General features: G+C 33.0%; 4 protein-coding genes and 1 non-coding gene across 8 annotated transcripts; 2 read left to right on the top strand and 3 right to left on the bottom strand.

The window, feature by feature from the left end:
* The first annotated feature begins 8,428 nt into the window (after positions 1-8,428).
* Positions 8,429-8,535, top strand: LOC133032835 (small nucleolar RNA R71). The gene has a single exon (XR_009685424.1). It is a non-coding gene; the product is annotated as a small nucleolar RNA R71 (small nucleolar RNA).
* A 17,677-nt stretch (positions 8,536-26,212) lies between these two features.
* Positions 26,213-30,170, top strand: LOC115705246 (sucrose transport protein). The gene is made up of 4 exons (XM_030632530.2): positions 26,213-27,612; positions 29,008-29,071; positions 29,193-29,236; positions 29,423-30,170. Exons 1-4 carry the CDS (start codon positions 26,344-26,346, stop codon positions 29,621-29,623), a joined length of 1,578 nt encoding a protein of 525 aa, XP_030488390.2. The 5' UTR covers positions 26,213-26,343; the 3' UTR covers positions 29,624-30,170.
* A 4,300-nt stretch (positions 30,171-34,470) lies between these two features.
* Positions 34,471-40,485, bottom strand: LOC115705226 (protein PSK SIMULATOR 1). Its single transcript, XM_030632498.2, has 14 exons — positions 40,257-40,485; positions 40,034-40,068; positions 39,365-39,940; positions 38,857-39,182; positions 38,621-38,713; positions 38,418-38,508; positions 37,479-37,572; positions 37,044-37,141; positions 36,761-36,830; positions 36,484-36,578; positions 35,924-36,040; positions 35,713-35,789; positions 35,442-35,486; positions 34,471-35,366 (listed from the first exon to the last, which is right to left on the bottom strand). The coding sequence occupies exons 3-14, from the start codon at positions 39,698-39,700 to the stop codon at positions 34,850-34,852; spliced, it is 1,959 nt and encodes a 652-aa protein (XP_030488358.2). The 5' UTR covers positions 39,701-39,940; positions 40,034-40,068; positions 40,257-40,485; the 3' UTR covers positions 34,471-34,849.
* Positions 40,486-44,757: 4,272 nt separating this feature from the next.
* Positions 44,758-49,586, bottom strand: LOC115705210 (protein-tyrosine-phosphatase PTP1). Of its 4 annotated transcripts, XM_030632476.2 has the most exons (9): positions 49,069-49,586; positions 48,887-48,983; positions 48,712-48,794; positions 48,026-48,166; positions 46,978-47,112; positions 45,732-45,880; positions 45,507-45,648; positions 45,301-45,388; positions 44,758-45,206 (listed from the first exon to the last, which is right to left on the bottom strand). In XM_030632476.2, the coding sequence occupies exons 1-9, from the start codon at positions 49,252-49,254 to the stop codon at positions 45,199-45,201; spliced, it is 1,029 nt and encodes a 342-aa protein (XP_030488336.2). In that variant the 5' UTR covers positions 49,255-49,586; the 3' UTR covers positions 44,758-45,198. The 4 variants fall into 4 exon arrangements, 3 of the variants coding, with proteins under 3 accessions (XP_030488336.2, XP_060962466.1, XP_060962467.1); XM_061106483.1 differs by having other exon boundaries at positions 44,758-45,388; positions 49,069-49,575; XR_009685140.1 differs by lacking the exon at positions 44,758-45,206 and having other exon boundaries at positions 45,507-45,643; positions 49,069-49,575.
* Positions 49,587-52,194: 2,608 nt separating this feature from the next.
* Positions 52,195-58,263, bottom strand: LOC115705200 (protein DETOXIFICATION 54). The gene is made up of 2 exons (XM_030632466.2): positions 57,157-58,263; positions 52,195-53,110 (listed from the first exon to the last, which is right to left on the bottom strand). Exons 1-2 carry the CDS (start codon positions 58,087-58,089, stop codon positions 52,511-52,513), a joined length of 1,533 nt encoding a protein of 510 aa, XP_030488326.1. The 5' UTR covers positions 58,090-58,263; the 3' UTR covers positions 52,195-52,510.
* Positions 58,264-72,089: the final 13,826 nt, after the last annotated feature.

The following is a 72,089-nucleotide window of genomic DNA, read 5'->3' as shown; positions in this document are numbered from 1 at the left end:
GGTTTAGGATGCCATCGATCCGGTGGGGGGATCGTTTGAAGGAATTTTATTTTTCGAACTTAGGAGATTTCCTAGGTCGGTCCCGGATGGGCTCCGGCCCTCCGGAACCTATTCCCTTAGGTCCTTCAGCTTACATAACGTCCAGCTGGTTCCGGCCCTCGGACAGTTATCTCGGAGATGACGCTGCTAGCATTAAAGTTCAGGACTTTGCTAGGGCCGAATTAGGAAGTTCGGGTAGGAGTAGCTTATTTGCTGTATCTTGTATAAGTGGTTCCTCACGGACATCTAACACTTGCTTATTTTGTGAAACAGGTGTCTCCATGGATGCCATTTTGGAACAACTTGCCGGAGTTCATACTCTCGTGGCTCTTCCGGCCTTTACCTCTTCTCCCCCGGCCCCTTCCCTGACGGTTTTTTCCAGCGCTCCCCCCGACACTATTGACTTAGTGGATGACGAGGAGGTGCTTCCGGGAGAAGGCCAAGGGAAGCGGTGGGACTTCTCGGAGGAAGTTGCTGAGGGTACGGGTGTTGTATACCAAAATGGTACGTTTTACATTTATCAACTCGCAAGCGCACGAATCTTTATTGTAGTATTGAGATTGTGAAGAACGAGGTCGAACCCATGGGAATTGCGTGAAATCGAAGAAAATACTTATTTAATCTAAGCTAATAAAACTCTAACCTAGTTCCGAAAATGGTGAGGTTTTTGGTAACAAAATAAAATAAAGTGTTTAAATGATAAAAATGACAGTAACAGATATTTTCAGAAATATTTTAGGATATTATTAAGGGTTCAGAATCCACTTAATGTATATAAAAATATTTATGTTTATATTGATTCTCATAATTTAATCAGTAATCAAACCAATTATTTTCTAATAAAAAATAGATTTTCCTTCGCTTTAAAATTATAACTTCTAAGCATTAAATGTGAAACAATTTAATGTAAATACAAAAAATCAAAGAATATTATTTTTAATAAAATGTAGAACCAAGCATTAATAATTTCTAACTATCAAAAATACATGATATTAAAGATGAAAGAAAATTATTTTAAGAAGCGAAAATCATAAGCATATATTGTACTGAGAATCAAAATAAAAATAAATACTTAATTAAATACACTAGGTTTCATCGTCCTCCTTAATAATAAGGGAACTTAGAAACCCATAAGAAAATTAACTAAGAAAAGCGGTAAACTAACTGAGCGTTTTCTCTGGATTTTTCTGTCTGAAACTCTGAAACTGTAACTAAATTCTAAAATCCTAAGCTTCTATTTATAGAAGGGTAAAAGGACTAATGTGCAATTAAACTTATTACAAATTGCATGTGGGTAAAATTGTAAATACAAAAAGTTATAATCGGAGTGCCACGTGTCAAGCTCAGATTGGTGGCTTTGGTGTGCAACTTGACACGTGGCAAGAGGAGAGAAAGCCACCTTTTGGCTGATGGTGCTCGGTCCAGACGAAGGCCAGCCGCGTGGCTGGCGAGTGGACCAAACGAAAGGCCCACAGGGGCCGGTGCACGCCACGCGCGCGTGGAGGAGGAAGAGGGGACAAGAGGCTGCTGCTTGTTTTTCCGAGCCAATGGGAGAGCGCCACGTGGCGCTGATGTCGGCAGGGGAGAGGAAGAGGGCCAAATGGGCTTTTGTCCTTTTGTGCTCTCTTTTGGGCTTCAAAAATGCCATTTTTCATTGCTTTGGATCACATTTTTACTATTTTTCTTTTTCTTTTCCTTTCTTTTCACAAATGCTATTTTCTCAATCAAACACAAACAAAATTAAATCCAAACAAAATATTTTCAATTTAAAATATATCACAATAATTTTAATGAAAATATTTATTTAAAATTTAATTAATTTGTATTTCTTTAAATAAAAACAATGCATTTTCTTAACTTTTTATTTCTTTTTCTCAATTATGCCATAAATACTATTATTATTTATAAACAAAGATAAAATTAATCTTAAATAAAATATTTTCAATATAATAATATATTGCATTAATTTTTTGAAAATATTATAAAGAATTAATTTTATTTTGTATTTTTACACTATAAAATATGTAATATTTTGGCATTTAACACAACCCCCAACTAGCTTATTGCTAGTCCCTAGCAATTCAAGCGGATAACAAAATATTACCAAAATGAACAAATCAAACAAACTCTGACTAATCGAAACAAAATAAAATATTGGTGTAAACTCTAGAAAATACTATATATAAAAAATTACAATAGATATAATTCCAGATTTTTTGTGTGTGTGTTTCAAATCATATTCTTTGCTTTAATCATAACACAGATAATATTGAAAAATCTTTAAAGTAAAAAGTCTCAACTCCAAATCCTCATAGGTATTGAAATATTTGAAAAGAGGAAGGGTTGTCACTCTTGGAGCTGGAAAGATATATTAATTGACGCTCAAATGGATAAAGATTTTTAGGACGAACAATGTAAACAATTATTGACCCATAGATAGGCTAACCAAAAATATTTTGAAATTCAAATGACAAGTTAACTTTCGGGATTTCATTACAGTACCTAGAGCCAAAATAAAGAAATAAACAACGATTTTTTTTTTTTATTTGGTAACTAATATTTATGAAAAATAAACTATAGCAAAGTCTCTTTTGATTGATGATGATATATTATTATTATTATTTTTTTCTATATATATATATTATGCATATATATTTTTACCGGTATATATATATTTTTACTTTGCTAAATGATTAAAACTAAGATATTGCTCTTTATATGATATATATGTATTTTTTTTTAAGGGCAATATCCACAATAATTATTTACCGTAGCAAAATTTTATTTGGTATATTTTGAATTTTGACCAAGCTACGCTGAAAGAGAAATGTTGCTCTCGTTTGAATTTTTTTGATTTTTTTTTTTTATATATATATATAGTATGTAAGATATTGCTCTTTATATGATATATATGTATTTTTTTTTTTAAGGGCAATATCCACAATATATATATCTTTACTTTTTTTTTTTTTTTTTTTTTTTTTTTTTTTTATACAAGAGGCAACATGTGATAAGAAAATATAAAGATAATAAATTTACAATTAGGCTCAATTCTAAAAAAAAAAGTTTCCCTCTAGTAATTGTCATATTTTCAAATTTCAAAAAATTTCGATTTTACCAATTCAGAAGATCAATATATGTTCAAAAAATCGTTTTCTCAATTCTCACTTCTCACAAAAAAAATGAAAGCTTTTAACTTAAGATTTTTCTCAATTAAATGTGTTAAAAACAATCAAATCATATGTTTGGTTTGTGCAATTTTTACTGGAATTACTATCTAAGTAACTAAATATAGTATAAACTAGTCTAACACAATATTTATTTATTCACATAATTAGCGACGAAATTTGACTCAAAATTTTCAAAAAGGTAAGAAATTTATCGAACTTAACGCAAGAATATACTCAGTACCCCCAACTAAAATGAGACAGTGTCCTCAATGTCTAAATATGTATATGATAAGAACATGAGATGAGAACCGAAAAAAACGGAGAATATGCACAGTGATAGATGTTAATTTTCTAAAAAAAACAAATGACAGAAAATAAACTAAAATACTGAAAATAAAGAAAGCAATTAAAGATAGGACCAGTAGTGTAAGAATTCACTAACCTTGGTAAATTGGATCGTGAAGGAGTGTTTCCTCCACTTCAGGTGGTGTTAATTCTAAAAATGGTTTCAACCGTTGTCCATTGACTTTGAATATGTTACCGCTTTAGAATTTTCAATTTCAACAAACTCCGTGAGGAAAAACGATACGAACGATAAATGGACCGATCCATTTAGAACGTAACTTACCTAGGAAACGTATGAAGGCGAGAGTTGTATAAAAGAACTTTCTGACCAGTGGAGAAATCTTTTCGCAAGATGTTCTTATCATGATACAACTTTGTACGTTCTTTGTAACTTTTTGCACAATCGTAAGCATCGTTTCTCAGTTCTTCCAATTCATTTAATTGGAGCTTTCTTTTCTCTCCCGCTTTGTCTAGAGCAAAATTCAGTTGTTTAATTGCCTAAAAGGCTCTATGCTCTAACTCTACAGGTAAATGACAGGCTTTTCCATACACTAAGGCGGTAAGGTGACATTCCAATGGGAGTTTTGTATGCGATACGATATGCCCATAAAGCATCGGCTAGTCTCAGGGACCAATCTTTCCTAGTTGGGTTGACTGTTTTTTTCTAGGATGTGCTTTATTTCCCTATTAGAGATTTCAACTTGACCACTAGTTTGAGGATGATATGGTGTAGTGACTTTGTGTGTAATGCCATAATTTTTCATGAGATGTGCAAATGGCTTATTACAAAAATGTGTACCTCCATCACTAATGATAGCACGTGGTGTGCCAAAACGGGAAAAAATATTTTCTTTCAAGAAACGAACCACCACTTTGTGGTCGTTTGTGTGACATGCAACAACTTCGACCCATTTTGAAACATAATCAACTCCAACAAGAATATACAAATTTCCAAACGAGTTAGGAAAAGGTCCCATAAAATCAATACCCCAAACATCAAATACATCAATAATAAGAATAGGGTTTAAAGGCATCATGTTTCTTCTAGACATACTTCCTAACTTTTGACAACGTTCACAGGCTTTACAGTATGCATATGTATCACGAAAAATTGTGGGCCAATAAAAACCACATTGTAAAATTTTTGCGGCAGTCTTTTTACTACCGAAATGGCCTCCACAGCATGATCATGACAAAAAGATATGATTTTAGTTTGATCACAATTCGGGATACATCTACGTACTATCCGATCGGGACAATATTTAAACAAGTATGGATCATCCCGGATAAAATTTTTCACCTCGTAATAAAATTTATTTTTATCTTGTTTAGACCGGTGAGATGGTATTTCACCAAGAATAATATAATTTACAATGTCAGCATACCAAGGCAGAGAAGAAACATGCATCAATTGTTCATCAGGAAAAGTTTCGGTGATAGGGGTAGGCTCTTTACTAGTTTCAATAACTAGCCTAGATAAGTGATCAGCAACAACATTTTCAGACCCTTTTTTATCACGAATTTCTAGATCAAACTCTTGTAAAAGAAGTATCCAACGGATTAAACGTGATTTTGCATCTTTCTTTGACAAAAGATATCTTAAAGCAGCATGATCGGAATAAACAATTATTTTAGATCCTAACGAGATAAGACTTAAACTTTTCTAAGGCAAAGACTACAGAAGCAATTCTTTCTCGCCTGTGGAATAATTTAATTGAGCATCATTTAGAGTTTTGCTAGAGTAGGAAATAACATGTGGTATTTTATCAATTCTTTGCCCTAAGACAGCTCCTATAGCATAATCAGAAGCATCACACATTATTTCAAAAGGAAGGTTCCAATCAGGAGGTTGAATAATGGGTGCAGTAGTTAGCATAGTTTTCAATTTCTCAAAAGCAATATGACAATCATGATCAAAAACAAATGCATTATCTTTTCCAAGTAAATGGCACAGAGGCCGTGAAATTTTGCTAAAGTCTTTTATGAATCTCCGGTAGAAACCGGCGTGACCTAAGAATGATCTAATTTCTTTCACAGTTTTAGGTGGTGGAAGTTTTGAAATAAGATCAACTTTAGCTTTGTCAACTTCTATTCCCTCAGATGAAATCACATGTCCTAAGACAATTCCACGTTTTACCATAAAATGACATTTTTCCCAATTTAGCACTAAATTCTTTTCTTTACAACGAATCAAGACAAGAGACAATTGGTGTAAACATTCATCAAAAGAAGATCCATAAATAGAAAAATCATCCATAAAGATTTCCAAAAAATGTTCAACCATATCAGAAAAAATTGCAATCATACACCTTTGAAATGTCGCAGGTGCATTGCATAAGCCAAAAGACATGCGTCGATAAGCAAATGTTCCATAAGGACATGTGAAGGTGGTCTTTTCTTGATCCTCGGGTGCTATCGGGATTTGGTTGTATCCCGAGTAACCATCGAGAAAACAGTAGTACTCGTGACCAGCTAATCTTTCAAGCATTTGATCAATGAAGGGTAATGGGAAATGGTCTTTTCTGGTGAGGCTATTCAGTTTTATGTAGTCAATGCACACTCTCCATCCAGTTTGGATTTTAGTGGGGATTAATTCATCGTTTGCATTCTTGACTACAGTAATTCCAGACTTCTTAGGAACAACATGGATCGGACTGACCCATGAACTATCAGAAATTGGGTATATAATACCCACATCTAATGTTTTAAGTATTTCATCTCTCACTACTTCTTTCATATTTGGATTTAACCTTCTTTGACACTCACGGGATGGCTTTGCATTTTCTTCTAAATGGATTCGATGCATGCACACCGAAGGACTAATTCCTTTGATGTCAGCCATGGTCCACCCTATGGCTTCTTTGTGACTCTTAAGAACTTGTACCAATTTCTCTTCTTGTTTCTTGTCTAACGCAGATGCGATGATAACAGGGAAGGTTTCTGACTCTCCTAGAAATGCATATTTTAGATCTTCAGGTAAAACCTTTAGATCTAACTTTGGTGGTTCAGGGAGTGACTGTGATTCTAATTGGCGATAGGGTTCAATTGACTCAACTTTGGTGTTCCACTCTTCTGTGTTTATCAATGGTGTAGACTCTAACAAAGAATTTACACTATCAAAAGAACTTTCAAAATTCATACCAAAATGACTTACACAATTTTCAAAAGAATTATCTTTGTTTAACATGAAATCTTGTGTGACAGAATCAATAAAATTTACCTCATATACATCATCGCAATCAACAGATTTATTAGCAACATTAAAAACATTCAACTCAACAAGTCATATTTCCAAATGATAATTTAAGAACACCATTACGACATTGATGATTGCATTTGATGTGGCTAAAAATGGTCTACCCAAAATGATCGAATTTGAGCACTTATGTCTTCAACAAAATGAGTATCAAGAACAATGAAATCAACAGAAAATAAAATTTATCTACCTTAATCAAAACATCTTCTATGACACCTCTAGGAATTTTCACGAACGATCGGCTAAGCGAAGTGTCATAGATGTTGGTTTCGGTTCCCTAGACCAAGTTGCTTATAAACGTAATAAGGCAATAAATTCACACTAGCTCCTAAATCAAGTAAAGCTTTGTTAATCACATGATCACCAATAATACAAGGAATGGTGGGACACCCCGGATCTTTGTGTTTAACAAGACTTTTATATTGAATTATGGAGCTGACTTGTTCCGTTAAAAATGCCTTTTTCGGAACATTTGTGTTTCTTTTTGCGTACACAAATCTTTCAAGAATTTAGAGTAGGCGGTATTTGCTTAATGGCATCTAAGAAAGGGATATTTATACTTACTTGTTTGAATACCTCTAAGATGTCACCATACTGACTACCTCTTTTGATCGGGAGCAATCTTTGTGGGAATGGAGCTTTTGGAATGAACGGTAAGGTTTGACTCGATTCTTCAACCGAGTCTTTAGAATGTGAACTTTCAGGCTGACTCTTTTCATTTTCTTTCAATGAGTCTTTGTTTATTTCAGCATCAGTTTGAGGTATGTAATCAGGTTTTTCAATTATTTTTCCAGACCTAAGGATAGAAATTGATTTAGCTTCTTCAGTAGGTCTAGATGTACTTACCTCGTACCGACTCTTTGGATTTGGAATGGGTTGATCGGGAAGTTTTCCCTTTTCCCTTTCGGCTACGGCGAGTAAGTCGACCCATTTGTGTTTCAAGCTTTAACAGGATTGAGAATTTGTGTGTAAAGCTTGTTGGGTGGTTTGCATAAGCATTTGTAGTGTATCCTCTAAAGATGGTTTTCTTTGTTGGTGAGGATATGGCATATTAGGTTGGGCTTGACTCTGATTGGGCGTGTTGTCTTGGTGCCCTTGATTCATTGGAGGCTGGTTCTGTCTCCATGAAAAATTTGGATGATTTCTCCAATTTGGATTGTAGGATTGAGAAAATGGGCTATCAGATGATTTCCCATAAGTTTGAAGAGCGTTTACTTCTTCAGAAAATTCCTCTTGGTATATAGGCAATGATGGACATGACTGGGCACTATGACTTGTACTATAGCATAAGGAACAAATTTCATTCCTATGTATAGGAGTATTCATGGATTGACTTAATGACATAGCTTCAACTCTCCTAGTTAGATTTGCTAATGATGTTTTAATATCTACGTCATCTTTGACATCGTAAATTCCACCTCTCTTAGGTGTGTTGGAAGCTTTCGATCTAGGATCTTGGCAATTCCACTGTTGAGAATTTACAGAAAGATTCTCAAGAGACTCCCAAGCCTCATCCCCTCTAAATTGCAAAAAATTTCCAGTGTGCATTGATTGTACCATTTTTCGGTTTGAGGGAGATAATCCATCATAAAAGTATTTTACCATTCTCCATTTTTCAAAACCATGGTGTGGACATTTTAGTAATAAATCTTGAAATCTTTCCCAACATTCATAAAATTATTCATGATCTTTCTGATAAAATTCGGAGATTTCTCTCCTAATATTATCCGTTTTAGACATGGGAAAAAATTTGGACAAAAATTTATTAACTAATTCATCCCAAGTAGAAATGGATCGGGCTGGGAGTGAATTTAACCAGGCTTTAGACTTATCTTTTAATGAGAATGGAAAAAGTCTAAGCCTAACAGATTCATCAGAAAAATTTTGAAATCTAAAAGTAGAGCAAATTTCTAAAAAATCTTTTACATGCATGTATGGATCCTCTTTACCTAACCCATAAAAAGATGGCAAAAGTTGAATTATGGAAGGTTTCAGCTCAAAATGTGTAGCATTTGTTTCAGGAAAAATAATGCATGATGGTGGATTAGCAGAAATGGGAGAAAAATGATCAATAAGAGTTTTTTCTTCCACATTTACTTGATTTGGTTCCATGATGTCAGAATTTTCACTTTTAATTTCAACCCACAATAATTTTCTTTTTACCAAACGATTTTTAGAATTTCGTTCCCAGCGAATCATACACCAAGTATCACAAAAATTAAAATAACAAGAAAAAATTAGGAGGCGGTGCCTACCATATAATTGCGTAAATAAAGACTGAATTTAAAATATAGCGGGAAATAAATAATATGTATATTTGACAGAAATATAAAAACTAATATTAATATATGTGCAGAAATAAAGACTGAATTTAAAATATAGCGGGAAATAAATAATATAGATATATATTTGACAGAATTATAAATATTAATATTAATTATAATTTATAATATATAATTATATTAATAATATGCTTTTCTTAATAGTTAAGTAATGTATATAATAATAAATAATATATAATAATATATTAATATTATATATAATAATAATATATAATAAATTTTATATATATATCTCAGTTTACGTTTTTACGTAAACTGATAATAATAATAATAATAATAATAATAATAATAATAATAATAATAATAATAATAATAATAATAATAATAATAATAATAATAACTTTATATATATGTTTTACTTCGTTATTAAGAAACGTAATATATAAATAACTAGTAGAAGAATTATACCAACCTGAATTAAAGTAGTTTTTCTTCTTGCAGTTCCCCGGCAACGGCGCCAAAAACTTGTTGTATACCAAAATGGTACGTTTTACATTTATCAACTCGCAAGCGCACGAATCTTTATTGTAGTATTGAGATTGTGAAGAACGAGGTCGAACCCATGGGAATTGCGTGAAATCGAAGAAAATACTTATTTAATCTAAGCTAATAAAACTCTAACCTAGTTCCGAAAATGGTGAGGTTTTTGGTAACAAAATAAAATAAAGTGTTTAAATGATAAAAATGACAGTAACAGATATTTTCAGAAATATTTTAGGATATTATTAAGGGTTCAGAATCCACTTAATGTATATAAAAATATTTATGTTTATATTGATTCTCATAATTTAATCAGTAATCAAACCAATTATTTTCTAATAAAAAATAGATTTTCCTTCGCTTTAAAATTATAACTTCTAAGCATTAAATGTGAAACAATTTAATGTAAATACGAAAAATCAAAGAATATTATTTTTAATAAAATGTAGAACCAAGCATTAATAATTTCTAACTATCAAAAATACATGATATTAAAGATGAAAGAAAATTATTTTAAGAAGCGAAAATCATAAGCATATATTGTACTGAGAATCAAAATAAAAATAAATACTTAATTAAATACACTAGGTTTCATCGTCCTCCTTAATAATAAGGGAACTTAGAAACCCATAAGAAAATTAACTAAGAAAAGCGGTAAACTAACTGAGCGTTTTCTCTGGATTTTTCTGTCTGAAACTCTGAAACTGTAACTAAATTCTAAAATCCTAAGCTTCTATTTATAGAAGGGTAAAAGGACTAATGTGCAATTAAACTTATTACAAATTGCATGTGGGTAAAATTGTAAATACAAAAAGTTATAATCGGAGTGCCACGTGTCAAGCTCAGATTGGTGGCTTTGGTGTGCAACTTGACACGTGGCAAGAGGAGAGAAAGCCACCTTTTGGCTGATGGTGCTCGGTCCAGACGAAGGCCAGCCGCGTGGCTGGCGAGTGGACCAAACGAAAGGCCCACAGGGGCCGGTGCACGCCACGCGCGCGTGGAGGAGGAAGAGGGGACAAGAGGCTGCTGCTTGTTTTTCCGAGCCAATGGGAGAGCGCCACGTGGCGCTGATGTCGGCAGGGGAGAGGAAGAGGGCCAAATGGGCTTTTGTCCTTTTGTGCTCTCTTTTGGGCTTCAAAAATGCCATTTTTCATTGCTTTGGATCACATTTTTACTATTTTTCTTTTTCTTTTCCTTTCTTTTCACAAATGCTATTTTCTCAATCAAACACAAACAAAATTAAATCCAAACAAAATATTTTCAATTTAAAATATATCACAATAATTTTAATGAAAATATTTATTTAAAATTTAATTAATTTGTATTTCTTTAAATAAAAACAATGCATTTTCTTAACTTTTTATTTCTTTTTCTCAATTATGCCATAAATACTATTATTATTTATAAACAAAGATAAAATTAATCTTAAATAAAATATTTTCAATATAATAATATATTGCATTAATTTTTTGAAAATATTATAAAGAATTAATTTTATTTTGTATTTTTACACTATAAAATATGTAATATTTTGGCATTTAACAACGGGAGAGCCCCGAGCCCTTCCGGAGGAAGCTGAGGAAGGCGAAGAGGAGCCTGAGGTGGCTCTGATTCGTAAGCGCAAGAGCAAAATGATTGCCCAGGATGAGCCCAAGAGGCCTCGGAGAGCCGACACTCCTGCTCATGGTCTTGACGGCGGGGTCTCCCCCATGGAAGAAAATCCTGCTCCTCCCAACATCGTGCTTACCCCGGTTCCGGGGGATGAGGTGAGGCAAGAGCTTCGGATAGCCAAGCATAACTATGCTATGGACGAGTACTCCCGGGGGTACGCTGAAGTGGAAGCCCTTAGGAGGATTCTGCGGGCGGAGGTTGAGGCGAGCATCAACCACCCGGAGTACCAGGATTCGTGGGACCTTAATCTGGACCCCTTATCGGACTGGTTCCGTCGCTTCCTAGGGCTCACCTTGGCTCCTTTTGCCGCGGAGATGACCGGCGAGTTCGCTTCTCAGCTCACCCGATGCGCGCCTAAGCGGTTCGCCACTTGTACTTCCCTGAACTCCATCTTCCAGGTCCAGGACCTCAGTCATTCTCTCACGGTGGTAAGTACTTCGCAATTTTTGCTTTTCCTTTTATTATTTCTTTTTGAAAAACCTCTCCTTCTTACCCTTGCATTATGGTTCAGCTTGCTGCTGAGGCTGGCCGCCTCTCCAAGAACATCATAAATCATGGCTTCGTTCTGTCCGACTTTGGGGACATGAACGACGTCAGGAAGGTCCTTCAAGACCTCACAGCGGAGAGGCAGATCTACCAGGAGGCTGCCGAGCGTCAGGAGGCGGCTGCCAAGGCCAAGGAAGAGGAGGCCAAACGGAGGGAGGCTCAGGCGGAGGCCATGATCCGGGATGAGGCCCAGCGGAGGGACAGGATGGAGGCCCAACACCAGGAGGAACTGAGGGCTCAAAGCGAGGCTGCTGATAAGGCCAGGCGAGACCTCCGGGAGGCCAGGGAGGCTTTGGATGAAATGGTTGCCAAGGTGAGATCTTTAGAGGAAACTCACCAGGCGAACATAGAGTCCAAGGCCGCTCTAGCTGCGGAGCTGAAGGAGCTTAGGGACTTCAAAGAACAATCCATCAAGAAGGCCAAAAGAGCCGAGCTCCTCTCTCCTGTTTCCTGTGCCCGGTGTCCGAAGCGCTTTGACGATGGAGTCTACATGGCTTGGTCCACCAACGACCAAAATATCAAGCTTACTTTTTATCCCAAACCCGAGGAAATGATTGCCAAATTTCGGGAAAAGAAGAAGAAGCTTAATGCCGTGCTAGAGGCACGTATCGGACCTCGCCTTCCTCCACGGGCTGACTGAGCTGCTGTACAACTGATCCAGTATGACCAAGATTCCACCCGGTTCTTTTATTATTCTTCTTTTCTCTTTTTTTTTTTGTACATATTTGCTGCTGCCTTAGAACAATATATATATAGGTAGCAGCTTTTATTCGAAGGGGAGACAATTATATTTTAAGGCCTGTCCCCGGGCCATTTATATGTATATGACCTGCCCTTTGGGCCAGGATATTTTTTATGTGATCTTTCTTTTGTCACACTTATGTTTTTTAACCTGTCCTTTGGATCAGGATTTTTATGCTTATGCTTTTTATTTTTGCGCATACTTTCGGACCTGCCCTTTGGGTCAGGATATTTTACTTAGTTTGTTTTTCTGTTTGTCCGTGCGGTATACCCTAGTACCCCCCTGAGTGGCATAGAAACTTTGTTTTTAAGGCACTCAGTTTTATTTAATATAGAGGAGGTATACATTTGGACGGTACAAACCCTTTGAACAAAGTCTAAGTTTTATTTCGCTACTGGTAATATTTTCTGAGGTGATCGGCGTTCCAGGCTCTTGGGACGATGGTTCCGTCCATTCTTTTCAGTTTGTAAGTGCCGGAGCCGATCTCGCCCTCAATTTCGTATGGTCCTTCCCAATTTGGTCCAAGTACCCCCACTCCGGGTTCTTGGGTGGCTGGAAAAACCCTTCTTAGGACCATATCCCCAATAGCGAATTTTCTATTTTTAACCTTAGAGTTAAAATACTTGGTCACCTTCTTTTGATAAGCAGCCATCCGTATTTGAGACTCATCCCGGAGTTCTTCGACTTGATCCAAAGCTTCTTGGAGCAGTGCCTGATTAGTGGCAGGATCGTAAGTCGTCCTCCTGTGGGATGAGAATAATGTTTCTACCGGGACCATTGCTTCACAACCGTACGCCATTGAGAAGGGCGAGTGGCCGGTTGTGGTTCTGGGGGTCGTCCGGTAGGCCCATAATACCCTTGGCAATTCTTCAGGCCAGTTATTTTTGCAAGCCAGCAGCTTCTTTTTCAAGGTGACCTTTAGGATTTTATTGACCGCTTCCGCCTGGCCGTTTGTTTGAGGCCTGGCTACCGCGGAGAAGCTTTTCACTACTCCGTGTTGGTTGCAGAAGTCAGTAAATTCCTCGCAATCAAATTGCTTTCCATTGTCTGAGACTATTTTGTGAGGCAAGCCGTATCGACACACTATGTTTTTGATAACAAAGTCCAATGCCTTCTTGGCGGTTATTGTCTTCATAGGCTCAGCCTCTGTCCATTTGGTGAAGTAGTCTACTGCTACTATTGCATACTTTACCCCTCCTTTCCCTGTAGGTAGAGACCCGATGAGATCTATTCCCCAGACCGCGAAGGGCCAGGGACTGGTCATCAGGGTGATCTCGTTTGGAGGAGCTCTCGGTATGTTTGCGTACCTTTGGCACGAGTCACACTTTTGGACATAGTCTATACAATCTTTTTTCATTGTTGGCCAGAAGTACCCTTGCCTCAATATTTTCTTTGAGAGGCTGGGCCCTCCCGTATGATCTCCACAGAACCCTTCATGGACCTCTAGCATGATTTGTCTAGCTTCAGGGTCCGATACACACCTTAAATAAGGCATGCTGAATCCTCTTCGGTAGAGAATCGGGTCCATCATTACATAACGATGAGCCTGATACTGAATCTTTCGAGACAGTGCCCTCTCTTGGGGCAACTCACCTGTGGTTATGTATTTTATGATGGGGACCATCCAGCTGGGTTCTTGCCCAACCGTTAGTGTGGTCTCTTTTATTTTGATGCTTGGCTCTGCCAAGCGTTCCACTGGTACTACCCCCAGCTCTTCGATTTCGTTATCCGAGGCTAACTTAGCCAGACAGTCTGCGTGAGCGTTCTTTTCTCGGGGGATCTTTTCTATTTTATAGTCCGCGAACTCGTGGAGCAGTTCTCGGACTATTGTTACATACGCGGCCATCCGCTCGCCGCGAGTTTGGTATTCTCCGGAAACCTGGTTTACGACCAGTTGAGAGTCACTGTAGACTTCTACTCTTTTGGCTCCTACAGCTTTTGCCAATTTCAGTCCTGCTACCAAGGCTTCATATTCGGCTTCATTGTTTGAAGCTGTGAAGTCAAATCGGAGTGCTGCCTGGAGCCGCAGTCCAGTTGGTGATATCATAGCCACTCCGGCTCCCGAACCGTTCTCATTAGAAGCTCCGTCTACAAATACCCTCCAGGTGGGGATTGGTGGTACCGTCGTATTTGCTGTTGCCTCGGCTTCATTGCATTCGGTAATGAAGTCTGCCAAGGCTTGGCCTTTTATGGAAATCCGGGGGACGTAGTGTAAGTCGAATTGACTTAGCTCCATCTCCCACTTGAGGAGTCTTCCGGATGCTTCAAGCTTCTGGAGAACTTGCCGGAGCGGATGATTGGTTAGGATTTTGATCGGATGGGCTTGGAAGTATGGCCTCAGCTTCCTTGAGGCCATCAGGAGGCAGAATACTAATTTTTCAATGACCGAGTACCTTGTCTCGGCTCCTATCATGCGCTTACTGACATAGTACACGGGATGCTGAATTTTTTCTTCCTCCCGGACCAGGGCAGCGCTGACCGCGTGCTCGGAGACGGCCAAGTAAAGGAACAAGTCTTCTCCAAGGACGGGTTTCGATAGGATAGGGGGTTTGGCCATGTGGTCTTTTAACCTCTTGAATGCCTCCTCGCATTCATCCGACCATTCGAACTTTTGGCATTTCTTTAGTATGTTGAAGAAGGGTATGCACTTGTCCGTGGATCGTGAGATAAAGCGACTCAGTGCGGCTACCTTTCCGGTCAAGCTCTGCACGTCTTTATGCTTCTTGGGGGATGGCATGTCCAGGAGAGCTTGGATTTCTCGGGGTTTGCTTCGATCCCCCTTTGGCTGACTATGAAGCCCAGGAATTTTCCTGACTTGACCCCAAAGGTGCACTTTTTTGGGTTGAGCTTCATACCGTATCTCCGGACGACTTCGAAACATTCTTCTAAGTCGCTTGCATGGTTGTTGCATGCTTTGGATTTGACGAGCATGTCGTCCACATATACCTCCATGTTTCGTCCCAGGAGGCTTTTAAACATCCGGTTAACCATTCTCTGATAGGTTGCTCCGGTGTTTTTTAGTCCGAAAGGCATGACTAGGTAGCAGTATACCCCCTTATCGGTCCTGAAGCTAGTGCACTCCTGGTCTGCCGTATGCATTTTTATTTGGTTGTACCCAGCATAGGCATCCATGAAAGACAGCAGTTTAAATCCGGATGTGGCGTCTACCATCTGGTCGATCCTGGGTAGCGGGAAGCAGTCCTTTGGACAAGCTTTGTTTAGATCTGTGAAGTCTATACAAACTCGCCAAGTCCCGTTCGGCTTGGGCACCAGGACCGGATTGGCCAGCCATTCCGGATAGTATACGTCGCGGATCATGCCGCTGGACAAAAGTTTGTCCACCTCTTTCTCTAAGGCCTCGGCTTTCACCGAGTCGAGCGGGCGTCTCTTTTATTGTACAGGGGGCATGTCCAGGTTGACATTGAGTACATGTGTGATGACATGAGGGCTTATGCCGGTCATGTCTTCTTGGCGCCATGCAAAGATTTCGATGGCGCCCTTCAGTGTCTTTATTATTTTGTCCTTTTCCTCCGGATCTAGGCTCTTCCCTATCCGGAGTACTTTGGTGGAGTCGTCGTCGCACACTGGTATTTCTTCGACGTCCTCCATTGGTTCCACGACCCTTTCGGATCCTATGCGAGGATCCAACTCATCCTCTTCAGCCTTCTCTATCTCAGGGGACTCCCGGACCATGAGTACGGGTAGGTGGGTGGCAACATTGTAACATTGCCTGGCTTCCCCTTGATTTCCCCTCACAGTTCCGACTCCGGCTTCCTGGGTAGGGAATTTTAGGCACAAGTGTCGGATTGAAGTGATTGCACCAAAGTCCACTAGGGCCGGTCGGCCGAGGATCGCGTTGTAGGCTGTCGGACAGTCTACTACCACAAAGGTGCAATATTTGAATGTGCTCTGGGGGGTATCCGGGCACAGGGTAACCGGGAGCCTTACTTTTTCCATCGGGATAAGCGTCGTTCCGTTAAACCCTGTGAGCTGTGACCCACTAGGCGAGAGGTCCCGGTCGGTCAACCCTATCGCAGTGAAGGCTTCTTTGAAGAGCAGGTTCACGGAACTCCCATTGTCAATTAGGACCCTAGCCACCACTTTATTTGCGATGGGGGTCTCTATGACCAGTGGGTCGTGATGAGGAAAACGCACCGTCTTGGCGTCTTCTTCCGTGAACGTGATGGGTTGGTCCATCAGCCGAGGCCTTTGAGCTGGGAGTTGAGTAACTTCCCATACCTCATTGTGCTTCGCGGCCTCGGCGTATCGTTTTCGCTCCTTGCGAGTGTTCCCTCCGATATGGGGACCTCCGGAGATCATAGCTACCCGCCCATTAGGCCGGGGCGGCAGCCCGGGAATATGCTGGGCGTCACCTGCGGGAGCAGCCGGAGCCAATACTCCTGCCGTACCCCCTGGTGTTCCCGGAGGCATACCCCCAGCCACCTGCCCCGGATTAAGGTGGGGCAACCTATTTTTGATCCATTCATAGAGGTGGCCCAAACAGATTAGGTTTTCAATCTCGTCTTTGAGATTTTTACACTCATTGGTGCTATGACCAATGTCATTGTGGTACTCGGATCTCTCCGGGAGCTGTCTTTGTACAATGGCTGTGGTCTCCGGTAGTGCGTATTTTGCCTAGTGGCAAAGTATACACGTTCCTGGGAGTCCGATAGCTCCGTGTACTGGGTATATTGGGGTGTGTACCCCTTCTTCTGGCGCTTCTCTCCCGTCCGGGTGCTGCCCTTGGAGGACCTTTTGCTCCTCGACCCCTGGGTAGGGCCTGTTAAGCTAGCAGTCGGGGCAGCCTGTGAAGGAGCTTGTCCATTCACTCCGGACGGGTTGCCATAATGGGAAGATGCTGGCGCCAAAGCTTGGCCCTGGCTGTATCCGGGGGTAGCAGAGAACTGTATGCCACTCACTTGTGGAGTTGCGGCCGGGGCAGTACCCGAGGGCGACACTCCTGGCATGTACCCTGCTATCCCGGTGGGATAATAGCCTCCATAAGCCACGATCTGGGCTTCTTCGAGGTTAATATACTTTTGGACTCTTTTCTGGAAGTCCTGAAGGCTAGCAACACCTTCTTGCTGCAACTCATTCCAGAAGGGAGTCCCAGTGCGGATTCCTGCTTGGAGAAGTGCAAGCTGTTGTCCGTCATCAACCTTCTTGGTCTTCGAGGCTTCCTCTCGGAACCTCTTGATGTAATTCTTCAAGGTCTCGGTGGGCAGTTGCTTGATATTGGTCAAGGCACTAACCTCCAAGTTAACCTTTCTGGCGGCGACAAACTGTCTCCGGAAGTTGGTTTGGAGTTTGTTCCAACAGCCCACGGATCCTGGTTCCAGCTTTTTGAACCATTCCTCCGCTGACCCACTCAAAGTGAGCGGGAAGCACAGGCATTTAGCGTCATTGCTGACCCGCATGACTGTCATGACACGGTTGAACCGTGACAGGTGGTCGCTGGGATCGGAGTTCCCGGTATATGCCGCCATTTCAGGCATCTTGAAGTTTTTAGGGAGCTCCGCCTCCAGGATGTGCTTGGCACATGGCTCCCGATCCTCGCTGTCCGAGTCGGAGTCGTCTCCCTTTTGCCTCCGGGAGACTCGAGCAATGTCTTTTCGAAGTATGGCGAGCTCCGCCATATCCCTTCGTTTAACGTGCCCGTGGAAACCGCGGGCCCGTATCTTTTTTGGTAAAGGTGGTCCCGGAGGTCACCTTGATTCCCATTAATTTGATTTCTCAGATCAATGGGAGGACATCTCTGTCCTCTTCTCCTTCTACCCCCTGGTTCCTGGTGCACAGAAACGCTTTTCCGGTCCCCTCGATCCTGAGGGCCAAGACTCCCTTTTTGGGGCTAGCCCCTCTGCGGACCTTTCCCTTTAGGGAAATCCGAGCGGACCCTTCGCGGATCCTGCACCTTTTTCTTTCGCCCAGGGGTAGAAGTAGGGTTTCTTGTTTGATTTTCCTCAGCAGGGTACCTTATAGGGCTAGGTTCCCTAGATTTTTGCTGCTGGGAATTAGGCGAAGATGTCGCTGGCTCTCTGTTGAGCCCAACGGTCATTGCCTTGGGGTGCACGTGAATACCAGCTGCCTCCATGGCTTTCTGCATGGCTAGCATCACTTCCTGCATTTTTTGGTTTTGCGCTTTCTGAGCTTCGATCTCGGCTTCGTGATCGATAGCTTTTTGTCTGAGAAGCACCAGCTCTGAGTAACTTCCTTTGTCATAGGCATACTCATCGAGGTTCCCCTCGTAGTCCTCGTCGGGGACTATTTCTTCTTCTTCCTCGGACTCCTCTGCCGCTCGTGAGGCCACATCTTCCTCATTTGGATCTTGGGCATCTTCCAGAGGGCGAGGTTGACGTGTACTTCTTGTCTCCACCATTCTTGTGAAGTCAAATGCTTGTTATGTAGCAGCTTTCCTCAGCTCTTAATGAGAGCACCAAAATGTTGATCGAGATTTTCGGCAACTATTAAAATATGATTATAGTAGTGAGTTGTAAGAAAGCGAGATGAGGATTTTTACGTGGTTGGGGCGTTAATGAGCCTTAGTCCACGAGTCTTTGTTATTAATGGATGTATTTAATACAGATTCCACAATTGAGGGAACGTTGTCCTCATAAATACAGAGAATGTTCTTGGTGAGTCTTTTCTCTTCTTGCTCATATGCAACCCAAGATTCTCTACCCCATTAAATGAGCTTTGAGGGGGTATTTATAGTGTTTTGGTGGGGTAACCCCTAGAATTGTTCTTACAAGCGTATCTGCAAGTATCCATAAAGTTGGGTATTCCCAATGAATATACCATGGGTGATGCATGGTCAAATCCCTAGGTGCTGTAGGGTTTTTATGAGGAATGTCCTTTTTGCCTTGTGATTGACGCGACTCTTCGCAGAGTAGCCGTCGCTAGACTTAAATGATCATTACTGTGGCGCTGCTGTTTGGGGGTTGTGCCGTCAGACTTTATTGCGTGTTACAGTCCCAACACGCTTCCTCCCATGCGGCATTAAATGCGACTTGATTGCTCAGGAGAGGCCTGACATATCCCGGAGAGGCTTCATGCTATATGAGCTTCCGGGAGTACCTTGTACTCCGGGTGCCTCCTCCGGGACCTATGCCCAGGATGCTTCCTTGTGGCGTGCAAAGACTTATCAAATATTTACAAGTTATCTGATCCACGTGTCCCTATTCGACTGGTCCACGCATTTTGGGCGAATTCAGGGGCAACACTAACAAATCAAAGAACATGAATAACACTCCTGAGATTGAGCCTAAGCATATCAGGATTTAGATCTTTTGATCTAAGATCAACTAGTGATATTGACTTGGAAAGATACAACGGTAAGTATTATAATATCTTAACTAAGATCAATATCGGTCCAGTCCAATGTATACTCCATACATTCGAAACTAGTATACTTTGCCAATGTTCTGGAAAGAACATAACACTTATGCAAAGTGTAAGTACACTTCATCTCTGATTATCACATCAGTGTAAATCCAGAGCACTGATGAAACAGGGACTTAGTCTTTCGAATCATATAATCACAATCACATTCCACTGTGTTGACATCACTGTAATTGTGAATGACTATATGTTTTGGACTTAACAGATTTTGTACATATATTAAACCATAAACATAAAAACTACATGTTAACATAAATCACTTCTAATCTTTTATTGATAACAAATCAGATTAGATTGTAATGAGTTTTATTTAGGGCATAAAATCCCAACAATACGCGTTACCCTTTAAAGGCGATTACACTACAATATTTAATATCATTAGCTATAGATATCACTGCTAATAGTTGGTCGCTATTAACTATTATTAGCGATGAACTAAGCATTTGTCGCTAATATTTATGTCAGTCTTGAAATACAAACATCATTAGCTAATTTATAATTAATTAGCATATTTCACTTAATTTTAATATAATTAATCATAAAACTAATGTATATTCATCCGAAATAATACAACAATATATTAATACATCTAACATAAATTATTTATAAATACATATTGTCTCATCACAATTGTATATTTTTTAATAATCATATAAATAAAATTGTTGATTTAGAAATTTTGGAAGAAAAACTAATTAATTAATAATATTGCACTATTGTTCTAGATTATTGATTTTCTAACAAGTAAAATAATCAATTCATTGAATTTTTTAGTATTATTATTGGGTATTGAAGCAACATTTTTAATGTTCAACTTCTATGGTTCTCATGTGTTGTTGTCAAATGAGGCTTTGAGATATTGTTAGTTGTTTTAGGAATGCCATGACTTCAAATATTCATTGTATTCTTCTACTTGATATTGTCTATGTTATCACCTTTGTCTTTCATGACAATTTTTTGGCTTGTGCAATAGCTTTCGTTTCTCGAAATATGCAAAATATATATTTTGTATAAAAAAATGGACACAAGCACAAAATCTAATTTTGTATATTTTCTTTTAAAAAGGGAAAATATACATTCATTCAAAGGTTTCAAAGGACAAATTTTCTTACAAGTAAAGCAAAAATGTAAGGGAAATTTTATTTGTACCCCATAAAGTTATAAGTGCACCCCAATATTAAAAAATAATTAACTTAAATTAATTTTTAAAAATCACTTTTAATATTTTTTTTGAATTTTTTTTTCACATTATTTTCATTTGATATTAATAGTTAGTTTTATTTTATTTTCACATTTTTTTTTTAAATCATGTATGATTTTTTAAAATTTTTTCTAATAAAATTTCATATAATTTTTTATTTTAATTTTTTTACCTTAATATTTAAAATATATTTTATTTTTATTTTATAGATATATTTTTTAAGAATATAAAAAGAAGATTTTTTTTTTTAAAAAAATAGTAATAATTAAAGATATATATTTTATATAAAATAAAAATTATTAAAATGGGGTGTACTTATAACTTTATGGGGAACAAATAAAACTCTCCAAAATGTAATCAAACATATCTCACGAGAAAATTGACCAAACAAACCCTAAAACACGCCGCAAATTACAAAAGAAGAGCATAAACCCAAGATTAACATCATCCTCTACATTGAAAAATATAAAATACTTATTAGTATCAATTGTGAATAATTTTACACATAAGTAACGATATTCCAAACTGTTTCAACCTCGAGAAAACTACCCTAGCAAAAACCTAACTAAGAGAGATAGACATCGACAAAAATGACCTAAAGTCAAAATCACATAGAAGAGAATATGGAAATTTTAACTTAGTTTATCAAATTTATAACCTTTATAAAAATTTGAATATTATTAATTCATCATTAATTATGGATCATCTTACATTTGTAATCACACCATCGAACTAATTTGTCAGCTTAATTAATTAATTAACACATATTTAAATTTTGTTATCTCTAAACAAATATTTAACTTTGACGTTTGGTTCTCATTTATATTATAACTATAACCCCTCTCAAAGAAAAATTAACTTTTCAAATAGGACCCATTTCCCATTATAGTCAAACTTAAATGCTTTACAAGAAAATAATTAATTATTATATGATAATTTTGTCATTCAAAGAAACGTACGTAAGTGATTATTCAATAATTTATTGATGACATAATGAAGACTACTCCAATTAAATTAATACTTTATAAAAACAGAAATATCCAAATTAAAATCAAAACAATATAATTAGGCATCATCATTATATATATTAAAAGACAATTTTGGATATGAAACAAGAGTGAGTGAGAAAATGTTAGGTAATGGTCGTTATAAAATTAACAAAATAACGAAAGAAATTAATTATTTTTTTGGTAAATGTCACATGAAAATAGGCCAAAAAATGAGTTCATATATTATAAACCACAAACCCAAAACATTACAATAGCCTAACTATTCGTCATCAACTCCAAATGTTTTAATAATAATAATAATAAAAAAATTAAAATAGAAATAAATAATTAAATTTACAAAGTCTTATAGGATAATAAATACAGATAGTCAAGTAGCAGAAACTATAATAACTCGAACCAATATTTTATAAAAGTGAGGACAAAAGATAATAAAGGATAAAAATAAGATAACAACAACAATAAATATTACATTAATACGATCGAACAATTTATGTTGGATATTACGGTCTCCAACACCACTTATAATAAATTATATTTATATAAGTGAAATTCAAATTAATATATTAGGATACGTAGTATCAAATAATACTACTTATTACTTTTCCAAAAAAATAAGAAAAATATACTACTGCTTATCAAAATTATAATAAATGAGATTTAATTTTAAATTTATTATCCACTGCAAAAAAAAAAAAATTATAATATCAAAAAATTAATTACAAATTCATTTTATATATGTCGTGTTTGTTTGGTGTCATAAGGTGTAACTGTACCTAGCAACATTTAAAATAAAATAAAAATAATTATATTAAATATTAATTGGGTTGAAATTTGAAACTGTAGAGTACACATAAAATATAATTGATTGACATAATATTTCAAAAGCTAGCTTTTATTTTCAAATTATTATTGTAAAAATTTCTTTTAATATTTATATTTTTCCTTTGAAAAAAATCGTTTGTATTAATATATTTTCCACATTTTTCACTTAAAATGAATTCTAATAAATCATAATCTTTTCATATTAGGACACATTAACACCTTTTTCTTTCGGTATAGAACATGGAACGTTAAAGAAATGAAAGCGAGAAAAGATAACTGACAAATAAAGAGCAAAAAGACATCCGTCAACTCTTTTTTCTTTCACTCCAATTCTTTTGCAAATAACTTTACATCTCTGTTTTGACAAGTGGTCTTCACTCGAAGCCAATCTTCGAGTGAAGCCAATATTCATCCTTTCGATATAAGATATTAACTCAAAACACCAAAGAGAAATATTATATATATCCAGAAAGCTAATTTAATTATTTCCAAGTATCTAAACTCATTACAACTCACACATTCATTTCTTTTTTCTTCTACAAATAAATTCAAATTATTCATTAGAAATTTCTCAATCCCATTGTTAATTCAATACGAGTCTGCGAGTCGCACGACTCCAACTCATCATCAAAAGAAAAAGATTACAAAGTTCATAGACTTATAAAAAGTAATTGGCTCTCCCTTCGTTTATTAATATGTGACACTTACATTTGTTGTTTAGAAAAGCTATACTTTAAAGCATATATACTATATATTTGAAATAATTTATAATATACTCTCCAAAAAAAAAAAAAATTATTTTCATGTTTGTTTCGATAATTAAAATATTTTTTAGTCTATATTATTTTACAAATACACAAAAATTAATAAAAAAATTACAAAAATACAGTTATACGTAATTTTAAATATTTTAAAGATTTTATTATTACAAAAAATATTATCTTTTGATGTATTTTTTTATGTTGTTTAGATGCTATTTTCTTGTTATTTTATAGAATACTTTAAAAATATATAAAAAAAAAATTAAAAGTAAAATATAAATTTTTTACAAAAATAATACTTTATATAATTATTTTTTTCTTCATAATTATATAAAAATAAAATTTAAATATGTTAGTACACTTATTATAATTTTATTTTGATAAGTGTTGTAAATAAATATTAACAAGAGAGGTAATAATTTTATTTGCGGCAAAACCTCCTAAAGTAGACAAGTTTTTGCAACTAACCCCCTAATCTAAAATTTTGGTGGTAAAACTACCTAAACCATTAGTCCGTTAGCAGTTAGCCCTTTCCATCCATTTTTGGCTGTTAAGTGCCAGGTTGGAATGTCCACGTGTACACAGTGTACACGTGGCACAATTTTATTAGTCCACGTAAATAAATATTTAAAAAAATAAAAAAAATTAATTATTTTAAAAATAAAAAATAAAAAAAATTATTTTTCTTTAAAAATTAAAAAAAAAAACAATTTTAATTTTACATTTTTCTTTAAAATTAAAAAAACCCTAACTCATAATTTTACATTTTAATTTATTTTCAATTTGAAGCTCATAATCTCTCTGTCAATCAGGGGGGATTTCATAAGAAACGATGGCGGAAAAAGGAAAACCAGATGAGCAATTGTTTCAGCTTCTCTCTGGTCTACTCCATCAGGTACCATAATCGCTCTTATTTGTATGTATAAAGGATTTTCAGGATTATGGTTGCATAAATATGAGCTTTTTGTTGTTGGTGATATGCTGGTTCATTCAAGACTTTTGACATTGATGTGAGAATTGCAAATTCATGTACCTGTGTAAAATCATAAGAGTGAATATTTTTTTTTCCAAAAAAAAACCCTAACTCTTTTTCTTTTTCTTTTCTTTTCTTTCTTCTTCTTCTATCCTACGCACTTCTTCTTCTCCTCCTCCTCCTCCTTCTTCTTCTTTTAGGGTTAGGACGAACTGGGCAAACTCCTGGCCTGGGGCAGGCACGTCCTCATCGGGACCCTGGGCGATGGACGATGATTCGGAGGAATATTTAGGGGATTTGGAGGCGACCCTGGGCGAAGCCGAGCTTGTTGAGCAAGTTCATGGTGATGGAGGAACTGGGGAGAGAAAAGGGTCGGTGAGTTTGGGGGAACGATGACATAGGTTTGGGGCGGAAGTTAGAGAGAGAAGGAATGAAGGGTTTGGGCTTTTTGTATGTAATTTGTTTTTGGGATTAAAGTTTTGATCTTTTTTTATTCATATTGTTAGAGTTGTACTGATTTGTGATGGGATTTTGTGTTTGGTTGCTGGGAAATGAGAAGAAAATAATATGGTATTTGGGTTTTTGCTGTTGTGTATTAATAAATGGTGGGAATGTGAGCTATGGTGAGTAAACTGGGTATTGGAAATTTGAGGCTCAATGCTTAAACACTTAAGCTAATTTGGGAATGTGAACCAAAGTGAAACTAAGTTTTGATTTTTTTTCTATATTGTTGGAGATGTACTGGGTAGAGATGAAATTTATGGTGGAATTGTTAAGTTGGTTTTTTTGTGTTTGGTTGTTGGGAAATGAGAAGAAATGATCTGGTATTTGGGTTATTGTGTTAGAGAATATTCATTGATAACTAAAAAGGTTAAGGTTTTTTTAGCAGAGAAGAAGAAGAAGAAGAAGAAGAAGAAGAAGAAGAAGAAGAAGAAGAAGAAGAAGAAGAAGAAGAAGAAGAAGAAGGGCGTGCGGGAATTAGGATTTTTTTTAAAAAAAAAATTTATTTTTTTAAAATTGTTTTTTTAATTTTTAAAGAAAAATATATTTTTTTTATTTTTTATTTTAAAAATAATTAATTTTTTATTTTTTTAAATATTTATTTACGTGGACTAATAAAATTGTGCCACGTGTACACTGTGTACACGTGGACATTCCAACCTGACACTTAACAGCCAAAAATGGATGGGAAGGGTTAACTGCTAACGGACTAGTGGTTTAGGTAGTTTTACCACCAAAATTTTAAATTAGGGGGTTAGTTACAAAAACCTGTCCACTTTAAGAAGTTTTGCCGCAAATTAGATATATAGAGATAGTAAGAAAGTTAATTAATTACTCCAGTTCCCAAAAACAGGATAAATGCTACACTTGGCACAAAATAATTAAAATTACCTAAAACACCTCACTTAACGGATAAGCCTTTACTCTCTTTTTCTCTGCCGACCCATTTTGCCAGTTGCCCCATGCAAAATTATAATTATAAATAAAAATAAATAAATACAACTCTCTCTTCTCTCTTCCCAATATAAATTCCCATGCAAACACACCCAAAAAAACCCATTATTTTCTCAAAACACAAAAAAAATTATGGAGGTTGAAACTACTAGTACTATTGCTTCTACTAGAAAACCCAATAATCTATTGCATGTTTCAGATTCGGGTTCGGGACCCGACCCGGGTAAAGCTCCCTTCAGAAAACTAATCGCCGTAGCTTCAATCGCCGCGGGGATCCAATTCGGTTGGGCCTTACAGCTTTCTTTACTGACCCCATACGTTCAACTCCTCGGCATTCCTCACACTTGGGCCGCTTTTATCTGGTTATGCGGCCCAGTTTCCGGAATGTTGGTCCAGCCCATTGTCGGTTACCACAGCGACCGCTCTACCTCCAGATTCGGCCGTCGCCGACCTTTCATAGCCGCCGGAGCAGCCCTAGTCGCAATCGCAGTTTTCCTAATCGGATTCGCAGCCGATCTAGGCTACGCTTCAGGAGACGATCTCAACAGGAGCGTGAAGCCACGCGCCATCGCTGTTTTCGTCGTCGGATTCTGGATCCTCGACGTCGCTAATAACATGCTCCAAGGTCCATGCCGAGCATTACTCGCGGATCTCTCCGGAAACAGCCAGCAAAAAATGAGAACGGCGAACTCTCTCTTCTCCTTCTTCATGGCCGTCGGTAACGTCCTAGGCTTCGCCGCCGGTTCCTACACTCGTCTCTACAAAATCGTTCCCTTCTCCAAAACCCTAGCCTGCGACGTCTACTGCGCCAATCTCAAGACCTGTTTCTTCATCGCGATAATCCTCCTCCTAACTCTCACCGTAATCGCCTTAATTTCGGTTCAAGAACAACCCGGCGGGGCCGGTGCCGGAGCCGCCGTGGACGGCGGAGACGGGGAGAGGTCGGCGCCGTTTTTCAGCAACATTGTCGGGGCTTTCAAGGAGCTGAAGAAGCCGATGTGGGTTTTGTTACTGGTTACGAGTTTGAACTGGATCGCGTGGTTTCCGTTTCTGCTTTTCGATACTGATTGGATGGGTAAAGAGGTGTACGGAGGTGAGGTTGGGAAGGGTAAAGAGTACGATCTTGGGGTTCGAGCGGGGGCGCTGGGTCTGATGCTGAACTCGGTGGTTTTGGGTGCGATGTCTCTTGGGGTTGAGCCACTGGCTCGGGTGTTAGGTGGGGCCAAGAGGTTATGGGGTTTGGTTAATTTCTTACTCGCCGTTTGTTTGGTTATGACGGTGTTAATTACTAAGTTGGCTGAGAATAGTCGGGATGGCTTGCCTCAAACGCCGTTAGCTCCGCCTCCTGCTGTTAAAGCTGGCGCTTTGTCACTCTTTGCTGTTTTGGGTATTCCTCTTGCGGTAAGTCCTTAATTATTATTATTAATAATTATATTATTATGTGTAATTATTAATATTTCATGTATTGATTTTTTAAAAAAGTTGGATTCTTTTAATAAATATTTTTGTGTAATTATTCAAGGAAAAAAAAGTAACTTTTATTTGCAATTTGCTTCTTAATATTTTTTTAAAATTTTTTATATTATTTTTTTTAAATTTTAATATTTATTTTTATTATTTTTTAACAAAATCTCATATAATTTTTTTTTATAAAATTTAAAATATTATTTATTTTTTTAATATGTATATTTTTTAAGAATATAAATAAGAAGAAATTAATTAAAAACAATTAATGTTATTAAAAGTATATATTTTTATATAAAATAAAATTATTAAAACGTGAAAATAAACCAAAAAAAAGTCTATTTTCATTACTTATTTTACTCTAATAATTACATATTATGAAGTGTATTTTTATAACCATTTTAAGTAAAAGAAATTATGTATATAGTTAATGAACAGCTAAATATTTTTTTTGTAGCAAAAAAATAATAATCTATTTTCTTGTTGTAATTAAGAGAAAAAATGATAATTATAACTATTTATAAATAAATAAAAAAAAGAATCTAATTTCCCACTAATTACCTGTTTTTAAGTGTCTGTATTGTAGTCACTCAAATAAATAATACTATTTTTAATGTTTTATAATTATTTAAAAAAACACTTAATTTTCAATTATTAGTCATGTTCTTAGAAATTACCTATTTTTAAGTGTGTGTGTTTTTTTATTAATTCAAAGAGAAAATTTCGGCACTTTGAGAGTGATGAGTGTTTGTAGGAAAAGTTAAAAGTGCAAATTAAATAAAAACCACGTTTTTATTGATAATGAGATTCAATTATTAGTCAAAAACAACTTTAATTATTTTGTACTCACATGAAAAAATAATAAATATTTATTACCAAAAGAAGATAAAATAAAACAAGGTTTGAATGAAAGATGCATGTTGAAAAATGGTCAACAATTATTATATAATATCATTTAAATTAATTAATTAATTAATTAATGTCATAGTTAGTCGTGTAATAAATTTCTTGATTTTGATTATTTACTTAAATTAGAATGTCAGCTGTTTTTTTAATAATAAATAAATATTTGGTCTTTGTTGGTCATTATTAATTAATTAATTAATTATTATTATTATTATGTAAGTCTCGTGATTCAAGTCCACCTCTTTACTATATTCGTACGTAACGTCTTAGGTATCAATTTGATATGAAGATAAAATAAATTGTCAATCTCAAAATTTGAGAATTGAAATGAAAGTGACATTTAATAATATAAAATAAATAAATAAATTTGATTTAATTAAATTAATTTATTCATTAATATTAATATTTTGTTCTTTTTATGTATAGGTTACTTACAGTATCCCTTTCGCATTGGCCTCCATATTTTCCAGCACTTCTGGTGCTGGCCAAGGTATATTTATATACTTAATTTTCTTATATATTTATACATATAATACATATTGAATTTTATTATCCTATATATATATTAATTAATTTATAATTAATATTTATTTTATTTTATTTTGTTTCAGGGCTTTCATTAGGAGTACTGAATCTTGCAATTGTTGTACCACAGGTAATTAACTAGAACATTAATTTATTAATGAGTAATGTTTTTAAAAAAACTCAAATACTTAACTTTCATAAAATATTTCTCAAATACTAACAATTTTTTTTTTCACACAATATAATTCCATACATAATTAATTAGTGATTTAATTACTAATAATATTAATTTCTATTATTATTATTGTTAATACAGATGTTAGTGTCGGTTTTAAGCGGGCCATGGGATGCCCTATTCGGAGGAAGTAACTTGCCAGCATTCGTAGTGGGCGGAGTTGCGGCCGCAGCCAGTGGAATACTAGCCCTAACCATGTTACCTTCACCCGCCGCACAACTTGATCTTCCCGGTGCCAAAAATGACCGGAATGCCCTTTCAATTTCCGCTTCATTCCATTGATGATCATTAGACTTTAACAATAATAAAAGTTCAAAAAAAAAAAAAAAAACCAAAAAAAAAACCCTAGCTAGCTAATAACCTACCAGCCTTAGCTAGAGCTTTCTTGCTTATTATAAATTGATATATATTTTTTTAACCTAGCTTTTATAAATATAAAAATTGGGTCACAAAAACATATATCATAATCATAAACGTTTTTTCTTGAAATTTAGAGTAGAGTACTCTCTAGTGTTGAATTAATGAAATGTCACAAATTCCAATTCCCAATTCCTAATTATCCTAATCCATATGTAGTAGTGAGTGTGTGTGAAGTAGTAACTATAGTTGTTGTTGGTGTTGAGTTGGGCAAATATATATATAATATATATTTATATATTGTGTCTGTTTTTATAATGAAGACATAGTATATTAATGTATACCTAACACCTGCAAAAACATGTCAGTTCTTTCTTTCTTTCTCTTTCTTTGTTTTTTGTAGCCATGCGCAAGCATATGTTACAATTCTTCTTTTTATATATAAACCAGAAGAAGTACTTACTTGTTCTAATATTAAGTCTTCTCTATTTCTTTCTTTCTTTCCTTATTTTTGTTTTTTCTTATTTATGTTGGTTGGAGATATGCTTTATATAGACAATAATCATTTAATGCATTAATATGTACAATATATATAGAATTGCTAAAATGTATTATTGGTGTCTAGTAACGTTCAGGCCCGGCCCTGGGCATAGGCGGGCTAGGCTTGTGCCTAGGGCCCACTTATCCCTGGACCCAAAAAAAATATTTACCTTTTAAAATTATACTATTTTTTTTACTGATTTTGAAAAATACCATATTTTTTTCTAAATAAGGGCCCAAAATAATTTTTTTTTCTATGGCCCACTAAAAGTTAGGGCCGGCCTTGGTAACGTTGTTGGTGTCATATTGTTATTAGTGTAATTAAATATCGGATTCTATATAACTTGAGAAAATAATTTTTAAAAATATATGACTAATTAATCAGAGGATGTCACTTATAAAAGATATTAGATACCACTATAATTAATAACAATGCTCATGTAGCCAACACTGCTTTGATATATGGAGAAAGAGTATTTTTACATATTGATAAGTGCACACTAGCTTTTTATACTAAAATATTACACCCTAAACAATTTCGTGTTAGATGGATTTTACTAAGTCAAAAAAATAAGGTAATATTACTTACAAAGTTTTAATTTTATGATAAAAGTTTTAATATATAAATAAATAATATGTTTAGTGTAATTTATAAAAAAAAAATAATAAAAAATAAAAGAAGAAGATAATGTTACATAAATGTGTGTAGTATTTTTTTGTAAAAAAATGTGTCATTTCCATTACATTTTGTTATAGCAATAATATTAGCTCTAATATGTAGTGCTATACTATAGTGGGAGTTGAGAGTCTAGGATATATATAGAATGACAAATTTAAAAAATATGTATATCTTTATTCGTATATAATAATAAAAATTTTTTAAATATATTTTTTGTCAATAAAATTGTGGCATTTTAACTCACCACTAATTTGCAATCTTATTGGATTGCAAATCACCACCTAATTATTAATTTATTGTCTAATTAGATTTGACCTGAGTAATGAGTAATGAAATGTGCACCTATAAATTATACTTCATATTACACACAGTGACATAACATTTTTTAGTTTAGTGTCACTTTTTTGCATGAGTAATAATTTGTGGTGCACATTACTCATTTGATTGTTCACTCGAAGAATGATGTTCCAATCAAGTTAATACTATTTTAAATAATGTATTTTATAAAAGTTACATATTAGACTTAGAAACGTCAAGTGGGACGGATTAGGTATAAAATAGTTTTTTTTTGAAAATTTTAGAATCTTTTATATATATAACGTACTCTGAGAACATTATTTTTGTTCTCACACATGAAAATATTTTTATAGCCATTGATTTTGAATTTAAAAGTTTTGATTTGTTTGCTTATGATAGGATTTTTCACATAAATTTTTTCTATTTTAATCTTTTGTGACAGGTTTTGGTGTTTTATTTTTGGGGCAGAGCCCACGTATGAATTTTTTTCCTTAGTTTCTTTTTTTTAAGGGTAAAAATGTTCAATGTTACAATTCTCTTACACCTGTTACTAGTTACTAACACTTTCGTTAACTTATAAATATGGACACGTAAAAAGTCCAGATGCCTTACATTTATTTATTTATTTTATTTCAAAACTTAATATTCTTAATATCAAAAATTAAATGCTACTTTTTTAATAAAAAAACCAGTTCTCATAACAATTTTTACATGGTATCAGCACTTCAATTCGATAATCATGTTCCATATGTTACACTGGTTCACTCAACTATGGTAATTTGGTATTTTCCATTAGAGCTCACGATTTGGAAGACATCTTTGTCGAATTCCAAGACCAGCTCCACGAATTCCTAAAACTAAAGGATCAACCAATATGGTGTTAGAATATGTTTTACCAGGATCTAGATTTACTACCATGTATGTTGTTTAACATCTTAAATATGAATTTCTAAAACAATGTAAATAAACACATATAAAGTTTGAGAAACCTTACAGTGGGTGCAGTGGAATTATAATGGCTCCTTCCACTCAGATCTCTAACCCTTGTATCCTGTCTGTAGCAGAGTATCACCAAAATTTGAGCCTGAATCTCCTTCTCTTAAATCTGGATTCTTCACAGCATTACACACTATGATTGAGTACCACTTGATGTGTGTGGGCACTTACTCTATCACTATAGGGTTCGAAATTATGAAGAGAGAAAGAGAGAAGAGTGGTTCAAATGGCATAGAATAGATGGCTCAAATATTTTGACTGAAGGCTTGAATGTTCATCATCTTTTGATTTGAGGCCATCACTATCTATTTATAGGCAGCCACCTAGGTTTAGGTTTGAATTATTTGGCATTAAAATATTGAAAAAATAAATGGTAAAATCCCTTCAAGTGGCCGGCCATAGGATGTGGGGCCTCACTTTGCAATTTTGCCATTTTTCAACAATTTATCTTATTTTCTCAAAAATGTCATTTTTTTCAATTCAACCACTTAAATGCCAAAACTATTTACTTAATAATTAAAATTAATTATCGAATAAAATTGTCATTTAACATATTTATTAATTAGACTTAATAAAGTCTCTTAATTAACATATAAAAACTTAGAATCTCTTTTCTTCACAATTAAGCCATAGCTTAGTGAAAATTCTTAAACTAGACAGTCTAATTTTAGAATTATAATTGATTAATTAAAATCAATTAACTGAGTCTTACAAGCAGTATGGTCTCAATTAGTATGGGGACCATGGGCCTATACAATCGAGCTTCCAATAAGCAGATCTAGAATTTACCAAGTGAATTTCCTAACTTATTAATTCTTTATTGCATCCACCATAGAACTTGAAATTGCACTCTCAGTCATATAGAACGCTCTATATGTTCCACGATATAAATACGCTATAAATATTTAACCATCTTTCTAATCCCAATAATCAAAGATCCTCTATAGATGATTTACGCCGAGTAGGGATAAATTTACCGTTTCACTCCTCAATGTATTTTATCCTTAAAACACTTAGTTTTCTATAAATGATATTTCAGTGAGCTAATATAATCACTGAAACAAGAGCTCTTCAATTTATCTCTATTAAGCCAAGCTTGAAAGAAATCATCGTTTCACTTCTATGTCCAGATAGAAGCTATAGATTCCATATCTATATTTAGCGCTCCCACTCAATTGTACTATCATGTTCCCGAAATGTACGTATCACCCTGACCAAAAAGTAGGCTTAACTAACAAATCAAAGAACATAAGTAGTACTCCTGATATTGAACCTAAGCATGTCAGGATAAAGATCTTTTGATCTAAGATCAACCAATGATATTGATTTAGAAAGATACAACGGTACGATTATAATATCTTTACTAAGATCAATATCGGTCCCGGTTCAATGTATACTCCATACATCTGAAACTAACATACTTTGCCAATGTTTTAATCACAATTATCTTTTGAAACATATAATCACAATTACATTCTACTGTGTTGACATCACTGTAATTGTGAATAACTATATGTTTAGAACTTCACAGATTTTGTACACATTAAACCATAAACATAAAAATTACATGTAAACATAAATGACTTATAATCTTTTATTGATAACAAATCAGATTAGATTGAAAATGAGTTTTATTTAGGGTATAAAATCACAACATATGGTACGTAATCCATACTTCATTCATTGAATGCGATTAGATCAATTTCTCATTTCTTGGTTACTATCCTCATTTCTGAATCAATGATTAGGCATGTTGTCAACTCTTAGTCCTCCATTGAAATTCGGACAATTCTTGAGCAACTGTTCAACACCAGATCCAAAGCACGTATGATCCATCTGATGTCCATGTTACAGAACACCAAAAAAAGCTCTATGACCATTGACAAATACGAGCTCAAGACGAAAAGCTTTGTCGATAGCTTACGTGCGGCTAGAAATCCAGTCTCAGAAGATCAATTGATTCTATACATCCTTGCTGGTGTTGGAAACAAATACGAACCAATAGTTGTCAATCTCACATCAAGAGATTAACTGAGTCTCCAAGAAGTCCAATACATGTTTCAAAATCATGAGATGCGCCTTGAGCTAAATCAATCCACATCATTGATTGATCTCAACAATCCTATGGCCAATCTTGCTCAATTCAAAAAATCTAAAAACTCTGCCAATTCCAACAATTGTCAACCTGGTCATACTATGGTCAAGTGCTACAGCTAAACAAAACTTGACATGAAAAGAAAAAACATAGGCAAGACCAAAGTAAAAAAAAAAGGACATTTGACATTTAATTATTAGTTAATTTACTCTGTACACATAGAACAAAGGAAAACTATAAAAACCCAACTCACATTATCTGTTCATTTTTCCATCTCTACAAGCAATTAAATTTCCCTCGAACCATATGTTACTTCTCACCCCTAAATTTCCACATTCAAAAACACAGCAACCACTATCCACTCACCTATCTCTTTTTCTTTTTCTCTCTTTTTTTTTTACTAATTCACGCATAAAATATCCGACCGTGGCGTCCGAAATCCAAAGGCACCCGCTGCTCACAACTTGACAATGACAAATGCCGAGATGGGTCTGTTTCGAACGTAGCCGGAGATGAGAATCCTTCGGCCTATCATTGTTTTCACCTAATTGTTTCGAATTGTGTCAACTCGATCGATGAGGTCTAGTGCTTTGATCCTGTCTAAGTCAAAGTCGATGACTGGAACGGAGGACGGTCTTCTAATGGGGAATGGATCTCTTCTACTTTCATTTGTTGGAGAGTGATTACTACTCTTACTCAGTCTATGGTGTTTGCTTAACCTCGTCCTTGCTGTGTCGAATTCTTGACTCTTGCTTATCCCGGGTGTCAGTTTTCTTTTACTCACATCCCGAAGCATCTCTTGATCCTCGACAGTCAACAAAGGCGATGGACAGTTGGGCTTGCCCGAAGAGAAGTGAATCGTTTTCTGGTTTGGAGAACGTATCGGAGATTTCACAGGAGACCTAATGCCACCATTTGCAGCCCTTGCTTGGCTGACCAAATGGTGAAGCCATACCACCAAATCAAGAATATATGCTTCGGTTTTCTCCTTATCTGCATGATGTAGAGTCTCAATCCTTAACAAGTCAGTCTGACCAGCAGGTTTTCGGTTTACATCGGACCTAAAGAAATTAAATCGGATTAGCTTGGAAAGTACAACAAAACAATTATAGGACAGAAATTGTATGAAAGCTTACCCTGTGTTTGCCCATTCTCCCACCCAACCGAAGCCATGATGAGCCCTATTTCGATAAAATTGCAATAGAAATGCTCACAGGTTAACTTTTAAACAATTATACTGAAAAGACAAATCAAAACAATTTAATTACTTTGTCACCTTCTCTTGGATATTAAAATATGAGTTCTTTTGCGGTGAATATAAAGTGATAAAGCAAATTATGAAATGGGGGTACCAGACATCATCAACCCAAACAAAAATTTACTCCAAAAAATAGAATGAAGCTTTACTTGGTTGTATTATTTGCAATGGGGACAAGCCAACGCAATGTTTTCTCCATTTCACATTTGATTTGAGGGATTGTAAGCTGCAAGAAAATGCATGTGGAAAGATTATGACTAAGACAATTCATCCCATCACCGAATTTCTAAGTACAAGGACCGTTACAAACAATCATATTTCAGCGAAAAACAAGTTCATTTTGGAAGAAAATAAAGTTACCTCTTCCTTGACCTGAAATGAGAGTAACTTTGAACGCAATGCCGACTTTATACTAGGTGGAAGCCCTTGATATAAGGCATCCCTTGTATTAGGAGGCACAGAACTTGACCGTGACACCTGTTAATGTATAGAAGCTACCATGAGTTTATGTCATAAAGCATCATATTTCATTCGCTCGAAAACAACTTAGCATTGAATCCGTAAAATTACTTTTCAGTGTACTATTAAGAAAAATGACACCCCCACATTCTAATAATGAAATTTATAGAAAGATATAAGTAATGATAAGAAATGAAATCGAGATATTAATAAGATGACCACAAAAACAGAACAGAGTTCCAAAATTTTGAAAGAGGATACAATCATCTTTCCAATACTATGATGGTTGTAGTTTTATTGTAAATAAAAAATTCAAATTGCCAGGAAAACATTGTTATGGCAAGATTGTAGCAAAAAATCCTCAATTTTTTTTTTCTTGCTCTGAATTTGATGATGCCTAAACATGAGTAACGTAATATGTCAGCAAACTAAAATATACAAATGGATAGACAAAATCTTACAAGAGTATCGATTTGCGTAATAATATTTGCATAATGCAATGCGAGACCAGCCGAACCCAACTTGGTCTGTGAACCTTTTGTTGGTTTATCAACATCTGCAAGTCACAGAGAGAAGATGATCATCACATCAATAATGAATGTATTATTTTGTAATGAATAAAATGTAAAAATAATTAAGCTAGAAAACAAAGTATCTCAGCAGCATCTCATAATCCACACAAAAGTAAATGACTGACGATAATTAGAAATTTGATCCAGCATTTTGTTTAATGCATACCAGCACTACCAAAGGCTTCATGAATCTCCACATGTAAGAAATGTACTACATCGACAAGCTTCTCCATTACCTGTAAATACAAATAAAAACTTCAAGAGAGACAACCATTGTCTAGAAAAGTGAAATAAAAAATATATTTTTAATTATAAAGTGCCTGCATTTAAGGAGTTTCCAGTTAATAATTTCTGTACTCCATAGCATCAGAAAAATATAACAAGTTGTTTCAACCATCCATTTTTCAAGATCACAATAGATGAACTATATAAAAGTAATGACTTGTTACCTCTTCCAGAATCTTGGACCAGAGGGATTTTTTCTTCAAGTTTCTCACGTGCTTCCTTTGACTTTTTAATTCTGCTCTTAAAATCGCAAGGCTGTCTCCTACATGCCAAGGGAGTACGTAGGTAAGCAAGAATGTTATATTTGAACAAAAAGTGACTAAAATGTTATATCTGGCACCGCATTTCGTATTATGTTATTTGAAGATCGAAACTATAAAATAATATTCAGTAAATGCCCAATAAAATTTATAAGAATTGATTTTTAAATAAATAGATAAATTATATTACAAAGAAGAAATTTGATCAGTCAACTTTAATTAGCATTCTTTTAAGAGTATAGCATTTATTGTTGAGTCAAACATGGCACAATTCTTTGGTCATATTGTGATAATATAGCATTGCAACACAATTTGACATTACATTAGATAAGCTCTAACCTCTTTGAGCAGCATTTGAATTATCCTCTTCGTGTTGTTTACGTCGATAATCTTGTTCAAATCGGTCCAAAGCATGCAGCTCATGATATAATTCCTGACCCGAACAAGAAAAAAATAGCATCAATAGTATCCCTCATTTAAATTCAAAATATCAAATGTCCATTAAATTACATTTTCATTATCATATTGAAGTTATAACATTTCATCAAAATTACATGGATGCGCCAAATAAACAAATCTGATTTCAGCTAATCTTTTGAAGACAAATGAAAACTTTAAAGTAATAATGTGGAAGAATATTACCAAATTGGTCAAAGCAAAAAGAGAATGAGTAGTCCATATAAACACTAAACCAATATCAAAGAGTTTGGAAATGAGACCTATAGACTAATATTCTTCTCCAAAGACCCTAGCATGTTCAAGAAGTCCTGGAAAGAATGTTTATTTTTTTCTCTTCCAACAGGCTTAAAGTTATTGGATTGGAAGCAAAAATACAGCTTAATACTAGAGGGAGTAAGGAAAAACTAAGATAATGTCCAGAGTTTTCAAAGCCTTTGGAGCACTTAAAATTTTCAGTTCAAAACTGAATATCTTTCTAGAACAATTCTATTCTAGAAATCAGATCTTCAGCAGTCTGAAACACAAGATCACTTGAACAAGTTTTTTTGGATCTTCAGTGTAATGATGTGGAATAGACAGAATGCAAAAAGGAACTACCACACAAGATAAAATTGACATGCACCCTATTCTTTTAGTAGGCCAGGCTCCAAGGTGACGAGAATATATGAAATAAAAAGCCTCTCTAAGCCAAAACGTAAACAGAACCTCAAATGTATGGTATTTCTATAATTCAAACATTACAATAACTAATAAGAAAAAGATGGGAAGCAATAAAATTCAGTAGTATTTGTTATAGGATAATTGTGCTTATACACTCACAGCTGTATGATGAACCAAAGTCATCAATTGCTCCATAAGTGTTTCTGCGTCTTCCTTCAATTGCTTCTGTGGTGTAAGTTCAGAACCCAGCCTATCAATAGAGAGAGAGCAAAAGTCAAATTAATGACCAACTTGAAGAAATTCGGTTAAACACAATAAGAAATAAAAGCAAATAAAGGATAATTTGACAACAAAAAGATTACTTCTCAAAATATCGATCCAAATTGTGCCACTGAGGATCCTTACAACGATTTCCAAAACGTACCACTTCTCCAGAAAATACATTTAATTCTTCTCTGTAGAAATTGTTGAAATAAATAAAAAGAAAAGGTTAATTCCTCTCCTAATTTAAAATATCTCAAAACCAAAGGATCTAAGGATTCGATGAAAAACTAAAAATGAATAACTGGAATGACATAACACAATTTCTCTGAATAACCTCTTGTCAGATGCAGCAATTCTCATGAGTTCATCCATGTCTCGCGATATTAAATTGTCCACTCCTTCAGATGTCAACACATCCGCTTTTAAACGTTTAATGTTATCTTTAGAGAGGGAGTCCATTAGATTGGAACCTTTAACAATGGTATTAGCAACTTCAAAAGCGAGTATAGAAATTTTGTTTCCTTTCGTTGTCACCCCTGAAGTAAAACTGCTACTCAGATTCAAATTTGTCATGCTACTACCAAGTGTGTCCAATACTTCAACTGCCTTCCCAAAGCCAACAGTACCAGCCCTACCCAAAAGTGAGCTCACTTCTGAAACCTATATCAAAGAATTAAACAACCCCATCAAATTAGAAAATAGCTATGGTATCTCAATCTCTACATTGCTTAAGAAAATAAAACTGCAAAAAATATTGCAACCAATACCAAACTAATTTGATGTGATTACAAGTAACAGAATTTACTGTGAGACAATAACTAACACATCAAGTTCAAACTTACCTTTGCAACAGCAGCTTGCTTAGACTTGGTAGATCTAGATTTATGAGACAAGACCCGAGACAATCGAGGAATCCCATCATTAGTATCGTCTGAGCCAATCCCATAAGGAACTATATTCACCTCTTGAAATGAAAAGGGATCACGTAACTGCATATCCACACTGTGACCAGCTGAGGAAGGAGCAGAATTGCTCTCCGGTTTCATGGGAAGTGCATAAGACCCATTATTCGAATGCCCATTAACATGAGCATTATTACTACCACTACCAGGAAGATCATCATTTACAATGACATTGTCTATAGATGATCTTTTCGTTCTTGAGCAAATTCCCCCCATAATTTTCAATAACTAACTACTATTCACAACTTCCATACAAAAATTTGAATAACACTAAGAGTAATAGAACTAATTATGTATTATGAAAAGAATCAAATGCAACCAAAAAAACAATAACTCCAAACTCAAAAAAGCTTACGGATTCATCAACACTGAAACCCAAGCTCTACCAAAATTACCACAGTACCAATTATGATCACGACTGAAGCTCCAATCCATCAACTTATCTCAGTCAACAAGCTGAAACCAAACCAAACCAAATCAAAATCAAGAACAAAAAAGAAAAGAAAAGCCCAAGCCCTATTCCTGTATTTCTCAGTAACAAAAACATACCTAAAAAGGTAGAGAGAATGAGAGAGGAGTTGGATCTGCAAGAGCATAAAGATATTTTTGTCTGTAAATTCTTGTTCAAATCAAAAATAGGGAGAAAGCTAACGATGTTGAGATACTGACGTTGACGGCCATGGTTATAACCCCCCCAAAAAAAAAAAAGCAAACAGTACAAACATATATATATATATAATATAAGAAGAAAGGAAAGGAAAGAGAAACGTACCGAGATGGGTGAGGGAGTAGAGGAGAGGAGGAAGGAGAGAGAGAGAAGCAGAGTGACTCGGTGAGTCAGGGTGAGTCAGGGTGTTTGGGTGACTCGGAGAAGTAAACTGTGTTAAGACTAAGAGAGAGAAAGAGAAGAGGAGAGAGAAAGAGAAGAGGTCAAACCATAGAAAGTCATCGCTTTATAAATCTCTCTCTGTCTTTCTCTATTTGGTTTATTGCTTTAGACGACTTTTTTTTTTTTTTTAATTATTGTTGTTATTATTTCACTCTCGTTCCTCGCGCGTGCTTCTTACTTACGTGTCAAATTATATGGGATGGGATGTGAAAAGAGTGGGAATTTAAGTCAAACACGATAACATGATTTGAAATTAGTACGAAATAAATGAGTTTGGGTTTGGATTATTTTTGAGTTGACACGGCTAATCCATTTGTAGGGTTGGTCTTGAAATTTAGTGAGTTATAAGAAAAAATTATTTTTTGATTCTTATTTAGAAAAAAATGTGGTATTTTTTAAAATCATTAGTAAAAATAGTGTGTTTACAAAAGGGGAAAAAATTTGGGCCTTTATGTGGGCTGTATGCACAAACCTAGCATGTCTATACCTTGAGTCGGGCCTACCCGTTTGTTAAATGGATTATTTTTTGAATCTGAAAATGACATGATAATGACTTATGTATGAGTAAGAGTATAGTCTTAAATTTATTATATGTGAATTATATGTTTTGGTTAAACAGGAGATAAATATGTTAAATTATTTATAAATGTGTCATAATAATATTGTAAGTGTGTTAAACTTGTTAGAATGTGTTAATGAGTTGATAAGTTACCAAAATTAAATATTAAATATGATTCGTTATATAAACAAGTTAAACGAGTCGGTTCAGGTCAATCTATTTAGGTTTGGGTTTTAGTTTTTAAGGCAATTAATAGATGGGTCGAGTTTGACATTTGCTTGTAATATATAAGTCTTGACACGAACACGAATTGCCAATACCACCCCTAATGGGACTCTATATAAGGGGAAGAAGACAACCTATTTTGGTAATTATATGTGTACACCTAAATTTGACATACTTTTGTGACAAGTAATTTTAATATTAACTATTTTTATTTGGAATGTTTAACTTATTAAAAGTGACTTGTGTGTTAAATTTGTATGTGATTTATATATGCACATATAAGTAGGGAAATTTAGATAATTATGCTTAAAAGTGAGTGTTAATTAAAAATTGACTCAAAATTGGACACCCTAATAAATTCATGCCTATCTTTGCATTGACTCCAAAATTGCTCACGCCATTTGAAAACACTATTTTTCCTGTAACTCATTTTCTCTTGCAACCTCTCTATCTTCCTCTCTCGTTTTTGCACGCATAAGAGATCGAGGCTACCAAATTTGACTGCACCGAGAGACGTAAAATCGACTATGAACCTAGAAAACGGAAGCTTAAACACACAACCAAGACCCAAAATCGAAAGCTCAGTCACAAACCCCTAACAACTCATTCCTTCCCTCTCTTTCTTACTCGTAATTTGTTTTGCTTAATTTCTTGAAGAAAAAAAAATAGATTTGGGTTTTATTGCATTTTTTTGCATTTTTTGCACTATCTGCTCGTAAAATTTTAAAAGTGTTCGATGGGAACTCGATATAATAATGTGTGTTGTCATATAAAAAAATATAATTTATTTAAGTATCAAAATCAGATTAATACTCTTATAATAGAAGCAAAAGTGATACTCCTACTTAATATTCGCATGACTTTTGCTAATTGAAAACAAAATTTTTATTTTTTGCAATTAGAAAAAATGTCTTTCAATTTTTTTATATACATTATTGTAATTTGTATGTTGATGTTATAACATATATTTTTATTTGTTTTGTAGGAATTTCGAATAGTTTATGATATGAAAAATAAAATTAATAGTTGTTTGCTCCAACAGGCACACGTACCACAAATGTAAATTATATTTTCAACATTATATATTATTTATAATTTTCTTAAAATTGTTAAGACTTATATAATATAACGCTTTTAATTATTCTTTATATCCATTTGTTTATTAATGAAATATATTTAATTATTTTCTAAGTCTCACCCTTTTAATAATTTTATTATACATATAAAAAATTTACAAATAGGATATGTTTATAATTTACAAATATATTTAATTTTAGGGTAAATACTATTTTGGATCCTGTAATTTGCAAAAGTTACAGATTGAACCCTGTATTTTGTTAAATGACAAAATGGACTCTGTATTTTCTAAAATAGTAAAAATAGGACCCTGAGTTTAATTTTTGACAACTTTTTTTTTTAATACAACCAACTTGAAGACAATGCTTAATACGAACAGATACAAAAAAAATGTAAACAGTTTTGTCATAGCACTTTTAGATCGAATTATAATTAAAATTTATTTTGACAAAAAATCAAGTCGGGGTCCTATTTGTACTATTTTAGAAAATACAAGGTTTATTTTGTCATTTAACAAAACACAGGGTCCAATTGATAACTTTTGTAAAACAGAGGGTTCAAAATAATATTTACCCTTAATTTTATTACACATTCATTCATTATTTTAAGACAACAACTGTATAACAATTAACAAGTTGGAGAAATCTTTGGTGGTGTATAAAATATTTTATTAATATCAAAATATATAAATAAGATTTCTGTCTTTTGAAGTATCACCCTCATATCCAAAAGAGTTGATGATTAAGAAAATGACACCTAATGTTTTTCAAAACATAAGATAACAAAGTTAAAATTCAAGAACACAATCAATCAAACAGTTAATAAACTAAAATCAAAGATGAAAAACATAAAACCAAGATATAAATAAGGTCAATTGAAATCTTGGACCTACATGAAAGAATAAGAACATCAGTACAATCAATATATGAAAGGTTTGAAAATTATCATAATTAGTATATGAGATGTTTGAAAGAGCCTTCAATGTGTTTTTTTTAATTCATGATGGAAAGGGTTAGTACTAGAGTTTCTCATCATTTTGAGCAATAGCTAACTTCATTGCACCTTAGCAATTTTATCCATCAAAATGGAGAAAATTTGCCAAACTAATTATTTAAAATACTAAAATTTGTAAAATAACCTCACTTAATTTATTCTATACGATCACGATAGTCGCACAATGTAAATTTATAATTATTTTGCGACCATAATGGTTGTTTATTGTCGCACGGTATAACTTATAGTCGTTTTTGCAATCATAAAAAATTATTTTGCTGATAAAAAATTTCATAAAAGATATTTATACAAAATATTCTCAAATTGGACTCCTCTTTCTGTATTAGTACCTTTGTAAACTTGAGTCACTAGTTACTAAATGAGTATTATTATTGGACACCAGTTATACTTAGCACTATTTAGAGATGATGCTCTATGATTGATTAGCGATATTTTCTAAAAGTACGAGTGTTCATCCAATTCAATTCGTACTATTTTGTTCACAGTGCATCTGATCCGCACTAAGTGCAGATTTCATATTTTAAATCCAAATCAATTTGCATAATAACTCAAATCTAATCTAATTCACAAAAATACGGATTGAATCAGTTATTTTAGATTAATTACTTTTTAATATTTATTAAATATATATTTTCATATAACTAACAACAAAATAAAATAAATTATTATTTTTTTTATGTCTCCAACAATAAAATAAAAATAAAACAAAAAATAATAAATTCAAAGGAAGAATAAAAATTATTGTATGCATAAAAAATATTTAATTCTATTTTAAATTATATTTTCTCTATAAATAAGAATGAAATATACATTTGATTTACTAAATTTTGAAATTTATTTGTACAATAGATTTTATATATATATATATAATCTATATATATATAATCTATATATTTGAATAGAGTGAATTAGATTGAACTAGTTACTTTTACATGTGAATCAACATTTCATCCGTAAAAGTACAGATTTTAAATTTTTTAATCTAATTCAATACGCACAAGTGTGAATCAACATTCCTAGTAAATTTGATCGTGCAAATTAAATTGGATTGTATATTTTATGAACATCTCTACCTAAAAGTTATTACCTAATATATATAAATATAAAACCCGATATTTAATTACACCAATAGCGATATAACATTATCAGATGTGTTATGAAATTTTTGTGCCTTATAGCATTTCTGTTACTAAACACACCAATTATTTTTATTTTTTTTTTGAAAGAAAAACACACCAATTAGTTGCTCACAATTCACACCAACTATCTCCTTGAGCCCAATTACAACTCATATAACACCACTCACTCATATTTGGAACTTGTCTCATTAAATATAATATTTTTGGTTGTCATAGAACAAAATGAAAAATAGAAACAAGTAGTTTATCACATTCACAACTTCAAATTCATCATTCATTCCCAAAGTAACATATATTGACTGGTATAACAAAGACAGGTAGTGAATCGATTTGGCCTTTCATGCTTTTAGGGTTTAGGGAGACCCATATATTTTCGTGTTGTGTCTTATTCACATGATTTTTTTTTCTTTTTTGGTGGCCTAACTTCTTTAAAATAGATCAAAGTGAAGAAACCCATATTATGTATCAAACAAACTCATAGACTTCTGGTGTGGAAACAGACCAAAAATACCAAAAATAAAAGTGACAAAAAGGAGTCCACCAAAAAAATACATCAAAAGTGATTAGAAGCATTACAAGGAGGAACAAATACCATTCTCATGAAAGGCATAATTCTCTATCAATGCAGCTATAAGGAAATATACATTCCAAGGTCCCCGGAACGATGCCCATCTCGATTTTTTTGAAAAATGTTGGGGAAGTAGGTAAACTATTAATACATCCCAAATTGATTTTATGCCAATAATCAGAAAATGGTTAATTTGGCCAAAACAAAGTAGATGGAGTTGTAAACTTCATTTAGTATTTGCTCTCATTTACCTGGATGCCAAACAAATAATATATAGATTCACTCTTTCAACTGATCAAATATCAAAAACATAAGAAATTCAATCAAAAGTGTTGGAAGTAGTACCACTCTTTGAACTTCCTTCGCCGCTAACCCCAGAAATGAGATCTTCCAACTCATCAACAATGGCTAAGTAACAGAAATGGAATTGCTCCTAAAAGTTAATGCAAGACAGTATTGATGTATTATTCGCACTGGTCTTTATATCAATGACTATAGCCAAAAACATAACATTGATTAAGATTTCGATTCCAAAGTAGAAATTAAATTACCAGTGTTTGAACCATTCCAATACGCTGAGACCTAAATGTGGTTACTGTTTTGGCGAGATCTAATGCAGACATGTCTCCAGTAAGAATTCTTTGGACTGTATTATGAATTGCGCAGTATGCTCCAGTTCTTCCTATACCTGCACTGTGTGAGGGGTATTTGTGTCAGCTGAATATGTAGTGTGATTACCGAAATTTAGAGCCATAAGTCGCAAATAAGAGATAAACCTGCAGTGAACCACAATTGGGCCAATACTTGGTGGTATTTGATGTACTCTTTTGAACATTTCGCGAACAGCTGTTGTATCTTCAGGAACACCGTGATCTGGCCATTCAGGATATTGAATATGCAGAACAGACTTAGGCAGCTCTTCAGACTGTAGAGAACAAAATCAGTCTAGTTGATCCAACACCATAATAATAATGTTCTGAATAGACATTTCTCATATTTTGTATGGGTCTGAAAAAGTACCGGCGCATTTTCTTGGGAACAACAAAAACGAAAAGTTTTGTTTTATAACAACAAAGTATAATAAGAATGTTGAAGCAATAACTAGATGACATGAAAAACAGATAAGAGTTACGAATTTCTACAACATAGACCCAGATTAAGAACCTTGGTTCTTGAAAAAAAAATATGGAAAGAATTGTTAATCTATTATCAAAAGGAATTGAAATGGTTTATGCAATACACGTATAAGGTTTGAAAAAGGTTGGTACAATAAAATTACACCACATTTAAAATAAATTATATATTTGAGTTGCTTTTCATTTATGTTTTTGCTGGTTGAACCAGCGCGCCCTCTTCAAACTCATCTAGAATGACCGTATACATCTGGATACCCACATCGAATTTAGACAACACGAGGAAGTGTTGCATTCCTAATGTTCATGGCGAAGAAATACCGATATAGCTAGTTTATTATTATTATTATTATTATTATTATTATTATTATTATTATTATTATTATTATTATTATTATTATTATTATGGTCCTGTTCTGTAAAACTAAGGTTTATTGAAATATCGCATGGTTGAGGAGGAATTTCAATCCTACAAAACTGAAAGGGAAAACAAAAACTCTGGTTTTGTTCCTTTCACACTGGCTTTGTTTAGATCTTGGATTTTATAAAAAGAATTGTGAGAGAAAAGAGTGAAGGAAATATGGAGAAAGATATTTTCTTAAAATTTTACAAGAGACTTCTTAGAATGTTCTCTTTTTTATTAACACATTTATAATTGTTCTAAATATCTTAATAATAAAAAAGATTTCTCAAGTTTTTGTTTGAACCCAAACTAGAAAAAATGAAAACAATTGGAAGCGTTTTATTTCCCTCCTAAAATTCAAAAAAATGTTTTAACATACTGGCTAAAATCTAAATACTTATGAGAAACAGCCAGAGATCATAAAGAGACATGACTGGAACAGCAGAAATATTATTTAAAAAAATAACAAAAAATGGAACTACCTACCTCCTTGTAGTTCACCTCAAGATGGCGGAGCACTAACGAGGTGTTAGTGGTACTTATCCACTTAGTATTAATACAGATGTTACCGAATTCTCTAGGACCATCTTCCGCCTGAAAATAATCTCCACATTTTACCGTCTGCACAAACAATTTAAAGAAGAACAGAAGTAAGTGTTACTCAATATAGGATAGAATTTGTGCACAGCGAATAATAGACTATACAGTTGGAATTTTATTGAAAAAAAAAGATGCGTATGAACTACAATAGAACTCATTTGTACTTCCAAAATACGAATACCCTCACGGCTCTCAATAACCTTCAAAAAAAAAAAAACTACTGCAATTCTCTGTGGTCTACATTTTCTGAAACTCTCACGGACATTGCACACTAAAGTAACGAAGAAGCCCTAGTTACGGGAATCAGCATGCTAAGAAATAAAGGGAACAGTGGAAACATAAACTTATGTGGCTTAGTTCATAAAGTAAATTCTAGCTGGATCTTTACTCGGTACAAGTGGCAATACATAAAGTAAATTTCCTCACATGCTTTTATGTGTGAGAAGAACATTAAGTTAGTTTCTACTCATGACTTGTTTAACAAATACGTGGAAGACATTTAAAAGAGAAACAAAAGTGTGCCACAAGAGAAATTGGCATCAAAGTTTTCTGCCTAAACTTAAGGACTGAAGAATGTGGACAGCCTGGGAGTTTCAGTTGTTCTATAAAGGAGTTAAAGTTATGACAAAAATCGTTTCTCCTTCAATCAAGAACCATATCATAGATTTATTCAATGCCAAATGAAACTAGCAGTAAAGTTCAGTTGATCATGGACTGCAAACAAACTGTCATTACAAGAGTAAAGATTCCACCAAATAGAAAATAAAATAATAAGATTAAGAATAAGAACTTGCAGATTCAAAACCAAAAGTACATATCGTGCAAATTAACCTTAGACGCTATCAAATGAACAACTGATAACTATAACAGAAATAATCTGATAATACAAAATATGATAACATAATCTTAACTTGAGCGGATAACAATTAAGTACCTTATAGTTGTCAATCAATCGTGTTAGCATCACAACAACAGGACACTTGTATTGGATCACCATTTCCCAAAAATCCTCATAAGTGTGAGGAAGTGGCCCTTGTGTAGCAATAAACCGAGAAATGCTTTCGGAAGAAGAAACCTACAACAAATAGATACCATTTCTCAATTGTCATAATTTGTGAAGTAGATTGTGCTACTAATAGGATTCATGAATTCCCTAACAAATTCGAGATACAAAATTTGGAATATCCAAAAAATAATAAGTTAATTCAATTGAGAAATGTATCAATTTTCATTGCTTTTTAATTATATTCTTATCTTGTGAATCAGTAAACATGCCCAAACTATAATTTAACAATTCAACATAATCTGGCCCATTCAAGCAGTAACGAAGTTTTTTGGGGAAATTTGGTTAGAAAGAAGTAAGAGAATCTTCAAAGACTATGAGAAAAACATTGAAATATTACGGGATAAGATCAAACACTGAGTGGCACTTTGGCTGCACAAACTAAGAAAATTTAACAAATTTGATTAGAGATTGAAAGTTAGTAATGCAATTTTAATATGCATTATAATGGTGAATTTATTCCACATTTCTTCTGAGTACAAGATTTTGTTTAGTTTCAAAAGAAGAATATATCACACACATATATATTTATACTAAGAAAACACATAAAAACTTACGGTAATGAAGTTGGCATTAATGTAGCCTTTTGCAGCAGGTCTATAGTCCTTGCAAGAATCAAGAACAACTCTAGTTCTATCAACTGACATTCACAACCAAAAACACAAAAAATCAATCCAATAATCAAATTTAACAACAAATCTCTACTAAATACCCTAAAAATTTAATACATACAGGCCAATACATCAGTGTAGCGATTCTTGCTCAAATTAACACCATCAATAGCAACACTGCAATTCCGCTTCATCTCCGACGGCGTTATCTTACTATCCTGAAAACAAAAAAGTTCAACAAAATCACAACTCAGTAAGCTTCCATTTTCGCAAATAACTTTGAGAAGAAAAACCTAAAAATACCTGGACAGAATCAAACTCCTGGTTAATCTGATGAGGTTTTTGGATCTTCTCCTTCAAAGATCGGAGAGCTTCAGAGCAGTACTTAATCTGATCCGGTGTCAGTTGCAGCTTCGGCGGAGGATCGGGGGAAAAGTTAAGCGAAGACAGAGATTTTGCTGCTGCTGCGGCGGCGGCGGAGGAGGCCATGGCGGAGGTCGGCGATCTCCGATGAGTACGGGAGCGCGTGAAAGCAACGTTCCCCAGAATGAAGGAGAGAAGTGGGAATAGGGAATGTGTTTGGATTGGATAGTGGCGTGTTTGGTAGCGTGTAAAGATAGCAATTGGTGAGGTGAAATAATGGTCCCCTCCCCTATATAAGTTTTTGAGTGAACTCTTTCATAATTGGTGTCCAACCAAACATGCACATAACATAATAATGAATGAATTAAATATGTGTTGTCGATTAAGGTTGTCATTTTAAGTCATTACTAATGAGTTGTGAATTGAGTATAGAGTCAACCACTTGAGCCATATAGACATGGGCGGACCTATGTAGAGGCGAGGGGGATATATGCTTCTCTTGAGAAAAAATCCAGAAATAATGTATATGTATTTTGATTAGTTACAACGTATATTTATAAGTAAAAGTAATAATTATAAACATAATATTAGTTTTTACATAATATAAACATATAAAGAATATTGGGGGTGTGTATATATATATTGGAGGTTATCATATTGAATTCTAGCTATGTAATTTAAAGATGCTTCTATAAAACAAAAGAATTGAGTGTAAAGTCTTTAACTAAAAAGATATTATTAGTGTCAAATATTACTATGAAATGTTATACTATTATTAGTAAATGTGTTAGATTTTATATATTTTAATTTAATAGTAGTGTTGGACACTATTGGTATTTAATAGTAATACTTAGTGTTGATATTAATTGCAAGGCGCCATTTTTAGTATTGTTATTAATTTTGGGTTCACAATTAAGTGCAAGGAGCTATTTTGTAGTGGTGTTGGACATTGCAATATTCTTTTAACTTAAAGATAAAATATGTAAGCTCAACTAATATATTGTTTGATAGTTGATACCATAAGTGTGAGAGTTAGAGTCTCTGCAATGCAAGTGGAAAGATTTAAGAGTTCTGCAATTCCATATCATTTGGGAAATATTCAGTGGGATGATTTTTGAGATTGTGTAAGTATAAATAAAGTTGTACATTTGAGTTGAATTTTTTAGCACAACACGAAACTAGTACACGGGTGACACGAGTACGGCACGACACGAAAAAATATGGGCTTGGATCCAACACGACATAAATTAATATGAGCACAGGCACAACACAATAAACACGAAAGCACAAAATAAAACACGAATTGAAATTCATAAAATAATTTTTTATTTAATAATTCATTTATTCTTTCGTATACTTTATTTAAATATTTTAAAACTATATTTTTTAAAAAGTTAGTTACTTTAATATATAATACATATTTATATTTTTAACATATCCTTTGCCTAGTTTTAAATTATGTTAGCATATTTTGATATGTTGAACATTTTTTTTTGTTGAAAGAGATTATGTAGAATATTATTGAGAGCTTTATGTAAAAATTTATTAATGAACTACTATTATGGTGATATTATTTTGGTTATTAACCATGTAATTGTAATTATAGTTTATTTTCTTTTGTGATTTTGAAGCTCATTTTAATTGATATAATTTATTTATGCTTTAAAATTAGAAATTAATTTAAAAAATGAAAGAAAATAGCAATTTTTCATAAGCTCGTTTAGGGGTTATTTGATAAATATAGGTCAATCATTTCATAAAAAACAAGCTGATCTGTCTAGGCCCAGCATAGGTTCGGCCCAATATAAATAAATATGTGTTTATAGGACAGGTTGGGCTTAGTTCAAAAATATGGGTCAGGCTCGGCCTAGCTCGACCCGACCCGTTTTATAATATTAGTCGGATCGGGCCTACATAAAAAATGGGCTTTTATAAAAACGGGTTGGGCCGCCTGAATATAAAACTTTAGGTACGAGACTACATAGTTGAATAAGGCTTAAATGGATTGATGGTACTACCTATATTAACAAGTGCACATTGTTTTCGGTAGTCTATCATTTAAAAACTCTAAAGGTAAATGTGTTTTACTTAGAATAATACTAGAATAAGTAACATCCTGAGAAGTTTTTCTAAAAAACGTGCAAGTGAGGATAAAATATGCTGAATACACTCGTGCTAATTTTTAAAGCTAATCATCATTCTAAAAAACAACCAAACATGATGTACCAACGTAAGAGAGTCATCCATGAATGTAAGAGCACCAATAAAAATTTAAAGCTAGAAAGTTATAATAAGTGTCACATAGCAATGCTTCAAATAATCGAGCAATTACCATAAAAAAGTGGATATGGGGTTGTTGTTAGATGAGCACAACAATTTATATGTAAAACCAACACTGGTAAATGTAGGTAGAAAAAACAAAAAGGTGCGACATAATTCTCATTAAGGAATTCGACAAATTAGACTTCTTCCACATGGGAAAGGAATCAAGAACCAATGTTTTATTTTGAAACCTAAAATACATCCAAGTAAATATAAAAAGGTGTCTATGTGAGACAAACAAGATGACTTAACTAACCAAAGTCTTCTTAAAGAATTCAAGCCAGAGTTGAACATGAAAAATCTTTTTTAAAGTTTTGGGGGAATTGGAGAAGCCTCTTGATATTAAAATACTAAAAAAAATCCCACCTTTTTGGGTCCAAAAAAATCTAGAAGTATAGGAAAAATCCACACTTGGTGCCTTTGAGCACCTCTATGCAAGACATAACCTTTCACATGGCACATTAAAAGAAGAAAAATTGAATCGAGTATTATTATGAAACATCAAAGTGTCTAACACTACTAAAAGATGACATTTTATAATTAGTTAACGGTTTTTTTTATAATTTTTATTAAAATAAACTAAGTGGGATACGATATTAAATTGCACCAATAATAATATTATACATCACAAGGGTATTGGACAACATGAGTCTCATTTAACATTTCAGAATTGAATGGGAAAATCGTGTGTAATATGAGTAGCCCAAATGTGAAGTTCACAAACAATCCAAAACAGTAGTAAGTTAGTAACCATATAGCATAACAAACTTTTCTCCATAATAAATTACCAAGATTGAACAAATTCACTTTAAGACATTGAGTAGCACCATAATGACACTCTTTAAAAATTGTGATGTTATGCAATGAGAAGTTGTAAAGTTTTGACATTTGCTTATTATAACCAAAGACACAAAATTATAATAAGGAAAGCCAATACAAACCTACTTTTTTTACAACTACGTGGCATGCAACATTGATTTCATAAACAAATCACATTCTTCTTCCTAAGCCTATAATAATAGTTCACCATAAATTTTTGAGAACCAAACACAAAATTTGTTCATTCAGTCCAAAAAACATCATCCTTGTTGTGATTACCATTTCCATTAGTAATCAAAAGCCCTTTGCTCTCTTCATCTTCTTCATACTTTGTTTCCCCTTCTTCAATGCAAGCACTAGTACTCATTTCCACCCCGGCTAATTTTTGCGCCTTCAAAGCCTCGGCCTCCCAATCCGTATGGAGGAGCACGACATAGAGAATGGATACAACGCAGGCTAGTTGGGCCGACATGAGGCCAAACCATAGGCCGGGAAAGCCAATTTTAAGCCAAAAGGCGAGTCCAACAGCCACAGGGGTACCAACAAAGTAGAACGAGCCTAAGTTGACCCGAGCACCCACAACCGGCCTAGCAGTGCCACGGAGAATACCGCAGCCTGTTGTCTGTGGGCAATTCCCCAGCTCGCAGAGGCCCATAATAGGCATAACCGACGCAACCAGGGCCATGACAAGGTCATCCTTTGTGAAAAGTCCCGCCCATCTTTCTCTCAAAATCACGGTCCATGTCACGTTGATGAAGCCAATTAAGAAAGCACAACCTAGGGCAACCATGGCAGCTAGCTTGGCCTTGTAAGGGTTGCCAGCTCCAAGCTCATTCCCAACCTGCATATAACATGATTTATTAAGATAACATCAAAAAGCCTCAAAACACAAAACCACTTAAAGCAAATAGAGAGGAATGAGTTGAATAAAATCAAGCCTAGAAAATACATTACATTTTTGAATCATTAGTGAAAATAGATATTTTTTTTATATTAATTTACAAAATCACCCTTCTTGTTTCATTTTTTCCCCTTCTTTCCCTATTATAGAAATTTTTGTATTCTAGCTTTGAAAGTTAAAAAGGACATATTGAGAGAGAAATGAAAGAAAGAAAGTTGTGTTTAAAATTCATGCCCCAATTTGATTTGATGAATGAGAAATCTTTAGTGGGAACTTTGTGTGTGTTTGGTTAAGACACTAGCCCTAGCACGCTCATGAAAATTGGTGCTTTTTAAACAAAGTTGAATGAAACTCTATAGTGCTGATTTGTCGTGCATATACATAGATACACCCATAAATATACATCTATATTGGACAGATTGTCCATTTTAAATACCTTTTTGTGTATAGTGCATAAATGTCCAATCATGTTTTCTTTTGTTTAACCTTTTTCTTTCTTAGTGTTTTTCCAAAAAGATTAATCTACAGTACAATTGGTACACCACAAAAGTATATTGTCCAAAAGGGTTTTTAGGTCATTTTCTATGGGTAAAAATTTAAATTTAGTGTTATTTCTCACTAAAATTAATCCAATCCAATACTAAAAGCTATCTTATATGATTGTCTATAGTATCCCACTATTATTCATGTGGCATTGTAAACTATACTAAAATTGTATTTTTTTTAGTTTTTTATATTGAAATAATAGTTAAATAATTAAATTTTGCTATTAGAGTTGCCCTTATAAGACACTAGTAGTGTTAGATAATAGATACTATCATAAGAGCACCCAGATAAGATGCTTTAAAATAGAGAATTTTTAATATATTTAAAGAATTTAACTAAAAACACGTTACATCAAACACTCTAAACACTTTTTTTTATTTTAAAGCTTCTTTAAATTCACTATTCATGCTCTACATTTATAAAATATTATTCATTGCATTAATTATTTGGAGTTTTAATTTTTACTTTTATATAGAGATATGTGTAAATATTAGTATTATATGTTTGAAATGAATAAAATATATTAAAATTTGAAAAAGTAGAATTTTAGAAATGTATTTTAAAGAAGTTGATACATGATGTAATGTAAAATAAAAAAATTAAAATTTTGGTGATGTATTTTAAAAAATAGAGTAAGAAAGCTCGAGAGAGTGCTCTAAGAGTAAGTCTCATAAGACGAGAAACAACAAATTTCTAAAATTTTACATATTTAGTATTAGTGTAACACCAAATATACTATTGTAGTTCGAGATGGTCTAAGATAATTTTTAACAATTAAATTAAGTGAGACTGAATATAACACACATCTTAAGTGAGACTCAATATAACACACCTCAACTTTCAAGTAGTGTTGGACACAATTACCCAAAACTAAACAATAGATAAAAATTAGCATGCCTCTACTATTAATTAGTCTAAATTATAATTAGCAATAATGTTAGACACTTTAGAATATAAACACAAATATATGCCAAATCCTATCTTGTCAAAAGTAATATATACATGCAAGCAATCCATTATAAGTACTTTAAATAAAAATAAATAAAAGTATGATAGAAAGTTAAACATAGAATCATACATGTTAAAATTATACACACTAAGTATTATGATTACTTATATTAGCAATATCAATGTTTTATATTAGTATTACTTTTGTATTTTATTCCAAGTGTCACCAACAACATAAACCTTATACATATAAATTATAATTATATAATTTTATTAAAACATAAAAAGATAAAATCAAAATAGATAATTTTTATTGTCATTTTGCAAAATGATTTTCATATAGAATATCATGTGTTTTTAGAATACTATTTTGCAAAAAAAAACTTTTGTGAAGAATAATTATTTAAAAAAAAAATACAAAATACCCCTAATAATAGTAAATGACAACTGATTATACATTATCATTTAATAGTTACTCATTATGTGAATTATTATATTATATATACTAAAAATATTATACCATGAAAATATATTTAGATCCAATGTGTGTGGGATGGAAAATTATTCGAATGCTAAAAGTTTTTTTCTTTACATTTGTTCCTATTTAATAAAACAAAAGAATTGATTCTCCTTGTCTTTTTAAAACAAAAATAAATAAATTTATATATTTTTATACATAAAAAACAAAAAACAAATAAACAATCATGCCCCATCACCAATTTTCTATAAAAAGAAATGAAATCACTAAGTTCAGCTTTAATATCTTAACATATTATAGCTTTTCTTCAATTGACTTTAAATCACTAAGTATAAATATTAAATTCTTTACAAAAAAAAAATGTTAAATATTTTAAATTTTATTAATTGCTCAAAATTCAAAAATAGAGTCAATTGCTAACGGTAGAAGAACTATTTTTCAATTCTACAAAATGAAAATTATTTTAGAAATGGTCAAATATTTTTAACAAACTATTAGCTTTATTAGGAGCTACCAAATTCAAAAAATTTGAAATTTTGAATAGGTAAATGTTCATCATAATCTTAGAAATTTAAATAATAAAATATTAAAACTAATTTCTCTAAAAAAAAGCCTAATAATCAAGAGGACAGATAGAAGTACTTATAAAAATTGGGGATTTTTTTTTTAAATATCAACATCATAATTTAAAAAAGATCAAATCATTTTTGTTTTTTTTTAAATTTTAGTAAAGTTTAAAAGAATGAAAAAAAAAAGACAAGACAAGAAAACAAATTACTTTATATTTTGTCTACATTTTGCTAAGAAAAAGAGCACATTTATTTCATGTACTTAAATTAAGATGTATAAATAAAAGTCATTTTAAATAAAAATATGTCAAATTCATAATTGGTTAACATATACTGTGATTTTCATTTATTTTTTTCTCTTAAAATTATAATTTATCTATATATCCAAATTAGAAAGCCTTAGTTAAGGATTTTCTTCAATATACCCAAACCCACCCAAAAAAATATTAAAAAATAAAAATCATAATTAAACAAAAAAAATTGTAAATTATATCTTGCCTATTATGAGATTAACTACAGAAGAATTTTTTAAAAAAAGTTTTGCCTATTAATCCAATAATTTTCAATCAAAAGAAAAGAAGATATCAATGTTTACCACCAATGCCCTTTACCAAAAATCTTATAATAAAAAATACCATTATGAGATTAACTAACTATATATATTTATATATTTTTGCCTATTAATCACCCCATAATAACTACCTAATTTCGATAAAAAAAAATGAAGGTAACAAAAAAGAAAAATTGATGTGCGCTATTCCATATAAGGTAGTGTGGCTTTTTTAGACACTATCTAACTCATAATACCTTTTAACAATTTATTTTACAAAAGAAGGTTACTATACCTATAAGAGCCTTGCTATAACAATTTGTCCAATAATACTCTATTTTTATTGTTATTGTTTTAATTATATTCTCTTTTGTATTTAATTAATTAATTAATATTTTATAATTTGAATTTGTAAAGAATTTTTGTTCCTTGTTGTTAAAAATTTTCTTGATTTATTGAGAATATTCAATTTAAATTTATCGAACTTCATTTGATTTTATTTATTCGGCTTGATATCTACCCCTTACACTTCAAGGTATACCAAAACATATCCTTAAATTTTCATCTAAGTTAGACTTCTTCTACTAAAATTAGATAAAAATTCTTAAATTCAACAATCTCAATAATTTAAGAAAATTTGTTAAGATTTGATAAAATCACAGCAAACGTAACATGTATCTAATTATATAAAGAATTAGTAGTATCAATAAATAAGAAAGAAAATCATAAACATAAACATACCCGAGTAGAGACAAAGTATTTTCAGATTAACACTATCTTCAGTAGTATGGAACATAAATAGAGAAATAGATAGTGTCCGACGTAACATTTAGTTGGGTAGAATAGAGTACTAGAGTATTAATAGTAGTAAAGAAAAGCATAAACATATACATACCCGAGTGGAGACACAACCAGAAAGAGCCAAAGGAAGAGTATACATCATACTTGTAGTCTGAATAAGAATCCCAGTAGCAGCAACAGCCAATGTTGGATTATCCAAATAACCAGCCAATACAGTCACAATCTCATACCACCACCACTCTAAACAAATTCCCAAACAACTTGGTACAGCCAATCTAAGCAACCCACCAATCCCCATACAAACTTCCTTAAAACCCCCAAACAACCTCACCATCTCCCACCCTCCACCCCACCCCAAATACCACCCTCCCATCAACAACACCATGTTCAAATTTGTCATCACCGACGCCGCCGCCACTCCTCCCACCCCCAACCCCATCTTCTTCACCATCACCACATTCAGCGGCGCGTGTAAAAACACCGCCGCCATCGTACAATACATCATTGGTTTAACTGCTTCTTGTGAACGGAGGAACACTCTCAGCGGTTGTAACAAACTGTTTGTGAAAAGGTCTGGGAGAGAGTAAAAACAGTATGTTGCTGCCATTGATGTTATTTCTCTGTTTTGACCCATTGAGATCATTATTTTTTCTAGGTTTAACCATAATAGAGTTATGGGTATGGATGCTAAGGTTAGGATTAGAACCATTCTTTGAAAAGAGATTGCTAATAAAGGTTGGTTTTTTGTACCGTAAGCTTGGCTACAGACTGGTTCTAGACCTGTGGCTAAACCCATTAAGACTGAGTAACCTGTTATGTTGGTGAACCCGAGTGAGAGTGTTCCACCGGCGAGTTCGAGTCGGCCGAGTTGACCCAGGAAGAAGACGGAGACTGCTGCTCTGTAAAAGACTAATAAGTTCATACCTGTTATGGGTAAAGCTAAACTCCATAGCTGTTTTAGTTCTTGTATAATCTGGGAAAGAGTTGGGAATTTTGTAAAAGAGAAATCTTGGTGTTTTTGTTCCATGTTTGATGAAACAGTTGAAAGAAGAAGAAAGGTTTGATTTTTGGGAAAATGGTGTTGAAAATTTGAAGAGGCAGAGAGAGTTGAAAGCGAAAGAAGTGAGTAAAGACGGCTCTAGGAATAGTAGGATTACTCTGCAACTGCAAACATGGTTTTTGGGCACACTTTATTATATATATATATATATATATATATATACTAGGTGATTGTTACGTGCTTGGCTCAACGTAGTGTTAGTTTTATTTAATATTTTAGTTTTTTATTTTAATTAATAATTAAAATAGTATAATTATTTGAACGATTTGTTTTATAAAAATAAAATATGTGTCAGTATATTTAGTAAGTAAAATATAGTTGTGTTATAATAATGTATGTTATTAATAGTAAAATGTACATTAATCTTCTAATTGAAAAAAGTTCTATTATCTCATTTCATATCTAATAATAGCTACACAACTATATATTTATAGACTTTCACATTCTTTGCAAATTACTAATAAGCACCAATAATATTTTCATATTCTAATATTTTTCAACCTTCTCCTCTTGGTGGTAAAATTAAAAATAAAACTAAAAATAAGCACAAACATATAAGGTAAATACTAATTACAGCCCATTTCATCTTTTTTTTTATTATTATTTTTTTAAGCCCAAGCCCAAAAATCTCTAACCCAACACAATCAATCTTCTTTTATATTATCTTTTCTAGATATTTTATCTATATTTTTCTTTTTTAAAAAATAAATAAAAAAATTAATAATATTCTCCCAAGATAGGTTTGTTAGAGAGATATGTGGCTAAGATGATTTTTTTAATTTAAAAAGAGATTATTAATATTTAAAAGATTGTTTATTTAAAAGATTGTTTAATTTTTTGGGTTAATTATTGGGTTTATTTTTTAACGGGAGATCAAACCTAATCGTTAAATTTAACAGAATATTCTTTTATTTTTAAGTATATTCTGTTAAACCAAGAAATGCCGTTAGATAGGCACTTTTAATATATAAAGATATATATATAAATGCTAAAAGGTAGCGTTGGCAAGCATCAATATTGTTATAATTTAATATAATATCTTTTTTAGAGAGTATCGCTAGTCAATCATAAATGAATACATCTCGAAAGTGATAAATACCGCTAGTATATATATAAACAAAGAGCATTCATATTATTATATTACTATTTACTTTTTTTTTTCAAAATACAGTTTCACATATATATATTCAGTATTATATTTAAATTTTATTATTATTTTAATTTATTTATAATTGATAAATATATATTAATAATAATAATAATAAATATTAAATGTTTTCGGGGATTAGTTTATTTGTATTTATATGAATTTTGTGTTTCTTATATTATATCGTGTTTAAACACATATTTTTTTTTAATGTATCGTGCTTAAATTAATATTTTTTTTTTTTGTGTCTAGTTATACTTTTACTATATTAAAAAATTTGATCAGTATTTATAGTACTAGCCATCCTAATATAATGCTAATATATAAATTATAATTAACTAATAATTTTTATATTAATTAGTGAATTAAAATAAAAAACTTGGCACGGTGTCTCCTTAGGATTTTCTTTATATAAATATATATTAATTTCTTTTATATTTTAATTAAATAAAATAAAAAGATTAGATATGTATGAAGATGGATGGAAAGTAGAATAAGAAAGAAAGTGGCTTTATTTTTTGTGTAAGAGAGAGTGGGAAAGTGAATAGACAGAGACAGAGGCAAATTTTGTTTTAAGCATTGCTATTATATCCTATTTTTAAAAAATATATATTAGACTTTATTAATAACAAATATGTTATTTATTTCTAGTTTTTTTTTTTTTTAATTAATGGATTCTTGGGGAGAAAGAGAGAGTGAAAGGTCGGTTTCTATTTGTGTGTGTTTTTGTTTTGGTGGATTTGTTTAGTGTACGAACATTTGAGTGTTGTTCACTTTTTCATACCATCAATTTAGGAAAGGAAAAAACAAATTATACTACTACTACTTCCACTACCAATTTGTTACACAACTAATTTCTTTTTCTTTCTTTTAGCCTAAATTCAAATATTTGTTATGATATTTATAGTGATATATTTGTTTGTTTAGAATTGTATTTGAATTTATATTACTTAATTATTAATTTAATTGATTATAATAAAATAATTTAATACAATTTGATGATATTTTTTAAATATATAAAATTTAATATATATTAGATAAAATTTTAAAATAATTTAGAGTGTTTTAAATATAATTTAAGAGTTTGTTTAGTAGGTTGTATAAAAGTCGTATTCTTCAAAGACTTTAGGGTTGGGGACCCTGGTCCTAGCCTCTGACTAGAAACCCAGTCCCGAACCCCAGACATTACCTGGAAGCCAAACCTGAACCCAAACCTCGACCCAGCCTCGACCCCAAACGTCAGTTCGGCCCCAGACCCTAGATTCAAACCCAGACCCCAACCCTGGCTCCCGCCCGACCCCGAACCTCAGACTCTGACCCCAAACATGAACCCTAAACCTGGCCCTACTTCGAACTCGAACCCGACCTCAACCTCACCTCGAACCCCAAACTCGTACGAGGTTGAAGTTGGGATTGAGTTTATGATAATATTAATACAATTTTACGCAAGTTATTCATACAAATCAATACTAAACATAATTTGTATTAAATACTATTAGTACAATACACAATCTAACACAATATTATACAATACAACACCATACAATACAATACGACGTACCAAACGAGCCATATATATCTTGTTGAATGTATGTGAAACATATCATTTGAATCATGTTCTAAGCACTATAAATTATTTAAATTCTCTTAAAAATTTACAAAATATTATAAATAATTATAATGTACATTATTTTCCTTATATAAAAAAACAAGATTTCACTTGTCAATAAGTCCAAAAAAAAATAAGAAAGTTGCACCAATGCTTTTATGGTTGCATTCTAAAATTTTCTAATAACATTTTGTTTTTAGAAAAAATAGAATAGAAATTATCTTTGGAAGTTGTGACTCAATCGAAAATCATAATAGTTGATATGTACTATTTTTGTTGTTATGTATGTTGAATCGAGACTCTTTTTAGTAGATTGAGAACAAATTTGTAAAAAATATTTATTATCTGATTCTTATTCTTGCTACGAGGACCTTAGAGATCGATAACTAGTAGTTTCAACAAATAAGATAAGTGAGGATTTGGTTGGTAGAGTGAAAGCCAATGTCACATGAAAAAGAAAAAAGATAGACATATACAATGGACTATTTAAATCTTATTTTCATCACCATAAATTATTCATAATTTCTTAAAACCAAAATTCTCTAAATACCATAAATAGAAAACAACCCTACGTGAAAACTTTTTTGACACTCACCCACATAATAATTTCCTTACAAAACATTTATCCAAACAATATCTCTAAATGAAGAAAACATTATAATGTCATCATTATCAATCTTAGTTGATAAATTTAGGTACATAGGCCTATCCTATAATCCTATGTATGTATGTGTCAAAACTCATTATGTTAATTTTACATTATGTTTTGAGTCAAGCTATAATCAAGTGGGAAGAAAACTATCTTAAATTAATCTTACACTTACCAAAAAAAAGATTAAAAACAAAAAACCAAGTCAAAAATAAAAATAAATAATTAATTAATTAATAAAAGCATTTTTTGGACGTTGGTTTAACGGATACCTAAGTTTAAGGAGCATCTAATGTTGGATTAACAAAATGAGAAAACGTATTATTAATTAATACATCGATATGTTGATGAGAGTTTATAACTTAATTATTTTTAATTAATTAATTATTATTTTAAAATAATTTAAAATTCCTTGTATTTATAGTATTTTTTTTAAAAAAAAATAAAAGTAGAATATTCTTTTAGATTAATTTATCTTTGAATATATAATATAATGATATGATGCATGCGGGCACACTCTTTCATGTAAAACTTCAAGGTGGAATATGACTAAAGTTTCATATTCTTAATATTTTTTTGCATGTAACAAGTGAAACATCCACTATAATATTCTACCATTATCATTGTGTGTACCAATACTACATACCTCCAATTATATAACTTTTATATATACTAGGTGAAGTTAATACATGCACGTGTCTAGTTCTTCATGTTACATTTTATTTATAGTTTTAATTAGAATAAAAATTCATATAATTTAAAATATTTCACATATTATAATTTTCTTTTAACACTTCTTGTCATATTGTAAATTACTCTATATTTCTCAAAATTTTGTAGAATATTTTAAATAAGTATAATATATCCATAGTAAATAAATAGACTAAATTTTTTTTTTCTGAATGTTGAAACAATAAGAGGTGCATTAGTGCACTATTTTTTCAGGGGTGCACTGTAGAAGTTTCTTACGATATATACTACTATTAAAATTTTAATCCCCTTATTCATTTTAGCATTTAGAAGAGTTATTTAGATCATTTTTTTATGATCGTTTACATTGTAGTTATTTAGAACTACATGTAAAAATAAAATTCAGCCAATTGGTTATCACGTATATAAGGAAAAACTGTCACGTGTGCAACAAAATATTTGAATCTTATTTTTAAGGCTAATTAGGATTTTTGCCCCCTGAACTTTGACATGTACCAAATCATGCCCCTGAACTTTTAAGGTCGTTAAAAATGCTGCCTGAACTATTGAGATTGTTGGATTTAAGAACTTTTTTCTAATTTTAGTAAAAAAGTCTAACATGGATGAAAGTTCAGAGGCCATAATTTAGTACATATCAAAGTTCAAGGGGCATGATTTGGTAGATATCTAAATCTGGGGAGCATGGTTTAGTACATAAAAAATAACTGAAATAGTAGAATTGAATGAAATTAGACAAAAGTCCTTAAATCCAACAATCTCAATAGTTCAGGGAGCATTTTCAACAACCTTAATGTTAGGTTTTATGCCCTAAATAAAACTCCATCTCAATGTAATCTATTTTATTCAACATCAATAAAGAAACAAAAGTATTTTTCATTCATTTGTGTATGTTTTGGCTCACTTTATCAATTGCTTGTCTAATTGATTTATAAATTCATCTTAAACCCTTTTCACATACTTGATCATGTTTATTGTGTTGTCATCACATTGGAAAGTAAACATGACTATGTGAATAAAGTTTTCTAGATTTACCAGACACAGGGTTTTACTGATATGATAATCTACAACAAGAGTTTACTTGTATTTGGAGAAATACTATGTTCTTTCCAGAACATTGGTTAAAGTAAAGCTCAGGTTGGATACATGGAGTATGCATCGGAAGGGACCGATATTGAACTTTAATTTAGATTTAATTAAACTTACCGTAAAATCTATTCAAGTCAATATCACCAAGTTGATCCTAGATCAAATGATCTTAATCCTGTTATGATTAGGCTCAATCTTGAAAGGCTATTCGTGTTCTTTGATTTGTTAGTTAAGCCTACTTTTAGGTCAGGGTGATACGTACATTTTGGGAACACGGTAGTGCAATTGAGTGGGAGCGCTAGCATAAACATGGAATCTATAGCTTCTATCTGGCGAATAGTAAGTAAAGGATGATCTCCTTCGAGCTTGACCAAACGAAAATAAATGGTGGAGATCTCATTTCACATAAGCTGAAATATCATTTATACGGGGTCAAGTGTTTTAAGGATAAAATACATAGTAGGGTGTTACGGTAATCTAATCCCTTTACTGTGTAGATCATTCATATAGAGGATCATTGATCACATTAGGATTATAACAATGGATAACTAATGATGTGTCTATATGGTGGAACATATAGAGCATTCTATATACTGAGAGTGCAATTCTAAGTTCTATGCGTGGATTCAACGAAGAATTAATAAGTTAGTGAATTTTAGTGCTAAATTCTTGATCTACTTATTGGAAGCTCGGTTATATAGACCCATGGTCCCCCCACTAGTTGAGATAATATTGTTTGTAAGACTCATGTAATTGGTTTTGATTAATCAATTATAATTCACGAATTAGACTATGTCTATTTGTGAAATTTTCACTAAGTAAGGGCGAAATTGTAAAGAAAGAGTTAATAGGGGCATATTTGTTAATTATGATACTTTGTATGGTTCAATTAATAAATATGATAAATGACAATATTATTTAATAATTATTTATAGTTATTAAATAGTTAGAATTGGCATTTAAATGATTGAATTAGGAAATTGGCATTTTTGAGAAAATCAGATACAAAAGGTGTTAAAATTGCAAAATTGCAAAAAGCAAGGCTCAGTCCACTAAGCCATGGCCGACCACCTTTATAGGTATTTTAAGTTGATTTTTTCATTATTTTAATGCCATATAATTCAAATCTAACCCTAGTGGAATGCTATAAATAGATAGTGAAGGCTTCAGGAAAAACACACTTTCTGAATCAGAAAAACCTAAGCCTCCACTCTCTCTTCTCTAGCCGCCACTCTCTCTCTTGCTTCTTCCTTTGAATTTCAAAATTACTTTAGTGATTAGAGTAGTGCCCACACACATCAAGCAATACCTCAATCATAGTGAGGAAGATCGTGAAGAAAGATCATCAGCAAAGGAGATTCAGCATCAAGGATTCAGAGAAAGAGATCCAGGTTCAGATCTTGATAATACTCTGTTACAGAAAGGATTCAAGGGTTAGAGATCTGAACGGAAGGAGTCATTTAATTCCGCTGCACCCAATGTAAGGTTTCTTAAACTTTATATGTGTGTAATTTATCGTTTTAGAAAGTTCTTATTTAGGATGTTAATAAACATACTTGTGAGTAGATCTAAGATCCTGGTAAAATAATTTCCAACAACTGGCCTCAGAGCCATGGTAATTGATTTACTTGCAAGAAATTTGGACTTTAAAACGATTGTTTGTATGTTCTTTGGATGGTATCATGTTGTATTGAGTGTTATTTGATGATTGATTGATGTTTGTGAAATTTTCGTAAAAAATAATTGCGTTTTTATCTCTGGAATTATTTTTATTGGATAGTATGGAAAAAATTAAGCAAGTTAGCCTTTTACAAAACGTAATTTGGATTTTATTTGAATTAGTTATGATTTTTTGAAGATTTGAAAAAAATCGGGGCTGTGCTGATATTTTCCTGCGATTGCAAATCTGTCCGTACAGTTCACAATTTTTTTTGTTTTTCTTCGATTTTTCATGCTTTTTCATGGAATTAACTTCCGATTTTTTGTATGGTTTTGTATATATACTATTACTATTCCTAATTCAATTCTAATTATCATTTTGAATTAATTTAATATTTTTTAAATTTAATTCAAGATATTAGTGTAATTTGAATTTGAATAGAATTAGTATCTATCTTCTTGCTTAAAAATCTATCTTATTTTAAAATTTGATTATATCTTATCTTATTTTAAATTTAAAAATAAGATATTTATAATCATGTAATTTTTAAATGATATAAGATATTTTGCTAATTTTTTAAATTTTGTTATTTTATTTATTTAAATTACTTTTAAAATTTGAAAAAGATATTTATTTATCTTTTCTAATTTTTAATTTAATTTTTATTTATAAAATAACATTTAAAATTTAAAAGTAGTTAGCAAATTTTTGAAATGATATTTAGGTTGGTTGAAATTTAATTTTTTCAAAAATTGTAGGTTTAATTTTAATTTTTTTTTTAATTTTCGAATTTTTCAATTTTTTTTAAATTTTCGAATTTTTTTTTATTTATTTAATTAATTTTTTTCGAAATTAAATATTTAATTTAAAATTAAATAAATCCTACATCCAACTATCCAACAAACCTTGTTGCAGGAGTATGTGTTTTAACTTGTGTGTAAGTTTTCAAAAACCTATTATTACTTGATTGCAAATAGCCATGGTTACCTTTTGCCAGATCTAATGATCTGATAGCTCCCTTGGTCAAGATAATAATTTGTAACATGTATAATTTACAATCTTCTTTCATCTGTGTATGACCTAGCAACATGATAGGACCCATCCAAAGTGTGCCTGTGTGAGCCTATGTGTTTAATTTTATTATAGATGCATATAGGTTGTTGTTGCTAAAATAAATTATCATAGTTCTTGATAGAATTTATTTAGGCCCATTTAGTTTTTGGGCCTATTCAATTAATAACAGTTGTTCTTATTAAGGTTAAATTCCTCTCTTTTGGGCCTTGTGTGAGAGTTGGGAGCCATAGAAGTGGGTACGACATACTGAACCCAGCACCCCCCTCACATGAACCACCCCAATTGTGAAGGCCCATTTGCCTGATTTGAATGACTATACTAGGTTAATTACACTAGTTTAACCTAATTAAAATTGATTAGCAACATAATTAATTTCATTTATTTTGAAATTAATTTAGAAAATCATAGTTTAAAGAATTTTATATTCTAAGCTAAACTATATGTATTTTCTTGTATTTAATTAAATATAGAATTATAACCATTTAGATTCTTTTTGGAACTTAGTTTAAATTTTTCATTAAATATTCCTATTTAAGTTGATATTTAGTTATCTACAACTAACCAACTTAAATCTGAATATCTTTTGAATTCAAAATTTCAAAATTAAGTTGAGGAATTTTAGGCATTGGTTATTAAGATTCTTTAGATATTTTTTTAAGTTAATATCTTTTCGAATATTAACTTAAAATGGAATATTTTAGATATTTTTTAGGTTAATATCTTTTCGAATATTAACTTAAAATGGAATATCTTCAAAATTAAGTGGTTACAACTTAATTTTAAATTTAATTAAATCTGATTTGAAAGATATTTAAGTTGATTTTTTAGATTCTTCTAAAACAACTTAAACAAGATATTTTCAAATTTGTTCCATTTTTTATTCAAATTTATTTTTTGAATTTAATTAATAATTGAAAATTAATTAAAGTTGATTTTTTATTTAAATCAATTTTGATTTGTAATTTTTCATTATTATATTATGGAACTTGTTCGATATTTATTTGAATTTATTTTTCAATTTAAATAATAATTGAAAATTAATTAAAGTTGATTTTTTATTTAAACCAACTTTAGTTTGTAATTTTTCATTATTATAATATCGAATTTAAATGATTATACAAAATACATATATTATTTTTAAATAATGAGCTTTTAATCAAGAAACATTCGATCTCCATTGTGGGTTTTACACCGCGTTTGTTTTAGTGAGTAATCCTCCCTAATGGAAGAATGTTCATTAGCAATTTCGCACCGTTTAACCTCGCATGATAAGTAATTTGTAAGTGTTTTGTATGGTATAGATCACCCTAATGGTGGCGACCATACTTGACTTGCAAGTTATGAAACAATGGTGGAAGCTCATAAGATAGAATTGCCTTGACTCTCGCCTAAACGGGACAACGCTGAATTCCAATCTTGATCGAATAAAAGGTTGCTAGAATGGCTATCATTTTAGATGAGCTGACAACTCTATTCAATGGATGATGCTTTGACTCTCGCCTAAACGGGACACTGTATCAGTTTGTTGAAATACCTTGGGAAATAAACTATGTTAGATTTAGTATTTCTATAACATATGTCATTACTTGTTATTTTCTAAATTGTGTATGAATTTATGAGCCAAAACCTTACTTCTGTTTTATTGATGTGCTGTAGTGTCATTATGAATAACCCTCACCCCGACCCTCTCTTAGTTACTATCTTAGCAAAAGAACTCTATAGTGTGAAAATGCATCCTGGTAGTTGCATTAACTCGCACCTGTTGATGATGAATCTGAAGTTCCAAAAGGCAAATCTACTAGGAATTGATTTATCAAGAGAACAATGGGTCCAACTTATCCTTAATAGTCTTCCTCCGGAGTATAATGAATTTGTTATCTCTTATATGATCAACAATTCTAACTCCTCCGACATGGACAAGCTCGAAGCAGAATTACGAGCCCATGAATGGAACTTGATTGCAATAGGTCCCCCCGGGTTTGCAATCAATAATCGAAGGAAAAGGACTAGGTATGAAGGATCTAGCAAAACTGCTTCTTCAAGTACAATTATCAGACATAATCTTCTATGTTCGAATTGTAATGGAAAGGGTCATCATGAAGAACGATGTCCCAGGCTTCTAAACAATTCAAACGAAGGTAATGCTTTTGTCTTTGGATCATGTGTTTTAGAGAACGACAAATCCATCTGGATTGTTGATTCTGGGTCTACTAACCATGTATGTTCTTCACTGCAGTTGCTTGAAACTTGGGAAAATCTGCTTCCAGGAGAGTTACAGCTTAAAGTTGGCAATGGCGAATTAGTATCGGTCAAAGCTAGAGGAAAAGCCCGCATCAAGTTTCAACAAAGATTTTTAATTTTAGAAAATGTTTTATTTATTCCAAACTTTAGTAGAAACTTGATTAGTGTCTCATGTTTGCAAACACAATCTTATATATTGAATTTTTCGAGTACAAATTGTTCAATTTCTCGTAATGGATTACAAATATGTGTTGCTATAATGGAACAAGGGCTTTATGTTTTACGACCAAGTACTCGAATCTCACTAAATAGTGAACTTTTCAGTGTAGCTAGACCTAGAAACCTTAAAAGAAAAGAGATTGATAATGATGATCAAACTTATCTATGGCATTTACGTTTAGGTCATATAGGCTTTGATAGACTCAATAGGCTCACTAAAGACGGTCCATTGAAAAATGTCGTCTTAGGTGAACTGCCAGTATGCGAGTCCTGCCTAGAAGGAAAAATGACTAAACGTTCTTTCTCTGCAAAGGGAGAGCGTGCCAAAATCCCTCTAGGGTTAGTGCATTCCGTTGTCTGCGGACCTTTGAATGTCAAAGCCCGAGGTGGTTATGAGTATTTTGTCACTTTCATTGACGATTTCTCTAGATATAGTTTTCTTTACCTAATGCAAAAGAAATCTGAAACGTTTGAAAAGTTTCAGGAGTTTCATGCTTTGGTCCAAAACCAATTAGGTAAATCATTAAAGATCTTGCAAACTGATAGGGGTGGAGAATATATGGATATGTAGTTCAAAGATCATTTAATTGAACTTGGAATTGAATCCCAATACACTGCCCCAGCAACTCCACAACAAAATGGAGTTGCAGAAAGAAGAAATCGCACTCTTTTGGAAATGGTTAGGTCTATGCTGAGTTATTCAACTCTGTTTACGTCCTTCTGGGGATATGCTATACAGATGGCAAATGACATTCTAAATGTTGTTCCATCTAAAGCAGTCCCTAAGACACCCGTCGAACTTTGGAATGGTCGAACACCTAGTTTACGCCATTACAGAATTTGGGGGTGCCCTGCTCATGTCTTAAGAAAGAAAGAAGGCAAACTTGAATCACGTACCGAAGTATGCATGTTTATCGGAAATTCTAAAGAGACTAGGGGTGGACTATTTTATAGTCACAAGGATAATAAAGTGTTTGTTTCTACAAATGCTACTTTCCTCGAAGAGAACTATATTAAAGACTACAAACCGAAAAGTAAAGTTGTTCTAGAGGAATTGCTATCAGATATAAGTCCTTCCAATGTTCCGTCCTCTTCCACTCGTGAAGAAGACGATCCCACTCCCTCAGTTGAACAAACTGAGAAATCTACTACTAAAGTTTCTGTTCAGAAGACAACCGTACCTCGTCGTAGTGGGAGGGTTTCAACAAAACCTGCTCGTTATGGCTTGGATGGTGAAATCAATATGGTCGTAGGTGACGGTATTGATGACGATCCATTAACCTATAAACAGGCAATGGCTAGTCCGCAACGGAAATGATGGTCACCGCATGGATTCAGAAATGGATTCCATGAAAAAGAACAAAGTCTGGGAATATGTAGACGCACCTGACGACTATCATCCGATAGGATGCAAGTGGGTTTACAAGAAGAAAAGAGGAGTTGGAGGCGAAGTCGAAACTTTTAAAGCTAGACTTGTAGCCAAGGGTTATACCCAAAGAGAAGGCGTGGACTATGAGGAAACTTTTAGTCCTGTTGCCATGCTCAAATCCATCCGAATTCTTCTCTCCATAGTCTTGCTTTCGATTATGAAATCTAGCAAATGGATGTCAAGACCGCCTTCCTTAATGGGGTACTTGAAGAAACCATCTATATGGAGCAACCGTAAGGTTATGCTCTTCACAGGCGGGGAAAAGAAAGTTTGCAAGTTAAACAGGTCTATCTATGGACTTAAGCAAGCTTCTCGCTCATGGAACAAGAGGTTTGATGAAATCATCAAGACCTACGGCTTTCTTCAGAATGAAGATGAACCTTGTGTTTACCAACTCAAGGAAGACCAAATAGTAGTATTCCTGGTCCTTTATGTTGATGACATTTTGATCATTGGAAACAATGTCAAGAAAATGACTCACATTAAGGAATGACTCAACACTCAATTCGATATGAAAGATTTGGGTGAAGCAGCCTATGTTCTTGGTATTCAGATTATCAGAAACCGGAAGAACAGATCTCTTGCTCTCTCTCAAACAACCTACATAGACAAAGTCTTAGAGAGATTCTCCATGAACAACACCAATGGGGCAAACATGCCTTCTAGATATGGTATTCGTCTATCTAAGGAACAGTCACCGACTGATCCTCAAGAGATAGAGGACATGGCGAATATTCCCTATGCCTCTGCAGTTGGAAGTCTAATGTATGCAATGTTATGCACTAGACCTGACATCTGTTATGCTGTTGGAATCGTGAGCAGGTATCAGTCTAATCCAGGACAAGAACATTGGAATGCAGTTAAGTATATTCTGAAATACTTAAAGAGTACAAGGAATCTTGTGTTAGTCTACAAGGGTGGTGCTTTAAATCCCATAGGCTACACCGATTCAGATTTCTAGGCAAGTCTTGAAGACAGGAAATCTACATCTGGGATGGTGTTTACTCTTGGGGGTGGAGCAGTGGTTTGGAGAAGTGCTAAACAAACCGCGATATCGGACTCAACTATGGAAGCTGAATACATAGCAGCAGCAGAAGCTGCTAAAGAACTTGTCTGGCTAAGAAAGTTCTTCACCAACATAGGTGTTGTTCCTGGAATAGAAAAGCCTCTGGTACTACTCTGTGATAACAATGGAGCAATAGCAAACAGTAAAGAACCTCGAAGCCACAAGAGAAGCAAACACATTGAAAGGAAGTATCACATTATCAGAGAATACGTGGCAAGAGGGGATGTACTAGTTGAGAAAGTTGACACAGAGGACAACCTGGCTGATCCATTTACCAAAGTCTTGGCCGTGACAGCCTTTGAAAAGCACCGTCAGAATTTAGGATTAATTGATTTGTACTAATTAGTTTTATATTAGTGCAAGTGGGAGTTTGTTAGGTTTTATGCCCTAAATAAAACTCCATCTCAATGTAATCTATTTTATTCAACATCAATAAAGAAACAGAAGTATTTTTCATTCATTTGTGTATGTTTTGGCTCACTTTATCAATTGCTTGTCTAATTGATTTATAAATTCATCTTAAACCCTTTTCACATACTTGATCATGTTTATTGTGCTGTCATCACATTGGAAAGTAAACATGACTATGTGAATAAAGTTTCCTAGATTTATCAGACACAGGGTTTTACTGATATGATAATCTACAACAAGAGTTTACTTGTATTTGGAGAAATACTATGTTCTTTCCAGAACATTGGTTAAAGTAAAGCTCAGGTTGGATGCATGGAGTATGCATCGGAAGGGACCGATATTGAACTTTGATTTAGATTTAATTAAACTTACCGTAAAATCTATTCAAGTCAATATCACCAAGTTGATCCTAGATCAAATGATCTTAATCCTGTTATGATTAGGCTCAATCTTGAAAGGCTATTCGTGTTCTTTGATTTGTTAGTTAAGCCTACTTTTAGGTCAGGGTGATACGTACATTTTGGGAACACAGTAGTGCAATTGAGTGGGAGCGCTAGCATAAACATGGAATCTATAGCTTCTATCTGGCGAATAGTAAGTAAAGGATGATCTCCTTCGAGCTTGACCAAATGAAATAAATGGTGGAGATCTCATTTCACATAAGC

This window comes from Cannabis sativa, chromosome X (genome assembly GCF_029168945.1).
Source record: "Cannabis sativa cultivar Pink pepper isolate KNU-18-1 chromosome X, ASM2916894v1, whole genome shotgun sequence".
Taxonomy (NCBI): Eukaryota; Viridiplantae; Streptophyta; class Magnoliopsida; order Rosales; family Cannabaceae; genus Cannabis; species Cannabis sativa.
This window is presented reverse-complemented; position numbering and strand designations above follow the sequence as displayed.

Excerpts from the sequence above, each read along its gene's own strand:
- LOC115705246 (XM_030632530.2), top strand. The coding sequence starts at position 26,344 with ATGGAGGTTGAAACTACTAGTACTATTGCTTCTACTAGAAAACCCAAT. Across the intron at positions 27,613-29,007 it reads TTTTGGGTATTCCTCTTGCG|GTTACTTACAGTATCCCTTT; the intron begins GTAAGTCCTTAA and ends TTTTATGTATAG. Across the intron at positions 29,072-29,192 it reads CACTTCTGGTGCTGGCCAAG|GGCTTTCATTAGGAGTACTG; the intron begins GTATATTTATAT and ends ATTTTGTTTCAG.
- LOC115705226 (XM_030632498.2), bottom strand. The coding sequence starts at position 39,700 with ATGGGGGGAATTTGCTCAAGAACGAAAAGATCATCTATAGACAATGTC. Across the intron at positions 35,790-35,923 it reads CATTTCAGGTCAAGGAAGAG|CTTACAATCCCTCAAATCAA; the intron begins GTAACTTTATTT and ends ATTTTCTTGCAG. Across the intron at positions 35,367-35,441 it reads GGAGAATGGGCAAACACAGG|GTCCGATGTAAACCGAAAAC; the intron begins GTAAGCTTTCAT and ends TAATTTCTTTAG.
- LOC115705210 (XM_061106483.1), bottom strand. The coding sequence starts at position 49,254 with ATGGCCTCCTCCGCCGCCGCCGCAGCAGCAGCAAAATCTCTGTCTTCG. Across the intron at positions 45,649-45,731 it reads CCAATTGTGGTTCACTGCAG|TGCAGGTATAGGAAGAACTG; the intron begins GTTTATCTCTTA and ends CCCCTCACACAG. Across the intron at positions 45,389-45,506 it reads TTGGAATGGTTCAAACACTG|GAGCAATTCCATTTCTGTTA; the intron begins GTAATTTAATTT and ends ATTAACTTTTAG.
- LOC115705200 (XM_030632466.2), bottom strand. The coding sequence starts at position 58,089 with ATGGAACAAAAACACCAAGATTTCTCTTTTACAAAATTCCCAACTCTT. Across the intron at positions 53,111-57,156 it reads CTGGTTGTGTCTCCACTCGG|GTTGGGAATGAGCTTGGAGC; the intron begins GTATGTATATGT and ends TGTTATATGCAG.